General features: G+C 37.7%; 1 protein-coding gene across 1 annotated transcript; it reads right to left on the minus strand.

The window, feature by feature from the left end:
* Positions 1-4,956: 4,956 nt before the first annotated feature.
* LOC131403862 (flavin-containing monooxygenase 3) lies at positions 4,957-31,390 on the minus strand. Its single transcript, XM_058538105.1, has 8 exons — positions 31,259-31,390; positions 18,862-19,050; positions 15,411-15,573; positions 15,031-15,173; positions 11,862-12,061; positions 8,394-8,749; positions 6,062-6,134; positions 4,957-5,299 (listed from the first exon to the last, which is right to left on the minus strand). Exons 1-8 carry the CDS (start codon positions 31,388-31,390, stop codon positions 4,957-4,959), a joined length of 1,599 nt encoding a protein of 532 aa, XP_058394088.1.
* Between the last annotated feature and the right edge of the window lie 40,699 nt (positions 31,391-72,089).

The following is a 72,089-nucleotide window of genomic DNA, read 5'->3' on the forward strand; positions in this document are numbered from 1 at the left end:
TTGCAGCTGTATCTTTAGGTACAGCTAGGGTATTATGAATCTTTATTTTTGTAATAAAACCTGTAATTATCTTGTGAATATATATGCAATAGTGCACATGTTCTTTTGTTTTAAGGTTTTTGTTTTCCTATATAAACATTTTAAATAAATTATAATTTTAATAATTTTTCTGACATTTCTTCATTAAAAAAATATTCTGATAGGAAAAAAAATGTCTCAGGCTTCTCTTAACCTCTGAGAGGTCCTGGTGATAATGCCCATGTCAAAAGCTTATTCTGAGGTTTAATTAAGCTTTAATATTTTAATTAAACTCTAAAATGGGAGCAGGTGCTAGCAATTTCTGAAAATATTGAACACTTGAGAGCACAGGGGATGGATTTCCATAAAAGTGTTTTTGCTTGCTCGAAGCAAAGTTAGATTTTTTTCAGTTCTCTGTTAACATATCAGACGGTAACTGACCAAAGACAGGGACCATATCTAACTCAGCTTTTTCATCCTAGCGTCTTGCATGGTGGCTTTGCCATAGCAGGCTATCAGTTAATGTTTGGGGAACTGATCTGAGATGTTGGCAAAGAGAATTTATTAACGAAACACTGTCAATCTCAAGTTGCTGCAGTTGTTGCTGAGAACAACAGCCAGCTGACTTTATTTTAATAAAGCGTTACATCTGATAAAGACTATCTCTAGGTTATAGCATAATAACGCACAGGCATGGAGAATCAGAAGATTTATGTGAAGAGAAAGAAAAGAATAGCTAAAAATAACAAATGTTTATCACTCAAAGGTGTAAGCCACCTGAAAAGGAGTAAGTTTATACAGGTACTTGCTAACGTCTGTTCTTACCTCCCAGGCTGTCAATTCTATGGAGACAAGGAAAGTGTCTATCACCTAACACAGGGCCCAGCCCACAGAAAGAGCTTCATAAATGTATGTTGCAAGCGTGCATTAAAAAATAATTACCGTTACATTTTAAAAGTACAAATCTCGGCTACCAGGGTCTCCTTTCTGGCTTTGGAAGGCAAGGAGAATAATAGAATGGTCACTTGGAGAGCAGAGTGCAATATTCCAGCGGTGTGGGGGACCTAGTGGACATTTAATTCCTTATTATAGACACTTGGATTGTTTCCAGCATGTTGTTATTATGCACCATAGAATAAGCAAAATTAATGGAAAATGAATTATATATTTAAAAAATATTCAAGGAAAAAAAATCCTGACAAAAGGACTTCATGTATTTTTTATTCAAATAGATGAAAATTAATTTTATAGGTAAAAATGCTTAAATAGACATAGCTTTGCAAGACTTCCTTTTAGAGTACCAAAATTACCCATATGTGAAAAGCCACTGTTAGGAATGTTCACCTTTTAATGAATTGCCTTGGGAGCAGATAGTTTCCCACTAAATCTCCTGGCTTAAAGACAGCAGAGGTTTCCAGACTCTAGTCATACAGCTGCTATAGCCCTCTGGTGGTCTCTGCCACCACCGGAGGCTCCAGGGAGTTGGCTTTGCCACCTCACTTCAACCCCTGTCATTTGGCTTTCTGAACCCCTCCCCTCTCTAGGGTCTGACTCCTGCCTTTTTCTTACCCCTAGAGGACGGATTTGGCCATTGTATTAATCAAGTCTCTTTAATCTGTATTTTTGATGCTTTGACATCTTGGAGCCTTGCTAACCCTGAGGGACTGCTCCTCCCAGGGCTAGCTAATTCCTAGAGATAGCAAACAACTCACCTGGCCTGAGGAGTGTGCCCTTCATAAGCAAGCCAACCAATCCAAAACCTACACTCCAACACCTCCTTTATTGGGCCCTTACCCTTGGGGCCACTACCCACCAGCCCTGATCACCCCAGAGCCAGCTACCAGATAACCAGGGATAGCCCCGATGCCCCAGAGCTGAACTTATTCAAACTAGCCAATCCTATGCCTGCTTCCCTTGCCTTGCTTGTACCTTCCCATGGAAATCACAATAAAGGCTGTTGCCCATCTTTTTCCTTCACTTTCCTCTGCCTCCTGACTGACTCTGGTGCTTTCTCATGTGGCCCCTGTGGTGTGGCATGCCCCTGCTCTGGGATCTGTGAGTATACCAAACAATTTTTTTTTTTTTTTTGGTGAGGAAATTGACCCTGAGCTAATGACTGTTTCCAATCTTCCTCTTTTTGCTTAAGGAATATGGTCCTTGAGCTAATATCTGTGCCGATCTTCTTCTTCTTTCTCTATTTTGTATGGGACACTGCCACAGCATGGCTTGACGAGTGGTGTGTAGGTCCGTGCCGAACCCCGGGCTGCCGAAGCAGCGTGCACGAATTTAACCCCTACGCTACAGGCCCGGCCCCCAAATAATCTTTTCAATGGCAATCGTCTCCTGATCTGTCGGCCTCACCATATCTGAAAAATAATAAAATCTACATTTGAAAACTGTCGCCCATAGTGCGACCATTTCTTATCCTCTTGCACTTAATGAATTGTCTAGAACATTTGATTGAGGCTGAATAACACTTAGTTTCAACAAGAATAGCTAATACTTATTGATTGCTTACTAGGTGCCAGGTACTGTTCTGGGCACTGGGGATACAGCTATGGACAAAATGTTCCTGTCCTCACAGAGTTTATGTTCTAGTGAGGAGACACAAATCGTACACAAATACACACAGAATATGTCAGATGCCCTGAGGAAAAACAAAGCAGGACAGGAAGGTAGAGAGCGACAAGGGAGTGTATCTTTACGTAGAATTGACATTTAAGCAGAAACTGGAATGATGGTGAGGTTGGATCTTACGTAAAGTTGAGTCAGCTAGGCAGTAGCATCTGGGGGAATATGCCCATTTCTCGGAAGATCACTTGGGGTTAGCATCTGGGATACCATCCCAGGAGATCCAAGAGTCCTTCAAAGTGAATACTCCTGCTTCTGATCATTTCTGCTGAAGGAGAAGGAAAAAGAAAGAAGGAAGAGGAAGCAGGAAGACAAAAAAGTTAGAGAAAGAAAAAAGAAGAAAGAAGTAAAAACGTAACAAAGAAGAAAGAAGAGGAAGATAAAGAGGGAGGAAAAGAGGAAGGTGAAGAAGATTGGTAGGTAGATACACTGGAGTTGGGTTTTGGCCTCAGTATTTGACTAAAAACTACGACATACCTTCAGAAGCTTGAAACCTCTAGAAGGCTGAATAGCCAAAAGCCCACTTCAAGGTCCTTCCTCCCATCCTGGAAACTGGGTGTGGTCAATAATCCTGTGATCATGCAGGTTAGCGTCATATCTAATCTGCGTAGCTATGTCATCTATACAGAGAAAATCTTCATTTGGTTTTATTTTTAATACTGACTATGCATTTTTAAGTACTAGTAAGAATTTCTAGATGAAATTGGGAGTGAAAAAAATCTTTTGCGCTTCATATGTTCCAATTTTATAAGTCAGTTGAGGTAAAAAAAATACATATATATTTAGCTTTATCAGAGTAAAATATGCAAAAATTAATGATTGAAAATCCTTACTGTTATGTACAAAAGTAATTAAGACATTGGTAATAGTTCAGTTTAGTATGGAAATAGATTGACGTTAATCCGACTATTAACAGGGTGTGTTGCCTCCATTAGTTTAGGAAGAATATTATATCCTTTATGAGACAATTAATGGTTACAAAAACTTAAATAATCACGAGGAAGAATAATAGAAATTGGATTATATCAATTTTAATCTTCAATTTATTTTGTGCACTAGCATTTATAACATCAAAGAAAATAAACATTATGAGCTGTATTTAATTTTTAGTTACTTGATTCCATTTAGACCATAAGGTTTGAAGAAAAGTCCTATTTCAGTTGGGAAGATGTGGTAATATTTTACATCTTGTGACACGACCTTAAAGGCAAAATGTTACTTTGCTACCTTAAACAATTAGGAAAGTGGAAAGATTTAAAACTGTGTATAACAACATTCATGATTAATCTTAGCTCCAAGGATAAAAATATAAAGAGAATAAAAAAAAAGAAAAGAAGAAAGTATTGAAGAAAATATGGTCTCCACCTCCTCTCCCGTATGTATACATATCTTGCTGTTCCACTGGCCTCAGTTAGAAGTGGAGGTGTGGTAGGAAATATGGGTTATACCACCCTGTAGAGCCCACTGCTGACTGACGAACCTCACAGCTTACCATCTGCTCCATAAGGTCAAACTTTAAAAACTTTAAATATCAAAATTTTAATTATAAAATGTAATAATACTCTTAAAAATAAAATTTTAGATTTATTCTGGTACCCCAGAAGTTCATTCTTTAAGGGTAGTGTTAGACTTAAGTCAGAGCTTTGGCTAACCATTTAATTTTTTAAACGACTTTCCATTCAGACAAAAGGTATATTTGGTGCTCTACTCGTTGTTGTCGTTGTTATTATTTTGTTGCTACATGTTGGAAAGTTTGTTTCCTTATTGAGAATATAAATAAAATGAATTACTTCTCCTTAACTTTCATTGTAGACCAGGTCTCCTTGCTGTGTTTCTTGGCTGGGGAACAGGACTCATTGTCTGGAGGATGTGGCATAAAACAAAAGGAATATAATAGCCAAACTCTCCCCTCCACCCTGCAAATGGTTTGTAGAGTTGGCCTGAGAATATCATAACTACTCTGCTTCATTTGCTCTTTGTTTAGATTGAAAGTACATATTTCAAACATTGTTTAAAGGAGAAAAGGAATTGTGTCAAAATGTTTCAGGAGATGATTTAGGTTAGAGGTAAAGAACATCTTCCTGATTACTAAATGGTAGTGGAACCTAAAGAGAAGTGATTAATGCTCTCCTTAGATCATGACATGATTCTTAAAGGGGGTTATTTAAAAGCCTAGAAATAGTACTGTTTTACTGACTAATGCCTGCTGAATAGGAAAGTAGGAGGCGTGAAATTCTTAATTTTTAAATAGCGAAGTTCCTTCCTGGATATTGTTGGTAACTTGCAGAATCCTAGAGGGATCTGTGATTAGATCAACACAAGGAAAAGAGCAATGAACAGAATGGGAATAGCAAGGAACTTCAGCCAGCGGAAGAATAAGTGAGGTTTCTGAGGACTCCCGACAGCTCTCGTCCTCATAGGTTTCAGGGTCCGGTCCCACTGGGTCAGGATGGCATTTCTGGCTCCTGGCCACTTCCCTGGGCCCACCAGCCTAAACTGGTATGGGCTACAAGGGCCAAAGAAAACTTCCACAGCCAGCTTGGGATCCGTGAGAAACAGCCACGGGATGTTGGGCTTTGCCCCAATGAAGGAGGCGATTTCATCCACATAACTAACATAATCCGTCTGTATGGTTTCGCTTTTGCCAAACCTAGAAATGGGAGTGGAAACACCACTGTGGATATCCAAGCTCTGTGTAGATATCTTGTAGAAACAAGTGCAGGGAAAACTCTTCAAATCTTTTTATCAGTGAGAATCAACACCAATCCCTGGTATTTGTAATGGGAATGTTGTTCATTTATCCTGTACTTTGCAGTTCTTTTCAAAGAACTTTCATATTGATCTCATTTGGACATTCCCCAACACTGCAAGACAGCTAAGAAAGGCATTTTTATCGCCATAGACAAATGGATAAATTGTCTCTTGTACAAGTGAAGTTATTAGTAACAGCTAGGAGTGGAGCCCAGTCCTCCCTACTCATCCTCGTTTGGCTGAGTCATTTTCATTAGAGCCATCTGTTTGAAGGCATCCTCTATATCTCAGAGGATTTATGGGCTAGAAAATAGAAGTCCACATTCATGTGCTCCTAAACTCCTCTAATTTCTGATCCTTTCTGGATCTCCTTCCTGTGATGTATTGCAGGAGCCATGGAGGGCTAAAACTGACTGTACAATTAATGTAGGTTCTCAGCCCACTGATGCAGTTCACCGTGTCTTGTACATAACAGGACTTGGCACAGTGTCATGAGCAAAGTAAATCCTCAATAAATATTTGTTAAACGGATGAATTTAGCTCATAGCTGTCACCCTAACGACCTCACGCAGGACTACTTAGGATAAAAACAGTTCCAAGTATTCACAAATTCTGATTTTTCTATGGAAATCCTAGACCCCTTTACAATAGATGTTCTTACCATTTGAGTTTTTTCCCCATTTTCTCATCAATATCATTCATCATGTCTCTCACAGAAGGCAAAGCACAAGTTCCTAAAAAAGAAGGAAAGGCATGATAATAGTTAAACGAGTTTGGCATAGGACTAGCCTGCAATTTTTCCTTTTGAATAACGACTTATGAGTCACATTATTTCCAATATTTTTGTCACTGTCTAGCAAAACAAAATCTAGAGCAAACGAACACGTGGTCATTTTGAGACAAACGAACAAGTCATTCCCAGTCTTCTCAGAACTAATACTTCTCACAAAATTAAAAACCATTACCAGAATAGCTTTGTATCTTTACTCTTAAACCAGTTACCAGATGTTTAAAATCAGTTTTAAGGATTATACTCTAATCCCTCAGCTTTACTTTTAAGAATGTTATCTAATAAATTATAGCCAAACAAAGGTAAACTGGCACCTCTTTTTTAAGATTTAAGAAAAAACTTCACAGGAAATTATCCTGCTTTTCCAGAAAAGAGAATTTCCAGGAGACAAGACTTAAAATTTAATGCAGCCCTAGGTTTTTCTCTGAAGACCCAACAGTTCCTGGATGAGACTGAGGATATGGACTGTTCACAAGTCACCAAGGACATCGCCCCAGCAGACCAGATCCGAGTTGGGGCTGCCCCAGAATTTCAGACTCATTCTGGTATAGGATTACAGAGTTCTGTGAAACCCAGACCAAAACATGCTTTTGTGCCCAGAGACACTTCAAATCTAGGGTGGTTTCTTTGGCAATTTTGGGATCACCTTGAACAAGACTAGAACTCCCAGCCCAGATCTGATTCCTCAAGATCTACAATGACTTGCCTAATTCTCTATTCCTGCAATCCTTATAGGCAGGGTCACTTGAACAGCCTTTGTAGGTATGGCTTTGCTCCAAACCTTGCAACCCATCCTGTGCTTGGGCAGGAGGAGAGATCAAGAAGAAAGAGGCGGTGCTCAACAGCCCACCAGCTACTGCCATTGAGTGACTTGTAACTGGACCCTCTGTCCTGGTACTCTGCTTCCCCCAAATTGGGTTGTTTGACTTATCTCTCATTTCCCCTAAGACTGAGTCTTTGTACATCAATTCTGCATTGATTGGGTCTCTGCCTTATCTGCTTTCTTCAGAGCCCAAGTTACAACTCCTGTCCTCACAGGGAATAAATGTCCCACTCTTTAATGCTGGTCTCTCCGAGCCTGAACCCTAAGCTCGCTTCTTTCTGAGTAGAATTTCATGCCATCACCTTCCTGGCTGCTGCCTCAACTGTTGCATCACCTTGCAACACATCTCTGCTTGAGGGGAGACAGTGAAGGAGATTCAGGGGGGTGACTGATGTGCAGGACTGTAAAGATGTGGACGGCAGCCTGGGGGTGAGAGGTGGCCCAAGATAAGTAGTGGCAGGTCCCCACCTCCTGTATGAAAAGAAGAGCCTGTAAACCCCAGCAAGTCAGGTAGGACTGGAAGCCTTACATGTGGCTTCAAAGGAAGCAAGCCTGCTAAGCTCCCGCATCCAGAAAAGTTTTACAAGTCTAGGTCCAACTAAACTTTGCACACTAAACTGTGACACTTTTATTTGTTCTTTAACCATGGCCCTGTTTGGTCTTATGATCTGAATCTGCTCATAGCTGCATTCGAACCTCAGTGTGACTCTGATCCCAGTACCCACAGCTGGAGGATGCTGCCTGCCTTCCTTGCCTGACCCCAGTCAAGTTTGTTGTTTCCTTTTTCTTTTCAAAATACAGGAATTCAGTATTCCTATACCTTAGAGACAGACCATCTAGCATACCTAGTACTTTCTGCCTCTGAAGGTCCACTGCTTGTCCTTATCCGACACATGGTAGGGAAGAAAACAGAGGAGAAAAGCCACTGGCTTTTCAAAAATCATAATTTTTTCCATGACTGTGGATATTTGAAGTTGGCTGGATATTGGCTTGGAAATATCTTCTCTTATTAACCTTTCAAATAATGTCATCCTATTGAGTTTTGAAAGCATAATTTTACAAAGTTGCCATACAGTTAAGACCAGGAGCTCTGGTGTTCTTAAGTTTAATGAAAGATATTGAGTAATTAACAGCTCTAAGGAGTTACAAATCATAAAAAACTCCTCTATTAATATCTTGTACTACTGCATATGATAATCCAATGTATATATTATAAATTGCTTATAAAATATAGTACCAAAATATAGAATTATAGATTCCCAAAACTGCATGGGACCTAGGATTTGTCCCTTGCTATTAGGATTATTGTTTTTATAAAGACCCACAGGCATTCTCATTGGCATCCATCTTCTCCATCAGTGAGTATTTTTGTCTACATACCCTTTATTACTTGTACTGCCCAGCGGGCCTGCAGGTCGGCTATGGGAATGGCAGCCCCAAGGGACTGGATAAGGCCAATCACTGCCATGGTTGGCTTCTCCAGTTGGGGAGCGAAGATGCCTTTAAACAAGGTGACCTCATTGTCTCTGCTTTTGATGATGGAGTCATCAAGGAAGGGGTAGGCATAATCATAGCCTGTTGCAAAAATGACGTAGTCAATGGCCTCAAACACTGTCCCATCCTCAAAAATGGCTGAAGTCTCTGTGAACTTCTTCACATTAGGCTTAATGGACACTCTGCCACAGACAATGCAAGCTGGGAGCACATCATTAAACACAGGCTCTTTCCTCAGGATTCTGTATGGAAAATAGAGACAACCATGAGAACTGTAATATTTCCTCTTTGTTCTATTGGTCCATAATAGTTAATTAATAATTATTAATAATTAATTAATAAGGAAGGAGAAAACTATCCAAGATTTTTTTCTGTGCCATTGAGTGTCACCAGTATGGTTGAAGAACAAAACTGATGTCAGGTGACATTATGAAGTAACAGAAGTTACCCTTTGCTGATCTCTTCTCTATTTCCTGTGATCCTTCTCTTCTCTTCTACAGAGCTCTCTCCAAATTCGAGAATAACCCCCCCAGGCCCTGTCCCATGTTAAAGCCGATATCAGGAAAAATCCTAGAGTAAGAGTACCTGGGTACTTGAGTTTTTTCTTTGCAACATATTAGCTGTGAACCTTGATCAGATTAAGATTTCTTAATTTCTTTGTGCCTCACCTTTCTCATCGGGAGTGGCAATAACAGTTGTGCTTACATCAGGTCATTGGGATACCTAAGTAATATAAAGAATTTGGCATAATCTGTAGCACATAGACAGTGTTAAAAAATGTTAGCCATTACTCTTAATTCCATATACTCCAAAGTGGCCATTGTGAGTTCAGAAGATCAAACAGAGGAAGGAAGTCAAGGTGGGAAAGCTGCAGGCAGCTCTCTCACAGAGACAAAGTGTGAGCCCCATGCAGACAAAGGCACAAGTCAGGCGAGGGAAGGAGCATCCAGGAATTTCAATCAGGCCAGATGAAGGAGGGGGCCAGTTTGAATCTTTGGTCAGTGGAAGTCTGGAAAGAGAGAGCTTTTGACTATTTCTTATTCAGTAATATTTCTAGTGAGCGCAGATAAATCTGAATTTAGACATGAATGTGAATAATGCTGAAGAAAAGGCTTTGTTCTTGTAGGACTGTGGGAGCTGTGAGAGAGAGCCCAGGGAGATTCCACTGGGGAGGAAACTGAGCTGGACAGTGAGATTGGTTGGCATTCTGGTTGGAAAAAAGCTGGGCTCAACTGTGAGAATTACCTGCCGTTTATCTTAAACACACTGCCATCAGGCTTTCACTCCCACTGCCACGCTGAAACTGCTCTTGTCACGGCCACCAGGATCTTCAAGCTGCCAGATCCAATGGCCCATTCTCACTCCTCTTTTTACTCAACTTATTAGCAGCCTTTGACAGAGTTGATGGTTTCCTTCTTCTTGAAACACTGTCTTCATTTTGCTTCTAGTCACCAGTCTCTCTGGATTCCTTTCCTATCTACTCTTCCAATTCCCTCTCAGTGTCTCCTGCTGAATTCTTCTCCTCTTGACTTCTGAACAATGATATGCCCCAGGACTCAGCCCTCAGACCTTTTGTCTTCTCCATCTACTTTCATTCTTCAAGAGATGTCATCTAGTTTCTTTAAGTACTATCTATATTTTGACGAATCCACATTTTTAACTTATGGTTTGAATCTCTCTTCTGTCTCATGTATCCCACTGCCACTCAGCATTCTTCTACTCGAATGTCTAATAGGCATTTAGACTCTGATATGTCTAAAACTAAACTTCGGCCCCTCCCATCGTCTTCCACATCTCAGTAAATGTCAACTCTATCCTTGCATCCAAGCTCAGATCAAAAGTCTGGAAGACATCCTTGACCTTTTTCTTGCTCTCATATCCTTTATCCAATCTAACAGAAAATTCTTTTTGGGTTTACCTTCAAACTATATCCAAAACCTGACCACTTCTGAGCACTCACTGCTGACAATCCTAGTCCAAGCCACCATCTCCTCTCATCTGGGTTTTTGACAATGGTCTCTTAACTAGTTTTTTTACTTCCTTCCTTGACCTACCCCCCAACACTGAATGATGACCACAGTGGCCAGAGTGATCTCCTCAAACCAACTTAGATTTTGTTCCTAATTTGCTCAGATGTTTGCTATGGCTTCCCGATGCATTAGGAGTAAAAGCCAGAGTCCCTGCAATGGCCTACAAAGCCCAATGCCATCTGGCTATATTGATGTCTCTGATTTCATCTTCAGCTACTCTCCCCAACTCTATTTTCTCTAGGAAGAGAAGCCCATTGCAGTCTGTTGAACATGCCAATCATGCCCCTGAAGAGGCGATGCCCTAGGCCTCTGTCTGCAGTGCTTTTCTCCAGATATCCTAATGGCTCATTTCCTCATCTCCTTCAGGGACTTGCTTCAAAATGTCCTTCTCAGTGAGATCTCCTCTGAGGACACTATTTAAAATTGTCCTGATGGCGCTCTCCATTACCTTGCCTGCTTTGTTTTTTTCTCCATAGTACATCTCACTATATGATCTTCTGCTATTTGTTCATTGTCTCTTTCCCACTACTAGAATGGAAGTTCCATGAGGACAAGGATTTTGCCTGTTTTGTTCACTGCTATCTCCACAGGGCTTAACACAGGACCAGGTACATAATAAATATTTGTTGAATCAATGAATTCACTTTGATATAAATGGGTTACCACTTGGGTTTTTCACCCCACATCAAAGTAATTTCTTATCACGTGACTTGGGGGATATTTTAGGAGAGAGTGAGGAGGAAACTGAAGATGCAAACATTATGGCCAAAGTGAAGGGGCTGATGGTGAGAGTGGAGCACAGGGAAAGTCCTTTGGCTTTGCTTAACTCTGCCATTAAGTGAGAGGCAGTAGAGTAAGGTGGCTATGAGTGAGGGGCTCTGGTCTCAGCAGATCTGGGTTGAATACTGCTTTTACTTCCTGGATATGGGACTTTGGTAAAGCTTCTCATCTCTAAAATGGGCATAATAATAGATCCCTCTTCATAGTTGTTGTGAGGGTAAAATAAAGTAATGCATGTCAGAGTTTTGTTAAGGCTTAACAAGGCTCTGACGTGTTAAATGCTGAAAACATGTTAATGATTATTATCATTACTCTAGGGACTATTTTCTGAGGTATTACATAACTTTCCAGATGTGCAAATCTGGTAAGGTGGATTGTGAATTAGGAAATAACTCCTAATTTTTGCAGTTGTTTATCCTCTGAAATGTGAGATGTGATTATTCCACTAATATTATTTTGATTCGTTTGAGGATTACAACACACATTAGGGTTGTTGACACTGAAATAAAGGCTGGCAGGCATATCATGTTTAACTCTACTTTACCCATTTAAAGGCATCAAGCCATAGTTCTCGTGCTTGAATCTGGCATTCATTTGCTTCAAGTACCACCAGTCACAGAAGGCTGTCGGTAGGTTGTTCTTGAGGAAGGTTTCAAATCGAGTGACAAGCATCATGTCCCAAGGATAGCCATCATCCCAGAGCCGGCTGATCACCCAGGAGCCACTTCTGGAGCTGATGATGACCTTAAAAAACACCAATTCAACCATCAAAGTAGTGACTATTGGTAGTGGATACTGTGATCTGCCTCCCAGATCCTATTTTAGGAAAGAATATATTACATCAGCTGCTGGGAATGTTGTCACAAGGCAGCCCTCAGCGGTCAGCCCTCTTTGGGAGTTGCTTTGGTTAAAGAGAGGAACCTCACTCAAGGTCTTATACCCTTTCTGGATTGCCTGCATCCAGTGACTGGTTGATGCAGAGATATAAAGACCCAGCATTTCACCCCAATTTGGGGCAATTCAGAAGGACTACCCCAGCTTCACAGTAAGATAAAGGGAGGCTTTCTTCCCTTCCTGCAGAGGTATTGAACCAGAGAGCACGCTCAGACAAGCTTCCTGCACTCTAGTTTACATCTCAGGGTCAATCATCCTGTCCTACTGTTCCAGGCAAATTTTCATATTTTAATAAAACCTTCTCTGGTGTAGGTGACCAATAACTGAATTCTAGTCATATTTTCCCTAGTGCTTATCTGATGATCATTGTTTACAAACAAGCAATTATGATCCCAAAATAGGCATTTTGACCTAAAATGCCTACCACTGTCCTAAAAGAAGGCAAGAAATTTGGAATCAGAAAATGGGCTCAAATCTTGGCTCTGCTACTTACTAATGATGTGATTTAGGGCAAATTCCTTTAACCTCTCTAGTCTTCAGTTTCCTCACTCGTGAAATGGAGATAATAAGTTCCCACCACATCAAATTTGTGTGAGGATTAGTTCAACATGATAACTCATGCTATATGGCTAACATCACCTGGCAGGTAGTATGTGCTCCTTTCCTTCCCTTTTTGTTGTGTTAATCCCTAACAGTGAAGTTTTTCAGGCTTTTATTTTTTCTTTTCTACAATTATTATGTATAATGTCCCTTCAAGGCATTTCTTATAACAGTAGCTAAATAGATATAGACAGAGGATCAATTTGTTAAGTTGAGAGCCTCTGAAATTGGTCTTTCTTCCCTCTAATTTATCATCTATACAACTAATGAATGAATGTCTTAAAACTATAGTTTCATTATATTTTTCCTTAGCTCAAGAAGCTGATTTACGATTATTTACAGAGAAATCCAAATTCTTTAGCTTGTCATTCAATTCCCTATAGTATATAACATAACCTGATTCCAATTTTTCTTTCCTATTTCAATTCCTATAGCTGCTCTGTTCTTTGGAATCAGAAGATCTAGCTTTCAGTCTGATAACACTTCAGTGGCTCAAATATTAATTTCCACTATGACTTTCAAGAAGGCAATTGACATTTCCTCTAGTCCTGTCAGCTTTTCTGTAAAGTGGGCATAATAAAATGCAGACTATTTTCTTCCTACAATCAAAGGAGCACATTCATATGCAGGCACTTGAGTACCATAATGTATTATACAAATTGTTATTATTAAGAACTTCCATTCCAGCAAGATGAACCCACAATAGTCAAATATGCAGGGCTCACTTCTGTCTCCATACCTTTGCTCATGTTATTTTCCCTTCCAAGAACACCCTCTGCCACCTCTTCAACCATGTGATTTATGTATCATTCAAGGACTGGTTCAGGTCTACCCTCTTTGAGGGGCCTCCAGTTCTGTAATCATAGCATTTAGTTCTTGAATCACTTGTTTATCTTTTATTCCAGTGGCAGCTCTTGTATTATTGTCATGCTTTCTACTTAACTCTTGATGTTATGTTTAATTTATATTATATCAATGTATTATTTTCCCAAATAGATTTTAAATTCCTTGAGGAGAGGGGCCACATAGTTGACTTATTTGTGTCTCTATCTTGTCTAGTATAGTGCTTTAAGCAGATAAATAGGAGTATATTTTTATTCCTTTTGTGCTGTCATGATTTCTTTGCTTCACTGATTGTACTGTTATGACATAAAATGGACCTATGTTGGGGATGCCCAGTATGACATCTGGAGATAGGATTCCTGTCTTTGGGCTTCTGGGCAGTTAATCCCTAAAGAATCTTCCAAAGCAGGAAGGTGGCATTTGTTTAAACTCTTTAACATGCCCCAAAGGACCCTGTATCACCTCTTCTCCATCTTTTCTTCAATGTCTCCTCATACCATTCTTTTCCAAACCCATTGAGCTGCAGCCAAGGGGCCTTCTTGCAGTTTCTTGAAGCTCTAAGCTTCTTCCTGCTTCAAGACCTTCTTCCTGGAGTCCTGTTCTGACACTGTGCCTCTTTCTCAACTTTTAGCTGTCGGCTTAAATGTCATCAGCTCAAAAGGGCCTTTCCATTTCCCAGTCTGAAGTAGGTCACCCCTATTATCCACTCTTAACAGCATGCTGTTCTTTTCCTCACTAGCACTTTTCACAATTATAAATTATACATCTGTGCATTTACTTATTTAATATCCATCTTCTACACTGGACTCTGAGTTCCAGGACAGGCAACAAGTTTGTTTTGTTCACTCCTCTCTCTCCAACATCCAAGCCAGTGTCTGGCACATAGGAGGCTCTCAACAGATAACCATGAGATGACTGTATGCATGCATGAATGAATATAACTGTATATTGCTGAAATCAGGTTCAAATGCTGTAACTTCTTAACAAGCTCAAAAAATCATTTCTATTTTTATCTGTTTTATTGATGAGAAAACTGATGCTCAGAGGGATTGAAGGATTTACCCAAGAGTCTCAGAGTTATAACCTTAACCCTGAATCCACACTAGTTTCGGAGGAATTGATCAGACACATGTTAGACACCAACTCTCTTGAAGAAGATTGTTGAATGACGTCATTCATTGCTGATGTTCTGCCTTTGCCGTATCAAGCTATTTATAGAACCTCCCCTGTCATGGAGGGAAGTTGAGCTATATGAAATATCTCTGTAGTTTTTGCCTCAAGTCCCCTGTCCCTCACTCCATTTCATATCATACCTTTCAAATGGTAACTGTTTCTGTCCCTTTAAAAATAGTCCCCGAATACCTGGGAAGTGGTACCTGTTCAGCTGTGTGGCTGAGTTCCGTGGCAATATCACAGCCCGAGTTCCCCAGGCCGATCACCAGGACTCGCTTCCCCTTGAATACTCCTGGTTCCTTATAGTCCCGGCTATGGAAGCATTTGCCTTTAAAGAGTTTTAGTCCTGAGTGAAAAGTGGGAAACATATGAATCATTTTGATTTCCATTTAAAAAACTGCTGTAACAGACCTTGTGGGTGAATGCAGTCACAGTAAAATGAAATTTTAACACTCTAGGTATATTAGAGATAATAGAAGTATATTTTAATTTAATCTGTTTGTACTTTTATATATAAAAAAGACATTACCAAGATATTCATTTATATCAGATGTGTAGTTGGCAGCCTACATTTCAGCCTTACCTGGAAAGGACTCTTTTGGTAGGTTGGGGTACACATGATGTCCAGAACAAATCATTACGGCATCAAAGACGGCTGATTCTTTCTTACCATCCTTTTCAGTGGTAACATACCATTGGCCAGTGATTGAGAAATCAGGACGTTTATCTATACTGGATACAAATGTCTAAGAGAAAGACAGAAAGACAGCCTTCCTTTCTGTGCTAATAGGTAGATTTGGCACCAACTTGATCAAATAATATGAAAAAAATCCTTAATAGATAGTGGCTTAGGAAAAATACTTAATTCATTGTTAAGATACATATTACAAATTCTAAATTCCCTCAGAAGAAGACAAAACGTTAAATGGTACATATATATATTCTTATACCCACATGATTTCTTGTGCCTGACCAGTATTTTCTGCAGTCCAGAGTGACTTCTCTTGGAGATGTGATGGTGAATTCAACCATAGTTTACAAGGGGCATGTACCACGTGTAGAAAGCAGTCTGGTGACCAGTGATTTTTGTAATAACAACTACTTCTGAACATATCTCCTTAGCCATTTTATTTTTTAATATTATTGTTGTCTTACAATGAAAGGTATCATCTATATTCAGAGCATAAGTTCCTCTCAAATTTTAGTGTGTGCAAGGATTACCTGTAAAACTTGTTAAAGTACAGATTCCTGGGCCATATTCCCAGATGTTTTGGTTCAGGAGGTCTGGGGTAGGCATGAAAATGTGAATGTCTAACAAGCTCCCAGGTGATGTCCATGTTACTTGGACTATCCACTGAGTATCACTGGACTAGATTATCAATAAATATTTATTCACAGCTAAATGGCTGTCTGTTGGTGTGCTCTCTCTTTTAAAAAAATCTTTCAATTTTTCTGATTATATTGGGAAGAGAACATTTATTTGGTATTAATTGTGCTTAAAAACTTTATAGTGTAGTATTTCATACATAGTGAAGAATACACATATACATATATGTGTAATGTTTTGCTACTTAAGAAGTATAATAATAAAATAAGCACTATGAACCCCTAAGATCTTGCACATCATGTATTTAGAATAACTCTGGGATTATTTATTTATTTATGCTATTGTAAATGGATCCTTTTGGATTATAGTTTCCGTTTATTGTTGCTGGTGTATAGAAAAGCAATTGATTTTTATGTAATGATCTTATATACCACAACTTTGCCTAACTTTTTTGTATTAACTGTTATTAATTCTAGTAATTTGCCTCTAGATTCTTTTGGGTTTCCCGTGTAGAAAATCATATCATCTGTAAGTAATGATATTTTCTTTCTTTCTAGTTGCCATTCCTTTTATTTATTTTTCTTTACTTACTGGACTATTTCTTAAATGTAAGACATTGGAAAGAAGCAATAATAAGAAGAATCCCTATCTTGTTCTGTATTTTGAAGGAAATGATTCTAACTTTGTACTCTTTAGCGCAGCAAGGTCCATAGCAATATAATATGAGCAGCATATGTAATTTGAAATTTTTTAGATGTCATGTTAAAAATTGAAAAAAATGTATAATTTAACCCAATCTGTCTGATATATAACCGTCTCAGCAAGTAATCAAAATAAAAATTGTTAATGAGGTATATTATATTCTTTGTCATAATAAGACTTTGAAATCTAGTGTGTATTTTATGTTTACAAGTACGTCTCAATTTTGTGACTTAGTGGCTACCATATTGAACAGCGCAGATTTAAGATAATGTTTGTATATATTTTGATAGGTCAAGAAAATTCCCTTCTAATCTTAGTTTGGAGAGTTTCCTTTTCTCGTCTCTTCTTTTCTTTCTTTCAGGCACCAATGGGTGTTAAGTTGTATTTAATGCCTTTTCTGAATTTGGTAAATATGTGATTTTCTTTCTGTAACAGGTTTTTGTACTGAATTACACATTTATGTTTCATAATATTAAAATATTCTGTATCCTTAGTCCAAACTCAACTCAGTCAAGACAATCTTTCTTTAAATACTTTGTTGGATTCATTTTTGCATCAATTTTCTTTCTTTTTTTTTTTGGGTCAGTGTCTTTTTTTTTTTTATTGCATTTACATTGGTTTATAACATTGTATAAATTTCAGGTGTACATCATTATTCTTCTATTTCTGCATAAATTACATCATGTTCACCACCCAAATACTAATTATAATCCATCACCATGCATCAATTTTCATGAGGGAGATTGATCTGTAATTTTCCTATTTCCTATTACCTTTGTCTACTTTTGATGTCAAAGTTATAATGTCATAGAACAGTTTGGGAATCATACTTCATTTTTTTAGTCTCTGGAAGAGTTTATAAAATATTGAAATAATTTGTTCATTGAAAATTTGGAAATACCTCTGGAACTGTTTATTTTCTTTATGGGAAAATTTTTCATTTCCAGATCAAAAGAGCTATAAGTCATCAAAGGACTATTCAGGCTTTCTACTTCTTTTTGAGTGAGATTTGATAAATATTTTAAAAAAAAGATTTAAAAATTTTACCAATTTAAAAATTATTTGGCAAACACTTTTATAGTATTCATTTATTTCATCTACATCAATATTGCCTGTCTTTTCCTTTCTAATATTATTTATTTGTACCTTTGCTCTTTTTTCCTCAAACTGTCAGCTGTCTATTTATTTTATTAGACTTTTCAAAGAATGAACTTTTTTTTTGTGATGAAGATCGGCCCTGAGCTAACATCTGCCAATCCTCCTCTTTTTGCTGAGGAAGACTGGCCCTGGGCTAACATCCATGCCCATCTTCCTCTACTTTATATGGGACGCCACCACAGCATGGCTTGACAAGTGGTGCGTCGGTGTGCACCGGGATCCAAACCGGCAAACCCCGGGCTGCCGCAGCAGAGCGCGCGCAGTTAACGGCTTGGGCCACTGGGCTGGCCCCCAAAGAATGAACTTTTAATCTTCTTAATATGCTTTATTTTCTATTTTATTAATTTTTTATTATCCTCTTCATTTTACATTGTTTGGGTTTATTCTGTTTTTCTTTTCCCAATTTCCTTATCTTATTAGTTTTTAAATCTTTCTTATTTTCTAATAAAAGCATTTAAGCTTATAATTTTCATGAAAGTTTTACTCTCTATGCTTCCTGCAAGTATTGATACGTAGAATTTAAATTATCATTCAGTTCTAAGTAATTTTTTCTTTGACCCATAAGTTGTTTAGAAAAAAAATTTAATGTATAAATTCATGGCTATCTTACATTTATTTCTTTGTTATTGATTTCTAAGTTAATGGCATTTTGGTCTAAGAATTGTATGTGGTCAAATTTTGTAAATTTCCCATGTATTCTTGAGAAGAATATACATTCTCTAAATCTAGTATCAGAGAGGCCACACTGTTAAAAATGTTGAAAAAAAGAAAGACATAGTGAAAGGAACAAATAAATGTAGAATTCCTCACAGTTATGCCCAGAACTAATTTTTTGATCACACCTTACCTTAAATTGTATATATTTCAGGAGGTCTTTTTCTTGGGCAAATGCAGTGATATATTCCTGGAGCTTGCTGTTGTGCATAAAGTTGGGGAAGTCATCGGGAAAAGGGAAGTCTGGGAAACACGTCATCTCTTTGGAAGAGTTGGCAAAGACCGACTGGTAAATGCTCGCCCTGCCTTCCTCTGCATGGTCCTGTGAATGTAGAGTTTCAAATAGAAGAGAGTTTGTAAATGAGTATACTTACTGCAGTCAGAGCCAGTTCCACATAATTATCACTCCTTTTGACCTTGCTTTTACCCACAAGTAAATTCAGTAAGGTGAGGCATAAACTATCTTCACTTAAACAATTTCATCCCAATCAAAGTAACTTAGAATATGGAAAAATATATTTTTCTTAACATCTTTTCTAAGAGAAACAAACTTTGAATGTCGTTATGCCCTTTTAGGAATATGTAACTAGAATCATTTTATTCCTTTGAGCCATTAAATACGGTGGTGGATATTTTCCAAAATTCAACCTTGCTTGATTTCAATGTGTCAACTCACGAGCACGGATAGACAAAATATGGTATATACATACAATGGAGCATTATTCAGCTTTAGAAAGAAAGAAAATTCTTTTTTTAATATGTTTTTAATCAATTCACTTTATGCATTACAGAATAAGTATCACGTCAATTCATTGAAATAATAATGTGCTGACTGCATGATGCAACAAGTTTGTTAGAAAAAAATTATTTTTTATTAATTTTTTATTGAGGTAACATTGGTTTATAACATTATATAAATTTCAGGTATACGTCATTATATTTTGACTTCTGTGTAAGCTACATTGTGTCCACCATCAAAAGTCTAGTTGCCATCTGTCACCATACATATCCGCCCTTGGAAAGGAAATTCTGATACATGCTGTGATAGCAATTAACTTTGAGGACATTATGCTAAGTGAAATGAGCCACTCACAAAAAGACAAATACTGTATGATTCCACTTACATGAGATACTCAGAGTAATCAAATTCATAGAGATAGAAAAAATGGTGGTTGCCAGGGGCTGGGGAGAGGGAGTAATCAGGAGTCATTTTTGATTGGTACAGGGTTTAATTTTGGGAAGATTAGAAAAGTTCTGTAGACTGATGGTGGTATGATAATGATACGATTCACAACAATGTGAATGACCTTAATGCCACAAAACTGTACACTTTAAAATGGTTAAATAGTAAATTCATAATAAAAAATATCTCCTTTAACATACCATGAGATAGTTCTGGTGGATTAGATCATAATATTTTCTTATATACCCAGGGCAGAAAGAACAGTGGCTATGTTTAAAATAGTGTTTTTCAAATGTTTTTGACCACAACCTATGGTTAGTAATATATTTCATATTGCAACCCAGTATATATACCGCCCCCCCCACACAATGGAAACAAAAATTTTGTACAATAAATCATATTCAACTACTTGAGTTGCACTCTGATATTTTCTATACATTCCATTTAAAAATGCAGATTCATTCATTAATTTATTTCATAACAACACTAGTGGGCCATAATCTCCAGTTGGAAGACATTGGTTTTTTTTATTTTTATTTTATTTTATTGCAGTCACATTGGTTTATAACAGTCTATAAATTTCAGGCATACATCATTATACTTCTATTTCTACATAGATTACATCATGTTCACCACCCAAATACTAATTATGGTCCATCACCACACACATGTGCTTAATCATCCCTTTGGCCCTCCTCCCTACCCCCTTCTCCTCTGGTAACCACCAATCCAATCTCTGTCTCTATCTGTTTGTTTGTTGTTGTTTCTATCTTCTACTTATGAGTGAGATCATACAGTACTTGACCTTCTCCTTCTGACTTATTTCACTCAGCATAATACCCTCAATGTCCATCCATGTTGTCACAAATGGCTGGATTTCATTGTTTCTTATGGCTGAGTAGTATTCCATTGTGTATATATACCACATCTTCTTCATCCATTCGTTCCTTGATGGGCACTTAGGTTGCTTCCAAGTCTTGGCTATTGTGAATAACGCTGCAATGAACACAGGGGTGCATGTATCTTTACGCATTGGTGTTTTCGTTGTTCTTTGGATAAATACCCAGCAGTGGAATAGCTGGATGGTATGGTAGCTCTATCCTTAATTTTTTGAGGACTCTCCATACTGTTTTCCACAGTGACTGCACCAGTTTTCACTCCCACCAGCAGTGTATGAGAGTTCCCTTCTCTCCACATCTTCTCCAACAGGTGTTGTTTCCTGTCTTGTTAATTATAGCCATTCTGATGGGCGTGAGGTGATATCTCATTGTAGTTTTGATTTGCATTTCCCTGGTAGTTAATGATGTTGAACATCTTTTCAAGTGCCTGTTCGTATCTGTATATCTCTTTGGAAAAATGTCTGTTCAGGTCTTTTTCCCATTTTTAAATTGGGTTGTTAGTTTTTTTGTTGTTGAGATGTATGTGTTCTTTATATATTTTGGAAATTAACCCCTTATCAGATATATGGTTTGCAAATATCTTCTCCCAATTGTTAGGTTGTCTTTTCATTTTGTTGATGGTTTCCTTTGCTGTGCAGAAGCTTTTTAGTTTGATGTAGTCCCATTTGTTTATTTTTTCTATTGTTTCTCTTGCCTGGTCAGACATGGTGCTTGAAAATATATTGCTAAGACTGATGTCAAAGAACGTACTGCCTATGTTTTCCTCTAAAAGTTCCATGGTTTCAGGTCTTACATTCACGTCTTTAATCCATTTTGAGTTAATTTTTGTGTATGGTGTAAGACAATGGTCCACTTTCATTTTTTTCCATGTGGCTATCCAGTTTTCCCAACACCATTTGTCGAAGAGACTTTCCTTTCTCCATTGTATGTTCTTAGCTCGTTTATCGAAAATTAGCTGTCCATATATGTGTGGGTTTATTTCTGGGCTCTCAATTCTGTTCCATTGATCTGTGTGTCTGTTTTTGTGCCAGTACCATGCTATTTTGGTTACTATAGCTTTGTAGTATATTTTGAAATCAGGGAGTGTGATATCTCCAGCTTTGTTCTTTTGTCTCAGGATTCCTTTGGCTATTCGGGGTCTTTTGTTGTTCCATATAAATTTTAGGATTCTTTGTTCTATTTCTGTGAAAAATGTGTTGGAACTTTGATAGGGATTGCACTGAATCTATAGATTGCTCTAGGAAGTATGGACATCTTAACTATGTTAATTCTTCCAATCCAAGCACACAGAATATCTCTCCATTTCTTTGTGTCTTGTTCAATTTCTTTCAGAAACGTTTTATAGTTTTCAGTGTACAGATCTTTCACCTCTTTGTTAAGTTTATTCCTAGGTATTTTATTCTTTTTGTTGCAATTGTAAATGGGATGGTATTCTTAATTTCTCTTTCTGCTACTTTGTTGTTAGTGTACAGAAATGCAACTGATTTTTGTATGTTGATTTTGTATCCTGCAACTTTACCATATTTGTTTATTACTTCTAAAAGTTTTCTGGTGGATTCTTTAGGGTTTTCTATATGGAAATGGAAAATTTGAGTTCAGAGGATTTGGTAAGGAGAAAGGGGAATAGAGACAGGAAAGAGGCTTATGGTAAGTCACCTGAGACCTAAGCTTTATCCTTTGGATTGAAATTTGGAGATTAACATAACCTCATATTAGATAAATTGAGGAACACTGAGGGCAGAGGGGCTTTTGTTTTCACATTTGAAATTCTGGTAAGATATCACTTCAAAGGCTCTCCCTGAACTAACCTGGGTAGGGGGAGGGTCAACACAGGAGAGTCAGGCAGCAGTAATTAGGAAGAGGTGAGGCCTTAGTTGAGCTCTCTTGAACCCAATCGGTTTGAACAGAACTTAGGAGTTCCCACTTGCTCCCAACGGGGATGCAGAAATTATCGAGAATCTTAGTGGCTAGTTTACCAGAGAGTTTCCATGCAAGGGGCTAAGTGGCATTTTAGGAGAGACCTTCAGAGAGGACCATTTGGGTCAGGGATTCACCAGGCAAACTAGACCAGGGAGCAGGTCATCTGATGTCCCCATGGGAGGCAGGTGGGGCCTAATCAGCAAGAATGTCCACTGGCTCCTGACTAAGCTAAGAGAGGACAGGTTCATTAACTGCTGTCTTCAGTTTAAAATTCCTGAAGGATGAGCATGAATGGTAACCAAATGGAACAGGAGACCAGGAGACCAGAGGAGTCAGAGGAGCCAGAGGACAGTCCCAGGACCTGTGTTTGAATCTGAGAAACTTTGGCTTTCCTCCATCACAAGGTCACATAAGTCCTTTTTCTCCATAAACCCAGATACAATCTTGGAAAGGGCCGGGGTGGGAGGGGTGCTTATAGACTGAGCACTGATCCAAAAGAGACCTGGAGATCAAGCTCTGCTAACTGGGAGTACTCGTTTTGTCTTGGAATGCTTTTATGCTTCTCTCTATGTAATTCTGTTTTTTGTCTGTTGTTCTATTTGTGCTAGACATAAAAAAGTGACCTGAGCACTTAGTAGTATAGTATATACTTATGGATAAAGCCTTGCAAAATAGCAACAACCCACAAGGAAAAAGTGAGACAGGATCTCCTAGGACAGAGTGAGCTTGTAGGGTTGGCTGACACGCTTCACTCAACAATCTCATGATTGTTCCCTCAACCTATAACATGAGGCATATGGTAGACAGAATTTTAAGGATGACCCTTAGTGCCACTCATTCTTGTATAGTCCTCTCCCCTTTGAGTATGGGTGAAACCTGTAAATATCATATCATTCCCATGACTAGTTGTTATGTGTCCTTCATCTAATCACATGATCCCTTTAAAAGAAGAGAGTTTTCTTTGTCTGGTAGCAGAAGAAGTCAGAGATTCAAAGCGTGAAACGTATTCAGCTTGTTATTCCTGGGTTTGAAGATGGTGGGAACCATACGTCAAGGAATACTGGCATCCTTTAGGAGCTGAGAGGAATCCTCAGCCTACAGCTAGCAAGGAAACACAGACCTTAGTCTTACAACAGCAAGGAATTGAATTCAGGCACCAACCTGTAGGAACTTGGAAGCAGATTCTTCCCCAGCACCTCCAAATAAGAGCCTATCCCAGAAAACACCATGGTTTTGGCCTTGTGAGACCCTAAGCAAAGACCCCAGCTGAGCCCACCTGACTTCTGATCTACATAACTGACAGATAATAAACGGGTGCTGTTTTGAGCTGCTAAGGTTACGGTAATTTGTTATGCAGGAATAGAAAACTAATACGAGGCCAGAGGTGAGGTACTGGAGCTGGCCAAAGTCGGGAAAAATTATGTAATGTTACACCAAGGGAGGAGTTGCACGTAATAAAAATGATACGAGCCTTTAAGACAGGTTTGAAGTGCTTTCACAGCTTTTGGTTGCTCCAGGATAATAAATCTCTCTAGCAATGCTGAGCTGATTGGTCTTCAGCTTTTCTTAGGTCCTCAAAAGACCATGTTTACTCAGAAGGGAGTTGCAGCATCAAATAAACATATTGTTTGTGACTTGCTTTTTTTAACTTAATAATATATCGTGGCTATCTTACTGTTCCTACTCAGTGTTATAGTGTATCTTAGAGCCCAAGTTTATAGACTGATTTTTTAAAATTGATCATATAGGAAGTTCATGAGAGAATGACTATAGAGACAATGATTGCACTTTGAGATACAAGGTTTTGGGGGAGAGTGGCCAACAAAGATCCTAACCCTGCTTATTTACGGAAGTCATTTTATTTTTTTCTGATTACAAATGTAATCTGGATTCCTGATTAATATGACAGATTGTGTAAATGCATTTAACTCTTCTCTCACCTGAAACTCCACTAAAATGATTGTAAAGGACAGAGGTATGAACCCACAAGGGAAAAAAAAAGGGAGAAGACAGTAAAAGCCAACAAGAAGTAACAACAACATTTGGGAAGAGAGAACACAGGTGGATAAGTGACAACCGACTGAACAGACCAGAGAAAGCTGAGAGCTCAGCCTAGCTCCGATCAAAGGGGAATCCGGATGGAACAATGACATTATGAGACATTCAAGGTGTAAAGTCTTTTACTTCACCTGTACGGTTTCTCAGGAAACTACTGGAGGACGTACTCTGGTGTACTCCTCTAAAGTGAGAGAATAAACTAAATACTAGGAAGATAAGAGTTCCAGAAATCAGGGTTACCCAGGGCAACAGGAATGTAGCTGGGCTAGATGAGAAGAGAAGGACATTCCAGAAGAATATCTTTAAGAGATAGTCAAGAGAAGAATTAAGCTGATGGAACACCTAATGAGCTTAAACATATTGAGAAGAGAATCATAATTCTGTGGGAGAACTTGGGGGATAAGTTAGAGATAGTATTTACAAAACTAAACAAACAAGGATACAAGGCAATTGTTAACTCCAGTGAAAACAAAAAATTGTTCAAGGAAGAAAATGTAATCTGAATCCACTAGGTGGCTCAGCAATGAACAATATTTACATGGTTATAGGTTACATGGTTACAAGGTTTATTTAAACAAAAAGGATGATAAAACTGTGTAAGGAAGGAGAGATGGAAAATTTTGCAAGTGGGTATGTCTTTTGTTCCACATAGTCTAAGGGATTGTTTGCACATAGCATTGGTCAAAACAAACTCTACAGATGCAGAAAAAGTTATAAGAAATGAGTGAAGTGAGCCAAAAATGAATATGGTGAAACAGAGAATTCAAATTCAGTCTAAAAGGGGCCAGTTATTACTATGAGTATGAAGAGATCCACTGTTGCCTGATCTTCTGATTTTTCCAAAGAAAACAGATCTCTAGAATTTTACATGAAATATTTTGATTTTAAAATATTGGATCGAAATTTTAAGAACTGTATAGGTCAAATAAAATAGATCATCTATAGTATAAAAAGAACCAGTTTGCTAACTCTAAAATATGTAAACACTGTGGATTTTTATCTAGTAATTTTGTGATCATTCACTTCATTGTATTCCTATTATTTGCAACAATTTTCCAATTGATGTCCTTGGATTTTCTTGGTATAAAACCATATAGTAAGCATATGATCATTTTTCCTCTTTTCCTTTTTTCTCTTTTTTTTACTGTCAGTTGCTTGTCTTATTGATTTGGCTCAAACTTCTAGAACATTAATTAATAGGTCATTAAGAGAAAAGTTTAAAATTTCGTGGTGGCAGTGTTTCCCTTCTTCAATTTGTTACAACATTCTATTTTATTGTATTGTTAGCAGAGAATTTCATCTTATTTATATATATTTTTTCAAGATTATTGAGGATTTTTGGTTAAAAAATCAGTTTTAGAAATGTTCCATGGGCACTTGAAAATAAGGCATGTTTCATCTTGTCAAAGTACAGGATTTGTTGAGTATCAACTAGTGACAGACCAAAGTGCAAGATGCTGTGGTTACTAAGGTACCATCTGGTCAAAAGTAACCAGGATCCTTAAGAAAAGAAAAGCCAAGGATAGCGGTTAAGTGCACGCGCTCTGCTGCTGGCGGCCGGGGTTCATATCCCGGGCGCACACCGACGCACCGCTTCTCCGGCCATGCTGAGGCTGCGTCCCATATGCAGCAACTAGAAGGATGTGCAACTATGACATACAGCTATCTACTGGGGCTTTGGGGAAAAAGAAAAAAAAGGAGGAGGATTGGCAATAGATGTTAGCTCAGAGCCGGCCTTCCTCAGCAAAAAAGAGGAGGATTAGCATGGATGTTAGCTCAGGGCTGATCTCCCTCACAAAAAAAAAAAAAAAAGAAAAGCCAAGAAAACATTAATCTAATTTTAAGATAACATTTTCAATTTTAAAGAGTCCATAAAACCTCAAATGGTGGTCTAAAGAAAACCATTTTTTTCCTTAAAGAAATTAGCATCATTTCCACCTAAAATGGTTTTCTCTCTGTAGAAGGGTCAAACTGTGGATTTCTACATATACTTGCTACTTCATAATGGAAAGCACTGAGCACTGGAAATTTCTAATTAGGGCTCATATAACTCAAAGTTGTCAAGGCCCCCAGAATATACATTTTTAGTATAATATTAGAATATTACAATCACATCAGTATCACTGGGCTGAAATTAAGGTGTCGACAGGGCCATATTCATTCCAGAGGTTCTAGGGGAGCATCCGTTCCTTCCCTCTTCCAGCTTCTGGTGGATGCCAGCATTCTTTGACTTTTTCAGCATCTAGAGGCCACCTGTATTCCTTGGCTAATGGCCCCTTCCTCCATCTTTAAGGCCACAGCATAGCATCTTCCAATCTCTCTCTCTTTTTGCTGAGGTGATCACATCGCCTTTTCTCTTCTGCTTCTGTCAAATCTCCCTCTGCCTTTCTCTTATAAGGATATATGTGATGGCATTTTAAGACCACTAGATAATCCAGGATGATTTCACCATCTCAAGATTCTTAACTTGATCATATTTGCAAATATCCTTTTTTCCTTTTTAGGTAACATTTACAGGTCTCAGGGATTAAGACCTGATATCTTTATTGGGAATGCATTGTTCAATTGTTTATCCTACTACAGTCCATTGTCTGGCCCCTAAAGATTCACGTCTATCCCACCTGCAAAATACATTCACCCCATCCTAACATTTCAAAGTCTAAATCCATTGCAGCATCAAATCAAGTCCTGAATCTCATCTATACATCCTCAGCTCAAAAGTCCCACAGCTCATCATCTAAATTATCTAAATCAGGTATGGATGAGACTCTGGGTATGATCCATCCTGGGAGAAAAGTCCTCTCCATCTGTGAACCCGTGAAACTAGAAAGCAAATTATCTTCTTCCAAAATACAGTGATGCGACAGGCATATGGTACCAGTTACAGATATTCCCATTCCAAAAGGGAAAAAATGGAAGGAAGAAAGGAGCTACCAGTCTCACGCAATGTTGAAATCCAGCAGGGTAAACTTCATTAGGTGTCACGACCTGGGAATAGCCCTCTGTGGCTCAAGGCTCCAGCCTCTGGGCTTGAGGTTCCCTGCTCTGGGCTCTTCTCTCTTTTTCTCCAAGGGTAGCACATGTTTGCGGCTGAGTGGTTTATCGATCTATGATGCCAGGTTCAAATTTGAAAGTATTCCTTGACCAGCAAGAGAGCAGCTGCTCTCAAAAGCCATATTAGCAGTGTCTATATTCAGTAATGTTTTGCAAAGTCAGTTTGAATATGAGGATTTGGTTAAGATCACTGTGTAGAAGAGCTGGCCAGCTCAATAGGCCACTTGTTGAAATGGCACCCAGCAGTTAACAAAGGGGTTAAGAATTCAGGCTGGAGAGAAAGGCCTGCTTGAATTGGGATCTTGTCTTCAGCATTTACCATTTTTAAATTTTCTTTTATTTTTATGTTTTTTTACCTTAGTTATTATTTTTTTTTAATTGCAGTAACATTGGTTTGTAACATTACACAAATTTCAGGTGTACATCATTATACTTCTATTTCTGCATAGATTACATCATGTTCACCACCAAAATACTAATTATAGTCCATCACCACACACATGTGCCTAATCATCCCTTTCGCCCTCCTCCCTCCCCCCTTCCCCTCTGGTAACCACCAATCCAATCTCTGTCTCTATGTGTTTGTTTATTGTTGTTATTATCTACTACTTAATGAAGGAAATCATACGGTATTTGACCTTCTCCCTCTGACTTATTTCACTTTGCATAATACCCTCAAGCTCCATCCATGTTGTCACACATGGCTGGATTTCATCGTTTCTTATGGCTGAGTGGTATTCCATTGTGTATATATACCACATCTTCTTCATCCATTCGTTCCTTGATGGGCACTTAGGTTACTTCCAAGTCTTGGCTATTGTGACTAACGCTGCAATGAACACAGGGGTGCATGTATCTTTACGCATTGGTGTTTGCTTGTTCTTTGGATAAATACCCAGCAGTGGAATAGCTGGATCATATGGTAGTTCTATCCTTAATTTTTTCAGGACTCTCCATACTGTTTTCCATAGTGGCTGCACCAGTTTGCACTCCTACCAGCAGTGTATGAGAGTTCCCTTCTCTCCACATCCTCTCCGACGGGTGTTGTTTCCTGTCTTGTTAATTATAGCCATTCTGATGGGCGTGAGGTGATATCTCATTGTAGTTTTGATTTGCATTTCCCTGATAGTTAATGATGTTGAACATCTTTTCATGTGTCTGTTGGCCATCTGTATATCTTCTTTGGAAAAATGTCTGTTCAGGTCTTTTGCACATTTTTCAATTAGGTTGTTGGTTTTTTTTTGTGTGTGTGTGTGAGGAAGATTAGCCCTGAGCTAACATCCGCCAATCCTCCTCTTTTTGCTGAGGAAGACTGGACCTGGGCTAACATCCATCCCCATCTTCCTCTACTTTATATGGGACGCTGCCACAGCATGGCTTGACAAGCGGTGCATTGGTGTGCACCCGGGATCCAAACTGGCGAACCAGGCCGCCGCAGCGGAGCGTGTGCACTTAACCGCTTGCGCCACCGGGCTGGCCCCTTGTTGGTTTTTTTTGTTGTTGAGATGTATGAGTTCTTTATATATTTTGGAGATTAACCCCTTATCAGATATATGGTTTGCAAATATCTTCTCCCAATTGTTAGGTTGCCTTTTTGTTCTGTTGATGGTTTCCTTTGCTGTGCATAAGTTTTTTAGTTTGATGTAGTCCCATTTGTTTATTTTTTCTATTGTTTCTCTTGCCTGGTCAGACATAGTGCTTGCAAATATGTTGCTGACACCAATGTCGAAGAGCGTGCTTCCTATGTTTTCTTCTAGAAGTTTCATGGTTTCAGGTCTTACCTTCAAGTCTTTAATCCATTTTGAGTTTATTTTTGTGTATGGTGTAAGATAATGGTCTACTTTCATTCTTTTGCATGTGACTGTCCAGTTTTCCCAACACGATTTGTTGAAGAGACTTTCCTTCCTGCATTGTATGTTCTTGGCTCCTTTGTCGAAAATTAGCTGTCCATAGATGTGTGAGTTTTAATTTTCTTTTTAAGCTTCAGATTCATTTGTAAAAAGGAAAACAGCATACCTGGCTTATAGGATTATTATAAAGATTGAATTAAATGGGAAAAGGTGTTTGGCATACAGGAAGTGCTCAATAAAATAGTCCCAAGAGTTATCAATATGCTGATTTGAAGCTTTGTCAGCATATTACCGTAACATATACTAGGCTCCATGACATTATACAAGATGCTGGGTGGTTTCAAGGGTTCTCAACAGTCTAGAAAATATTTATATTAACAAAATTCATATATCTTTGTAATGTTTAAAGAGCTGTCATAGACACTGTATCCCTAAATACAACCTTTTTATTGAGGTATAAAATATAATACTAATTTTGCATTTGAGGAGGAAATAGTGGCTTAAAAAGGACTATCGATCTTCCTAAATTTGCATATATATTAATAGTTTATCAGAAGAAGAAGAAGACAGATGGGCTAGGCTTTGCCAAATAGTGTTTCTAAGGTTGGAGACATGATGGAGTAGAGGGCACAGGGCAGCCCCTACCTATGCTGATGTGGTTGTCAGGCAACATTGGAAGTGATTTAATTGGTGCATGTAAGCATATTTGCTTATATCTATCATTGTTATTATTATCGTATTTATGTCTGCTTATAACTATCATCTTTGTTATGATAGAGACAAAAGGGCATTGAAGAGCTTCAGATCAGTGTGTCCTATTCTTGATTCCTTCTGTAGTTGTCTCATTAATTATGTGGTTTTTGCAAGACCAAAATCAGCACCTGAAACCTTAACATCTGTGGTCTGAGTCACTAAGAGGACCTCTAGTAACATCAACAAAAGAATGGAAAAAGCCATTGTTTTTTATTTTTTATTTTTATTTATTTATTTTTTTGTGTGAGGAGATCAGCCCCGTGCTAACATCTGCCAATCCTCCTTTTTTTGCCAAGGAAGACTGGCCCTGGGCTAACATCCGTGCCCATCTTCTTCCACTTTATATGGGAGGCCGCCACAGCATGGGTTGCCAAGCGGTGCGTCGGTGCGCGGCCGTGATCCAAACCGGCGAACCCCGGGCTGCCGCAGCGGAGCGCACGCACTTAACCACTTGCGCCACCCGGCTGGCCCCAGCCATTGTTTTTTAAATGTGTAACTCAAGCAATTATATTTTACATAAACCTAAGCAGTATTTCAAGGTGGGTTTTATCGCAGAGTGATTCACATATTAATGATTTATCAAGGGTGAATAATGTACACAGACACCTTCAAGGCTAGCATACCATCTCATTTACGTCTGAAGTAAGTAAGGGACAACTTTCCACCCTGCTTCTGATGTTGTGCTTCATAGATTCCAAACCTAGGAGGGATTCTAACCGCCATGACAGCTGGTTTGGAAGCCTGTGCTTAGACAATGTGTTCTCACCACTTCCCGCCTCACTTTCCAGTCTGTTGCAGTGACATCCCACTCACCGAGAATTTCCACAGGCCCCCAACGTCTTCGCTCCTCTCAAAGCAGGTTGGCTCCAGCCCCTCTTCCAGACAGCATCTGATGGAGGCCAAGCCACTGACACCAGCTCCGATGATGGCCACTCTCTTCCCCATGGTCACCTGTGCAAACACCCAGAGAACATTTCCAGCAGCAGTATTGCTGAAAACCTGTGTTTTTTTATATCACTCTTTGGAATAATAAGAAACTTTATTTTTGCACCAAGAAGGCAATATTTTTTTTTAAATTTTTTGTTTATTGCAGTAACGTTGGTTTATAACATTGTAAAAATTTCAGGTGTACATCATTATACTTCTATTTCTGCATAGATTACATCATGTTCACCACCAAAATACTAATTATAGTCCATCACCACACACATGTACCGAATTATCCCTTTCACCCTCCTCCCTCCCCTATTCCCCTCGGGTAATCACCAATCCAATCTCTGTCCCTATGTGTTTGTTTATTGTTGTTATTATCTACTACTTAATGAAGGAAATCATACGGTATTTGACCTTCTCCCTCTGACTTATTTAACTTTGCATTATACCCTCAATGTCCATCCATGTTGTCACAAATGGCTGGATTTCATCGTTTCTTATGGCTGAGTAGTATTCCATTGTGTATATATACCACAGCTTCTTTATCCATTCGTCCCTTGATGGGCACTTAGGTTGCTTCCAAGTCTTGGCTATTGTGAATAACGCTGCAATGAACATAGGGGTGCATGTACCTTTACAAATTGGTGTTTTCAAGTTCTTTGGATAAATACCCAACAGTGGAATAGCTGGATCACATGGTAGTTCTATCCTTGATTTTTTGAGGAATCTCCATACTGTTTTCCATAGTGGCTGCACCAGTTTGCACTCCCACCAGCAGTGTATGAGAGTTCCCTTCTCTCCACATCCTCTCCAACACATGTTGTTTCCTGTCTTGTTAATTATAGCCATTCTGGCGGGCGTGAGGTGATATCTCATTGTAGTTTTGATTTGCATTTCCCTGATAGTTAGTGATTTTTAACATCTTTTCATGTGTCTGTTGGCCATCTGTATATCTTCTTTGGAGAAATGTCTGTTCATGTCTTTTGCCCATTTTTTAATTGGGTTGGTAGTTTTGTTGTTGTTGAGATGCATAAGTTCTTTATATATTTTGGAGATTAAGCCCTTATCAGATGTATGGTTTGCAAATATCTTCTCCCAATTGTTAGGTTGTCTTTTCGTTTTGTTGATGGTTTCCTTTGCTGTGCAGAAGCTTTTTAGTTTGATATAGTCCCATTTGTTTATTTTTTCTATTGTTTCTCTTGCCCGGTCAGACATGGTGTTTGAAAAGATGTTGCTAAGACCGATGTCGCAGAGCGTACTGCCTATGTTTTCTTCTAGAAGTTTCATAGTTTCAGGTCTTAATTCAAGTCTTTAATCCACTTGGAGTTAACTTTTGTGTATGGTGTAAGGTAAGGGTCTACTTTCATTTTTTTTGCATGTGGCTATCCAGTTTTCCCAACACCATTTGAAAGAGACTTTCTTTTCCCCATTGTATGTTCTTGGCTCCTTTGTCAAAGATTAGCTGTCCATAGATGTGTGGGTTTATTTCTGGGCCTTCGATTCTATTCCATTGATCTGTGTGTCTGTTTTTGTGCCAGTACCATGCTGTTTTGGTTACTATAGCTTTGTAGTATATTTTGAAATCAGGGAGTGTGATACCTCCAGCTTTGTTCTTTTTTCTCAGGATTCCTTTAGCTATTCGGGGTCTTTTGTTGTTCCATATAAATTTTAGGATTCTTTGTTCTATTTCTGTGAAAAATGTTGTTGGAACTTTGATAGGGATTGCATTGAATCTATAGATGGCTTTAGGAAGTATGGACATCTTAACTATGTTAATTCTTCCAATCCAAGAGCACGGACTATCTTTCCATTTCTTTGTGTCTTCTTCAATTTCTTTCAGAAATGTTTTATAGTTTTCGGTGTACAGATCTTTCACCTCTTTGTTAAGTTTATTCCTAGGTATTTTATTCTTTTTGTTGCAATTGTAAATGGGATGGTATTCTTAATTTCTCTTTCTGCTACTTCGTTGTTAGTGTACAGAAATGCAACTGATTTTTGTATGTTGATTTTGTATCCTGCAACTTTACCATATTTGTTTATTACTTCTAAAAGTTTTCTGGTGGATTCTTTAGGGTTTTCTAGATATAAAATCATGTCATCTGCAAATAGTGACAGATTTACTTCTTCCTTTCCAATTTGGATCCCTTTTATTTCTTTCTCTTGCCTGATTGCTCTGGCTAGGACTTCCAGTACTATGTTAAATAGGAGTGGTGACAGTGGGCATCCTTGTCTGGTTCCTGTTCTTAGAGGGATAGCTTTCAGTTTTTCACCATTGAGGATGATATTAGCTGTGGGTTTGTCATATATGGTCTTTATTATGTTGAGGTACTTCCTTCTATACCCATTTTATTCAGAGTTTTTATCATAAATGGATGCTGTATCTTGTCAAATGCTTTCTCTGCATCTATTGAGATGATCATGTGATTTTTATTCTTCATTTTATTAATGTGGTGTATTACGTTGATTGATTTGCAAATGTTAAACCATCCCTGCATACCTGGAATAAATCCCACTTGATCATGGTGTATAATCTTTTTAACATATTGTTGTATGCGATTTGCTAGTATTTTGTTGAGGATTTTCGCATCGATGTTCATCAGTGATATTGGCCTGTAATTTTCTTTTTTTGTGTTGTCCTTGTCCGGTTTTGGTATCAGGGTAATGTCAGCTTCGTAGAATGAGTTAGGGAGATTTCCCCCCTCCTCAATTTTTTGGAAGAGTTTGAGAAGGATAGGTATTAAGTCTTCTTTGAATGTTGGGTAGAATTCACCAGGGAAGCCGTCTGGTCCTGGACTTTTATTTTTGGGGAGGTTTGTGATTACTGTTTCGATCTCCTTACTGGTGATTGGTCTATTCAAATTCTCTACTTCTTCTTGATCCAGTTTTGGAAGGTTGTATGATTCTAAGAATTTATCCATTTCTTCCAAATTGTCGAGTTGGTTGGCATATAGCTTTTCATAGTATTCTCTTATAATCTTTTGTATTTCTGAGGTGTCTGTTGTAACTTCTCCTCTTTCATTTCTGATTTTATTTATTTGTGCCTTCTCTCTTTTTTTCTTGGTGAGTCTAGCTAAAGGTTTGTCAATTTTGTTGATCTTTTCAAAGAACCAGCTCTTGGTTTTATTAATTTTTTCTATTGTTTTTTGGTCTCTATTTCATTTATTTCTGCTCTGATTTTTATTATTTCCCTTCTTCTACTGATTTTGGTCTTTGTTTGTTCTTCTTTTTCCAATTCCTTTAGGTGCATTGTTAGATTGTTTATTTGAGATTTTTCTTGTTTGTTGAGATAGGCCTGTATCGCTATATACTTCCCTCTTAGAACCGCTTTTGCTGTATCCCATAAATTCTGGCATGTCCTATTTTCATTTTCATTTGTCTCCAGGTATTTTTTGATTTCTTCTTTGATTTCTTCGTTAACCCAGTCGTTGTTCAGTAGCATTTTGTTTAATCTCCATGTATTTGTGGCTTTTCTGATTTTCTTCCTATAGTTGATTTCTAGTTTCATACTGTTGTGATCAGAAAAGATGCTTGGTATTATATCCATCTTCTTAAATTTATGGAGACTTGTTTTGTGGCCTAATACGTGATCAATCCTGGAGAATGTTCCATGTGCATTTGAAAAGAACGTGTATTCTTCGGTTTTTGGATGGAATGCTCTGTATATATCTACTAGGTCCATCTGTTCTAGTCTGTCCTTTAAGGCCAATGTTTCCTTATTGATCTTCTGTTTGGATGATCTATCCGTTGGTGTAAGTGGAGTGTTAAAGTCCCCTACTATTATTGTGTTACTGTCTATTTCTGTTTTTATGTCTGTTAATAATTGCTTTATATATTCAGGTGCACCTACATTGGGTGCGTAGATATTTACAAGTGTTATATCCTCTTGTTGGATTGTTCCCTTGATCATTATGTAATGCCCAAGAAGGCAATATTTTTAAAAAACTAGATTAGAACTCCTTTTAGTCATCTAACTACATTTTGCAGTTCTCTCTAACTTCTAAAGAGAGAATGTTTTCTTCCAAAAAAAAGAAGCACTTTATTTTTAGCCAACTCTGCAAAATTAAGACACTGACCATCCAGCATATATATTTATCTCTTTTCCTTTGGCCTTTTGTCAGTTACTTGCTACCAGAGAGAGTGAACAGGAGAAAGAAAAGGAGATTCCCAACTAAAACACATATACACTCACCTATACCCACAAACACATAGGTAAAAACGAATGAAGAAACAAATATATATGTGCACGTGTATACAGTTGTCCTTCCCTTATCCACGGTTTCGCAGTTGTGGTTTCAGCTATCCGTGGTAAACCATAATCCAAAATTATTAAAGAGAAAATTTGTAAATTAAACTTTATTATAGTTATATTTGTATAGGAAAAAACAGTATGTGTAGGGTTTGGTCCTATCCACATTTTCAGGAGTCCACTGGGGGACTTGGAACATATCCCCCATGGATTAGGGAGGACCACCGCATATTTATGCACATACATATACACATACCCACACCTATATGCATATACAAATGAAGAAACAAACATATACGTACACACACACACACACACATATATGTTTGTTTCTTCTTTCTACTTTAAGACTTGATGAGGAACAATGTCTGGCTATATCTGTGTTTCAGTATGCCAGGCAGTCACCCCCTTTCCTTCCCTTATAATGTTCTTCACCTTCTCAATTAAAAAAAGAAATCAAGTCTCCTTATCCACAACAACTTCTTGCCACTAATTGACTGCCACCCTCAACCTCCATTCTCTTCCAAGAAAATTACATTTCCTAATCTTTTCCTGTTCCTGACACTATCTTTAGGTCCTATTACTTCTATCTTTTTTCTTTTTAGAGAAAATCACATAGATATGTAGAGAAATAGACTTGAATGGCAAGAATCATGATCCTTAATTCTCAAAAAAAAAAATATATATATCTGCCTGAATATATGTCATTCTCATTCTGGCCATATTTGGTAGAAACTGTAGCACGTTCCTTCTCCATTTACCAATCCCACCCTCCCTCTCAGTCCCTTACAACACCATCCTTTTTACCTTCTCTGCCTTTTCTTTATCTTCCCTTCTTCTGTATGTTTAAGTCCTCTCCGAGTGATTCGGGCAGTTAGAAAGAAAAACAGGCTTTCCCTGAACCAACACCAAGGAGATTATTGGAAAATAGGAGGAGCCGCTCGCTCTTAAAGAGATACTCATTTCTTGGTCCTCTAACAAGTGAGCGTGCACCATCGACTCCCTGCCATGGGCGGGGCTCTGTGCCAGCTCCCTAGGCCACCCAGTCTCTGCTGTCTCTTTAGTCATAGTAAACCTGATCTACTGCCTATACTCCTGGACGCTGGGCCTGGGAGCCAGGCACTCTCTCTCAGATAACTCTGCAGTTTTCCGCTCCATTTTATTATGTTTTATTTCACAGTTCACCATTTTTTCCTCATTCCTAATTCTTTGGTGGGTATTTCATAGTAGGCCCCCAATACCATAGAAAACTAGCTGCTTAGTTGAGATATCCCAGCAGTGAAGATGGCTTTTCTCTGCTCGCTTTTCTCCTGTCCTCTCTTTTGCCTTTTGTGGCCAAAGGCCTGGATTGCTCAAGTTTGTATTTCTTTGATTCAGGGAACAGTGTATAGTCATAGAAAAGATCAAATTCCATAAGTTGATCCATTGGTAGAGGGTAAAATTATTAGTTTTTGTTAGCAATAAGACTAAATAAAATCCACCTAACTCCCAGTCATGAAATAAAGTGAAATTTCTAAAACTTGTTTCCCTATCAGCCATATTCCTGTGTCACTTAAAATTATGACACCTCAATTATTTTACCCAGTGAGTCCCTTCATTAAGTAGGTGATACTTATCATAAACTGGCATATACTTAGTTCTTGAGGAATTTTGCTTTTTTATGTCTTTTGGAGATGGTAATGCTCATCTCTAAAGTAAGTGTGGTGGAGGTGGAAGGCCAGAGAGATTTCAAATCTCCGTTTTGTCGCTTGTAGCTATGTGGCCTTGGGCAGGTCCTTTAACCACTCCAAGTTTTAGTTTCTTCAATAAAAAATGGGGATACTCTACTATCACTATCTGTCCTACTCAGCGGTTGCAAGGATTAGAAGAGATTCCACTAGCTCATTCTCTTTTCTCTATTCCTTGACTTGTGCAGTCCTCATAACTGCATAGAACTGCATACAAGCTTTTAAAGAGATGGTCATTTTGTATGTACACGGAGGGATATGGTGCCTCCTTTCCTCACATAAGCCCTAGAGCTGGTGTTGACAAGTTTTTAATGCAAAGGGAGAGATAGCAGATATTTTAGGCTTTGCACACCATGCGGTCTCTGTTGCCACTACTCAACTCTGCCGTTGTAGTGTGAAAACAGCCACAGACAACATGTAAATCAATGGGCATGGGAGTGTTCCAATAAAACTTATTTATAGATGAATCTCATATATTTTTCACATGTTGTGAAACATTATTCTTTTTTTGATATTTTCCCCAAACATTTGAAAATGTAAAAGCCATTCTTGGCTTGCAATTCATACAAAAACAAATGGGGCCAGATTTGGCCACAGGCCTACCCCTGCTTTAGAGAAATCACATTATTCCAGTGAACCATGATTCAGGGGGTTGTAGGTCTTCTGTGAGGTGATCTCACTAACAAGCTTCAAAGTGTGAGCATGTACTTTTGCTTTTAAGGAATTTCCTGGGGAAGAGGATTTTGAAATGAATATGCCTCTTGCAAATTCGGTTTGCCTGTCCTGAAGGATCCCTCCCTAATGGGTTAAAGGTATTCATCACACTCCCGCCCACCTCAGGAATGAGAAGAGGCAGAGTTACTCTCCATAGCAGAGGCATGGTTGGAAACTGCACACATTCTCCAGCACTATCGTTAAGTTATCAGTTCCATCGGTTTGCTTATCTGCTTACAGAGGTCATGAATCCCAACAGGCTGCAACGATGACCAAGAGTGATGTAAAATAAAAGTTTAAAAAGTCCGACAAAATAAGGACAAATCCAAATCAAACAAGTCCTTAACTGACAAGTCTCACTGTTGTACACATTCCCTTCAAGATAAGTTGAGTCCCAGAAAACTGTTTGAATCCTACTTTATAAGAGACCGCTGATTTCTAACACTGGGTATTCATGATTAGATGTGTGAATTAACGGAAGAGCAAAGTAAACTTTATATTTCCAGATATGTTTTAGGTCTGAGTCAGAGTGTTGTTGAAGAGCAGATGTAGGAAGGCTTTTTTTTCTTAAATAGAAAAAAGTTTGACACTTTTCATACACAAAAAAGTGTATCTCACAGATGGTAAGTTATTTGAATTATCCTGAGAAGGAAACTAACGTGACTTATACCTAGTGTCTGACCTAAATGCGATTGCGGTTAGAGGGGTTAGAACTAAGGAAATGTATCCTATTTGAGGTGTCAAGAGGTGGAGAGAATCAGGCCAAACTTTAGAAAGCAATAAAGATCAAGATAGCAAAGGTAAGATGAGCCACCAATCCAAAAGGCAGGGGTGGGGACTCAAGTAGGAGAAAAATCTAGGGTTCAGAGATAGATGCAAATGGAACAGAACAGAAAGGTGTCATGATCAAAGAAGGAAGGTCCTGAGAATTAATATTGCTGGATGAAATATCTACATATTGCTTTTATTGGTCAATTTGCGTGTGGTACTTGAGTGCATTTTTCTGGCTAAAAGATACCAGGAGTAAACCTAGTGTTGCAAGTAATTTCTTGATGAAGATAACAGTCATAGCATGTATGAATCAAACATAGCAGCTAAATACATAAAGCAAAAACTGCTAAAAATCCAAAGCAAACTTGATTTAAAAATGCATTCAAAATTTAGGGGAAATTTTCAAAATAACTCTGGTAGAATTGTTCTCTTCTGATAAACAAACAAAGATAGATAAGTAAGGGCACAGAGGGACTAAATATCACAAATCAGTATATTGGACTAGATATATCTATATTATGTAAATATATGTATGTACATACCTTATATCCTTGAAATAGAATATTTGCATTTTAAAAAGTATATCCGTGAGGTGTATAAAACTTGACAGGTACTTGACCTCAAAGCCGTAACACATTTTTTTTTAAGTAAGTAATTTTTACAGGCCCATTGTCTGTTAACAAGCCAATAAATGCATCTTTAAATGGCTCTTTTATTCAAAGAGTTATCCTTCTGAAAAATTGAGACAGGCAGTTTACTCAAAGGGCGTACTTTCAAAATGAGCCGTCTCAGTGTGAGTCTCTGAGTCTGATATTGCCTCGCAATCCAAAGACAAGCAGAAGGCAAGTACATGATGTTCAATAATTGTTTCTGTGCCTGGAAAAAGAGCTGCTTTGGAGTTTTTGAAATGAGCACTGACCGGAACGGAGGAGTAAACATATGGGCAGTGTTGGAATATGTTAACAAGAGAGTTGAAAGCAAAATAAAGATCAGATAAAAACATACCTGATTTGTTAAGAAATCACTTTTATCTCCAAAGGGAGATTAATCATATCAGCAAATAGAAATAGAAATATTCCGTTTTAGCTGGCACAATCTATTTGCCAAGCAAACTAACTGTGTCCAAAACATCTTTGCCCTAATTGCACAATTACATGTACCCATGGTAAAAAATGGGGTAAGGATGCTTTTGTTTTGTGGCTGAAAATTACTGTTCCAGTAATTACTGTTCCTGCTCATAAAGGAATAGGTATACCTAAATGTATTGAGAGTTGTGTAGTAGGTGTAAATGAGTGGGGTCATAGGCCTAGTAAATTTGTTGAGCCAAAATACAGAAAAGTGATATAAGTATTAGGGATCAAGTCCATTCTTTAATGTTATGTATAGATCTCATTTGTTTTGATCCCAATCAAATTAATCATTATTGAATAGAAACTAAATGATTATTGATTAGATGTAGGGAATAAATACTTGGAAATAAAATAATTAAAATAATGATAGGTAGCCTATTATTGTTGGAATAATGAAAGAGGTGAATAAATTTTCATTCATTTTGTTTCTCAAGGGGTTGAGTATTTTGATATTTCAATTGTTTTGATTCTGGCTTTGAGGAATAAAAATATTTTGAAATTTTTAGTTGAAATATAATGAATAATACTATAATTATTGAGACAATAGTAATGAGTCATGTTGATGTATCTAGCTGCAGCATATCACTGGGGAGAGATTAAAACTCTCAGTCTTTAACTTAAAAGGTTAATGCATTTAGCTTCTCAATGATTTTATAGTATCCATGCTGCTCATTTTCCAAAGTATTTTGGTGGAACTAATTCAAGTACAGTAGTCATGAACCTCTGGTTTGATACACAAATTTCTGAACATTGTTTGTAATATAAGCCTGGTCATGTGGATGTTAAAGTTGTTTGAGACGTTCTGGAATAGTGTCTGTTTTTAAGCCTAGAGAGAGGATGGCTCAAGAATATAAAACAGCTTCGGATGACATTAATATACGAATTGTCATTTCTGTAGGTAATACAAATCGGTTATCAACTTCTACTAGTTGCAGTTCTCCTGATTTAAGATCTGTGGTTGGATTATGTTAAGAATCAAAATTTAGGTCTTCATCATCTGTATATTCATAGCTTCAATGTCATTGATGTCCTATGGTTTTTAGCAGTTAGAGAGAGATTATTAATTTTGTCTATTATATAGAGAATTCTTAAAGATGGTAGGGCAATTAAAATAAGAATAATAGCAGGTAAAATAGTTTATATTGTTTCCACTTCTTGAACATCTATTGTACTTGCATGAGCCAATTTAGTTGTTAATATGAATGAAATAATATAAAAGATTAGAGCACAAATTACGAATACAATTATTAAAGTATGATCATGAATATGGAAAAGCTCTTCTATAAGGAGCGATGCTGCATCTTGAAAGTCTAACTGAAATGGGTATGCCAGAAAGGTATAAAGAGTTTAAACCTGTAATTTAACTTTGGCAAAGTTATGTAACATTTTATTAATACCTCACTTATTGAGAAAGACATAATGGTTATAGGCTGGCTTGAAACCAGTTGTAGGGGGTTCAGTTTCTTCCTTTTTTTTTTTGATGAGGAAGCTTGGCTCTGAGCTAATATCTGTTGCTAATCCTCCTCTTTTTGCTTGAGGAAGACTGTCACTGAGCTAACATCTGTGTCAACCTTCCTCTTATTTGTATGTGGGACGCTGCCACAGCATGGCTTGATGAGCAGTGTATAGGTCTGTGCCCCAGATCCAAACCTGCGAACCTCAGGCTGCCGAAGCAGAACGTGCAAACTTAACCCCTACGCCACCAGTCTGGCCCCAGTTTCTTCCTTTCTAAATTTAAATTTTCATATAATTAGATTCTTTAAATTTGTGATATGGTGGCAGGCATCCCTGCAGTCAGTCAAGGTTAGTAGTTGTTAACTCTACTACTGATACTTCCCATTTTGATGCAAATGCTTCTCAGGTTATACAGATTATTAATATTACTGCTGTTAATGAAATAAATGAACCTGTAGATGAAACATTATTTCGTGTTGTGTATGTATCGCAATAGGCAGAGAAACGTCATGGTATTTTTGAGAGACCAAGGAAATGTTGTGGAAAGAAAGCCATATTGACACCTACAAATATAAGTGTAGAATAGATTTTAGCTCAGGTTGATTGAACGAATAGCCTGAAAATAATGGCAATCAGTGAACAAATCCTCCTATAATGGCAAAAACTGCTCCTGTTGATAAGATGTAGTAAAAATGTGCTACAACATAATATGTATCATGGAGAATAACATCTAAAAATGAGTTAGTTAGAACAATTCTTGTTAAGCCTCCTACTGTAAATAAGAAAGTAAAGCCTAAGGCTCATAATATGGCTGGTGATTATTTGATATTACTGCTGTGAAGAGTTGATAGCCTGCTAAATACTTTTACTCCTGTGGGAATAACAATAATTATAGTGGCTGATGTAAAATGTGCTTGTGTGTCAACGTCTATACCTACTGTAAATATATGGTGAGCTCACACGATACATTCTAGAAAGCCAATAGATAATATGGCTAAAGCTACTTCTATATATCCAAAATGCTCTTTTTTTCCTGAATAATATGTTACAATGTGTGAGATCATTCCATATCTGGGTAAAATAAGAATATATGCTTCTGGGTGGTTGAAGAATCAGAATAGATGTTGATATAAAATTGAGTCACCTCCTCCTTCAGGATCAAAGAAAGTGGTTCTTAAGTTATGATCTGTTAATAACGTAGTAACACCAGCTGCTAGTGTTGGGAGTGAATTAATAATAGTATGGCTATAATTAGAATGGATCAAACAAGTAGTGGTGTTTGATATTGAGATATGGATGATGGTTTTATCTTGATTAATTGTAGAAGTAAAGTTGATTGCATCTAAAATCAGTGAGACACCTGCTAAATGTAATGAAAAGATAATAAAATCTATAGAAGCTTCTGCATGGGCTAAATTACCGGTTGGTTAAGGAATATACTATTGACCCTGTTCCAGCACTTGCTTCAATTATTGATGAAGCAAGTAGAAGTAAGAGTGATGGTGGGAGAAGTAAAAGCTTATATTGTTTATTCAAGGTAATGCTATATCAAGGGCTGCAATTACTAATGGTACTAATCAATTGCCAAAGCTCCTGATTATAATAGATATTACTTTAAGAAAGATTATTACTAATGTGTTAGCAGTAACAATTACATTATAAATATTATCATTTCCTAATAAAGCTCCAAGTTGCCTCAATTCAGCATTGATAAGAAGGCTTAGAGAGGTTCCTACTATTCTGGTTCAAGCACCAAATAGTAAACATGATGTGCCAATATCTTTATGCTTTGTTGAGAGTAATAAGTGGCCTATGAACATGGGTAAAATGGCTGAGTAAGCATTAGACTGTAAATCTAAGACTGAGGTTGAATCCTCTTTTTACCAAGCTCTGTGGTGAATAACTGATTGAATTGCAAATTTGAAGAAGTAGCTTCAATTCTGCTGAGTTTTTTCCACCTGTCTCCCCTAAACGGCCGGATAGGACTGAAGCTACTTGGCTAGAGTATTTTGTGGTTAACTAAAATTTCATTGGAGGGAAGCCCACCAGTCTAGAGAGGATTTAGCTTAATGAAAATGTTTGATTGGCATTCAATTGCTGTAAGATGGAGTCTTGCAATTCATATTTCAGGAATGAAGCAGATAATACTTGCTTAGGACTTTGAAGGCACTTGGTCTATGTTAACCTAAATTCCTAGTCCAGTACTGACAATATTGGTGTTAAAGGAGGGAGTACAGTCATACCTTGGAGATATTGTAGGTTTGGTTCAAGACCACTGCAATAAAGTAAATATCGCAATAAAGTGAGTCACACAAATTTTTTGGTTTCCCAGTGCATATAAAAGTTATGTTTACACTGTACTGTAGTCTATTAAGTGTGCAATAGCATTATGTATAAAAAATGTACATACCTTAATTAAAATACTTTAGGGGCCATCCCCGTGGCGTAGCAGTTAAGTGCGCGCACTCCGCTGCTGGTAGCCCAGTTTCCGATCCCGGGTATGCACCGACACACCGCTTGTCAGGCCGTGCTGTGGTGGCGTCCCACATAAAGTGGAGGAAGATGGGCACAGATGTTAGCCCAGGGCCAGTCTTCCTCAGCAAAAAGAGGAATATTGGCGACGGATGTTAGCTCAGGGCTGATCTTCCTCACAAAAAAAAAAAACAAAAAAACTTTATTGCTAAAATATGCTAGCTACCACCTGAACCTTCATTGAGTCATAATCTTTTTGCTGGTGGAGGGTCTTGCCTTGATGTTGATGGCTGTTGACTGATTAGGGTGGTGGTTGCTGAAAGTTGGGGTGACTGTGGCATTTTCTTAAAATAAGACAACAATGAAGTTTGCTGTATCGATTGACTTTCCTTTCATGAGCAATTTCTCTGTAGCATGTGATGCTGTTTGATAGCATTTTACCCACAGTAGAACTTCTTTCAAAATTGGAGCCAATCCTCTCAAACCCTGCCACTGCTTTATCAACTTAGCTTATGAAATATTCTAAATCCTCTGTTGTCATTTCAATTATCTTCACAGCATCTTCACCAGGAGCAGATTCCATCTCAAGAAACCACTTTCTTTGCTCATCTATAACGAGCAACTTCTCATCTGTTAAAGTTTTATCATGAGATTGCAGCAATTCAGTCACATCTTCAGGCTCCACTTCTGATTCTAGTTCTCTTGCTATTTCCACCACATCTGCAGTTACTTCCTGCACTGAAGTCTTGAACCCCTCAAAATCATCCATGAGGGTTGGAATCAATTTCTTCCAAATTCCTGTTAATGTTGATATTTTGACCTCTTCCCATGAATCACAAATGTTCTTAATGGCATCTAGAATTGTGAATCCTTTCCAGAAGGTTTTCAATTTACTCTGCCCAGATCCACCCAGGGAATCACTATCCATGGCAGCTATAGCCTTATGAAGTATATTTCCTAAATAATGGAACTTGAAAGTCAAAATTACTCCTTAATCCATGGGCTGCAAAATGGATGTTGTGTTGGTGAAACTGAGGATGAAGGAGTTAAAATTTTCCTGGAGTAGGATGAGACCATGCCTGTACCCACAAGATTGATGTCGGAAACAAAGTAACCAAAGTTTCTGAACTTGCTTTGAAAGACAGAGGGAGGACCACTGATAAGAGAGATGCTTGCTGACAGCACCCCGTCTGACTAGGCATCGCACAGGAGCATTGAGAAGCTAAAATGACTAATTGTAAACTTTACACATCACAGGCTAAAAATCCACCATGTGCAACAAATAGACCCCTGTCCCAAATATGCAGATGCAACCCATGAAGAAATATGATAGTCACTCCTACGTAGAGGACTCTTAAAACTTCAGCCCTCAACGCCACGTGCCCCCCCTCCCCTACCTAAAACCCCAGATAAAAACCCCTACCTTTCTCCCTTTGAAGAGGTGGATATGAGTTTTAACTCCCATCTCCTCATCTGGCTGCCTTTCGATAATAATCCTCTTTCCTTGCCTCAAGCCTGGTGTTCTAGTTATTGGTCCTCCTGTGTGGCAGGCAAGTGAACCTGTGTTTGTGTTTGGTAACAGTTCAGCAAGCCAGCCAGGAGGCTGTTTGCCTGTGGCTCCACGGCCCCAGGCCAGCTGGGATTTCCTTGGAAGCAGTCCAGCAGCTGCCTAGACGATTTGCCCTGGGGACAGTCCCCTGCTACTTTCTGTCCGACCTGGCATCGCAGGCCCTAGGTACATTTTTCTTGTAGCATGGGAACAGGCTCAGATTTGTTTGTTCACTTGTTTTTGCTTCTGGTGAGTTGATGGAGTCAATCTGGAGTACAGTAATTTGCCTCAGTGTGCACAACTGAGAACTCCCTTCTCCACCTGGGGTCCTCCCTCTTTGAGAAGCAGGACTGTCTGCTTGATAGGGTGTCCTGCTAGAGTGGGAATAGTTGTAAGACTTTTACCCAAAATCTGGGAACTGGTTCACTGGTGTCTGGTTTTTCTGTGTCTGTATCTGTATGTCTGTCCATTTCTGTGTATTGGAATGGGGAATGCACTGTCTGTCCTCAAACGGAGCCATTGGGGCTGATTCTGAGTAAATGGTCCGACTATAGTTATGAGACAAGGTCTAAGAAGATGATTTTCTATTGTAACACTGCCTGGCCACAATATTCTTTGGGGTCTGGCGATTGCTAGCCATTCAATGGCTCACTGAATTACTCTACTATCTTATAGTTAGAATTGTTTTATAAAAGAAACTGAGGGGAAAATGAAGGGACTCTCCTCAACAAGGTGAAAATTTTTAAAGGTTTTTTTTTTTTTTTTAAAAAAAGGTAAATAAGACAGTAGAGTAAATAAAATGTAGGGGGATTATTGAAAGGGGAATATTGAAAGGGGGAAAAACAAAGAGGAATCAGAAAGAGAAGTCACAGGACTCATCCCAGCAGAATGGAAATCTTTAGCTGATAAGATTATAAATATTAAAATGTTTGAGCTAATATTATATAAAGAGGTCATGTCAACTTTGGCTGAACATTTTTTGGGAATGGATGTTATGTCTGGCTGGGAATGCTTCCCCCACAGTATTATAAAACCAAGAGTTGTTATGGAATCTTAATGGAAGCTATGATTAGAGGTATAAGAGTTGATAAAGTTAAGGTAAAATTTTGTTTAAAAAATTATCATATTTAAATGGGCTTTATGTGAAATAATTGCAGCTCTTTTGCCTGATTGTATTATAGATTATATTGTGGGGATAAACATTTTGTCTTACTGGGGGGCTCAGCAAGAGAGGAAGTGAAAATCCAAAATTAGGCAAGTGAAAATGAGTAAACTTTTGAGGTAATTTAAAATTGTAATGGCCATTCTGGGGGGAACTCTGTTTCAGATGAGTCCACCTTAAGGATCACCCTTAAAAGAGAGCGTTTAAAACTCCTCAAAGACAATGGAATATAGTCTTTGAGTAATATACAAAATGTTCTAAAACACAAAATGATTTCATAAACAGCTCTAAAAAGGAACTTTACAGCAAAAAGAAAAGAGTCTTTGGTAAAAAATCTTTGGTCATCTGAGTAGGCTCATCTGCCAAGGAGCAATTTGGATCCAACTGTTCTTTTAAGATGTTCTTTGAGATGTCTGTGTCTATCTGATGTAAATCTCTCTCTCTCTTTTTGTCTGCCTCCAGATGATGTAATATCTAAAGGAACTCTATGTAACTGTTTTGAAGTGAGTGCTTATATAAATTATTTCTCTTTTTTTGTTTTTTCATTATTATTTTTTAGGAAGATTGGCCCTGCACTAACATCTATTGCCAATTTTACTCTTTTTTTTCTTTTTTATCCCCAAAGCCCCAGTACATAGTTGTGTATCATAGTTGTGAAGTTGTGGCTCTTCTATGTGGGACGCTGCCTCAGCATGGCTTGATGAGTTGTGAGTAGGTCCGTGCCCAGGATCTGAACTGGCGAACCCCAAGCTGCTGAAGCAGAATGCGCGAACCCAACCACTAAGCCATTGGGCTGGCCCCTATATAAATTATTTCTAAATGTAATAAAAACTATCCCAGATGTCCTTCAAGTTAACATAATATAAAATGACCTTTGGCAAATAAAAGCTTGTTTAGGTTTGTTGGTTTGATTAAAATAAATATGTTTTCAGAGTTATCAATATTGAATATGATGCAAATATGTTACCTCTGTTACAAAATTTGTCAGCAAAAAGTAATAACTTAGATTAATAGCTGATTTTTTCTGATGCCTCATGAGGGTTTTGTAGGCAACCTAAATGTAATTATTGGGAACAGGTAAACTAAATAGATGTAAAAAGAATGAACGTTTTTGGGGAAACTTTTTAACAATAATTATGTGTTACGATGTATGTGCTTAAAACAACTTAAAATAATGGGTAACTGCTTTAATGTACATGAAGTTTTTGAGAGTAATCCAAAAACAAGTGTTTGCAACAAATAATTTAGATAGATAAAAATGGGTAAGAGTTTTGGGTGTGATAATTATGTTTTATGGTATGTATGCTTAAAAAATAGCTTCCAAAATCTTTTTGGTAACTTAAAACTTTAGAGTTTTGCTAAATTAAGTTAAATGATAGAAATTTATTGAGTATCTAGGACATTTCCACGTAGGATAAAATGTTACAGTTAATTACTAGGCATAGATTTGTCTGCCTTTGGCTTCTTATTTCAGAGAAATTGAAAGATGTTAGGGTTTATTGATGAACATGTTCTGTGCCACACTGGGGAATTTTCTACGAGAAAGCATTTATTTCTAAAAATTCTGTATACAAGGAAAGTAAAATGTATGCTTTCAGTAAAGAAGGTATAAAGAATAGAGATATTTTTGTTGTTTTGTTAAAAAAGAGAAATTTTTCCTAAAGTACTAGGAAAGAAAAAAGGAAAGAAAACGTGGGACAAATTCTAGATGTAAAAATAAGTGACAGAGGATTAGTGGAAGTAAAACCCTGAGGAGTTTTTGCATGGTCAATTTGGCTAAGATTGAAATGAATTCAGTTAAATGAATGAATTTCAATATCAAAAGTAAGCTAGTACAAAATTAGAATTTGGCTTTCTCTCTCTTAAAAAGGTAATTTTCCTGAACTTTTGATCTGCTCTTGATAAAGCAGTTATGAAAGGTTTTCCTTTACATTTGAGTAAGTCTACCCAAAAGACAGAAAATCTATGTTGTGTTAAAATAATTTCATATGTTCAAAAAGATTGAGATCTCTCTATTAAGTTTTTTTTGACTGTTTCTCTTGTCACCTTGATTGAATCGCTAACTAAGCATTGATTCCTATTTGACCACATGTTTTAAAACATTTTGATATATATTTTTTTGATGTCCTAATAGTTTATAACCTTGTAAGCTTTCAGTTGTACATTATTGTTTGTCAGTCACCATATAAATGCATCCCTTCACCCCTGTGCCCACCCATCAACCCCCTTCCTTCTGGTAGCCACCAAACTGGTCTGTCTGTATGTTAGTTTATCTTCCACATATGAGTGAAATCATGTGGTGTTTGTCTTCCTCTGTCTGGCTTATTTTGCTTAACATAATACCCTCCAGGTCTACCCATGTTGTTGCAAATGGGACGATTTTGTCTTTTTTTATGGCTGAGTAGTATTCCATTTTATATATATATATATATATATATATATATATATATATATATATATATATATACACCACATCTTCTTTATCCAATCATCAGTCAAGGGACATTGGGTTGCTTCCACTTCTTCACTGTAGTGAATAATGCTGCAATGAACATAGGGGTGCATAAGCGTCTTTGGGCTGTTGATTTCAGATTCTTTGGATAGACACCCAGTAGTGGGATAGCTAGATCATAAGGTATTTCTATTTTTAATTTTTTGAGGACTCTCCATATTCTTTTCCCTAGAGGCTGCACCAGTTTTCATTTCCATCAGCAGTGAATGAGGGTTCCCTTTTCTCCACAACCTTTCCAACATTTGTTATTTTTTTCTTGGTGATTACAGCCATTCTAATGGGTGTAAGGTGATATCTTAGTATTGTTTTGATTCGCATTTCCCTGTTGATTAGTGATGTTGAACATATTTTCATGTCCCTATTGGCTATCTGTATATCTTTCTTAGAAAAATGTCTGTTCATATCTTCTGCCCATTTTTTGATTGGGTTGTTTGTTTTGTTTGTTGTTCAGTTGTGTGAGTTCTTTATAAATTATGGAGATTATCCCTTGTCAGATATACGTTTTGCAAATACTTTCTCCCAGCTGATGGGTTGTCTTTTCATTTTGATTCTGGTTTCATTTGCCTTGTAGAAGCTCTTTACTCTGATGTTAATTTTTCTTTTGTTTCCCTTGTCCGTGTAGACATGGACTTTGAAAAGATCTCTCTATGACCAATGCCAAAGAGTGTACTGCCTATATTTTCTTCCCATTTTATAGTTTCAGGTCTTACTTTCAAGTCTTTGATCCATTTTGAGTTAATTTTTGTGTATGGCAAAAGAAGATGGTCTACTTTCATTCTTTCGCAAGTGGCTGTCAAGTTTTCCCAGCACCACTTATTGAAGAGACCTTCTTTTCTCCATTGTATGTTCTTAACTCCTTCATTGAAGATTAGCTGTCTATATATGTGTGGTTTGTTTTCTAGGCTTTCAATTCTGTTCCATTGATCTGTGTGTCTGTTTTTCTACCAGTACCATGCTGTAAAACCTTTGGATATTTTTGACAAACTTCCCCCAATGTTTGAATCCTGGGTAAAACCTTTCTTTTGGCTTAAAAAGGAACTTTGGGAATTGCCAATGGGCTCTTGGACTTCTCAAAGAATTTGTTCTCTCTTTCTATAAAGAGGGTGATATTAAAATAATTAGACTTATTTGGTATATTAAATTACATAGGAAACATTATCAAATAAATGATAATAAACCTTCTGAGGTTACATTGTGTGGGTAAATGTTATTAATATAAGTGTTTTTTTAAAAAAAATTATATAACATTCCTGGGGAGAATGATGTCAACATCAAGGTGGAGTGAGTTATTCCCTTTTCTCTCCTCTCTAATTTACAACTAAATGGACATTCATTAACCAACAGAGGATTCCTTACACAGCACAACAGGACACCTGAGAGATCCACGCAGCCATACATCTGAAGGTAGGGGGACTGAATCCCCAGGAAGTGGTAGAATTGAGTGAGTGGAACCTCCCTCTCCCTGGCAGCAGTGATCCAGGTCATGGGTCCACACACAGCAGCCAGCATGACTGTAAGAGGAGGCAAGGACAGCCTGGCCTGTGTGCAAACAGTTTCAGAATGGTGGCCTGGCCCACAGGAGCACCCGCTGCGCTGCAGCAGCCTCACCCATGGGAATGTTCCCTACCAAGTGGTGGTCGCTCAGCCCCTGTAAGGGAGCCCAGCCCACCAAGTGCAGTGGCTCAGCCAAAAACAGCCTAGGAGCTCAGAGCCAGTCTATGCATGAAAGAAAGCACCTTACTCTCCTGCCTAGTGCAGCTGCTTGGCCAGACCCCTGCCAAGATCAGCAGTCCTGCCCCCATGAGACTGACCTGCTGGTGGAGCACACAGGCCCTGCAGGTGTGTGTGGGCATGGCCCACCAAGCAGCTGCTGCCAGGGTGTGCAAATGCAGAGCAGGCTTATTGGTACAACTTCCAGTAGATGGGGCAGGATCATCCCTCCCCCCAGTGATGGCAGGTGGAATCTGTGACCTGATACTACCACAAACGTGCCAGCAAAGGATTCATTCATCAAATACCATGAAGAACTACAGTAACACTTCAGAGCAGAAGGAAAATGACAAGTCTCCAGAAACCAATCCTGAAGTCACAGAAATTTGTAATCTAAATGACAGAGAATTCAAAATAGTTGTCATAAAGAAACTCTATGAATTACAAGAAAACTCAGAAAGACAGTTCAATGAGCTCAGGAATAAAATTAATGTGCAGAAGAAATACTTCATCAAAGAGCTTGACGCTCTAAAAAAAAAAAAAAAAAAAACCAAACAGAAATTCTGGGTATGAAGAGTTCAGTTAATGAGATAAAAAATAATATAGAATCCATAAAAATTAGAGCTGACATTATGGATGACAGAATTAGTGATATAGAGGATAGAAATATAGAAATGTTTCAGGTGGAGGGGGAGAGAACTAAGATTTTAAAAAATGAAGAAATTCTTTGAGAAATATCTGACTCAATTAGGAAAAGCAACATCATAAGGATTATGGGCATTCCAGACAGAGAAGAAAGGGAGAAAGGACAGAGAGCTTGTTCAAAGAAATAATAGCTGAGAACTCCCCAAACCTGGGGAAGGAACTGGATTTACAAGTACAAGAAGCCAATTAACTCCTAATTACATTAATGCAAAAAGACCTTCTCTAAGGTATATAATAGTAAAACTGACAAAAGTCAATGACAAAGAAAAAATATTAAGGGGAAGGCAGAAGAAAATAACCTACAAAGGAACCCCTATCAGGCTTTCTGTGAATTTCTCAGCAGAAACCTTACAGGCTGGGAGAAAATGGAATGATATGTCTGAAAGAGAAAAACTTTCAGCCAAGATGACTCTGTCCAGCAAAACTATCCTTCAGATACAATGGAGAAATAAAAGCTTTCCCAGATAAACAAAAGCTGAAGGAGTTCATTGTCACTAGGCCTGCCTTACAAGAAATATTAGAAGGAGCCCTCCCATCTGAAACTAAACAGCAAAGGTTTACAAAACCTTGAGCAAGGAGATAAGTAGACAGAATCAGAAAATTGCAGTTAAACACTTAATTAGGTTAAGTGTAAGACAACACTTAATTATACCATAAAAGATAAAGGGAAGGAAAACATCAAACATAACTATAAACACTTCAATTTAGTCATAAAATCACAACACAAAAAATAATAATTTGTGACAACAATAACTTTGAAGGGGAAGAGGAGAGTGTTGGAACTTGCTTAGGCTAATGGAGATAAAAGGCTATAAGAAAATGGACTATCTCCATTTAGGTCTCATAGACCCTTTATACAAACCTCATGGTAACCACTAAACAAAAATCACAAGGAAGCCACAAATCATGAATAAAAAGAAAATCATCACAGAAAATCACCAAACTGAAACGGCAGTCAGAAATAGAAGAGAAAAGAAACAATGGAATGTAGAACAACTGGAAAACAAGAGATAAAATGACAGTATTAAGCCCTCATATATGAATAATCACTCTAAATGTAAATTGGTTGAATTCTCCAATAAAAAGACACAAAGTGGCTGGATGTATTAAAAAACAAGACCCAACAGTATGCTGCCTCCAGGAAACACATCTCAGCTCTAAAGACAAACATAGGATCATAGTAAAGGGATGGAAGATGATATTCCAAGCAAATATCAAACAAAAGAAAGCAGGTGTCGCCATATTTATATTAGTCAAAGGAGACTTCAAGTTAAAAAAGACAATGAGAGACAAAGAAGGGCAATATAAAATGATAAAAGGGACATTCCCCCAAAAGAACATAACACTTACGAATATATCTACACCTAACACAGGAGCACCAAAGTATATAAAGCAACTCTTAACAGACCTAAAGGGAGAAATTGACAGCAACACAATAATAGTAGGGGACCTCAACACCCCCCTTACATCAATGGATAGATCATCCAGACAGAAAGTCAACAAGGAAATAGTGGCCTTAAATGAAATACTAGACCAGATGGACTTAATAGATATATAGAGAACATTCTATCCAAAAATAGCAGAATACACATTCTTCTCAAGTGCACATGAAACCTTCTCAAAGATAGACTATATGTTGGGAACCAAGGCAAGTCTCAATAAATTTAAGAAGAATGAAATCATATCAAGCATCTTTTCTGACCACAATGCTATGAAACCAGAAATCAACTACAAGAAAAAGGCTGGGAAAGTCACAAATATGTGGAGACTAAACAACATGATACCGAACAACCATTGGATCAATGAGGAAATCAAAGTAGACATAAAAAAAATACCTGGGGACAAATGAAAATGCAAACAGACCATGCCAACTCTTATGGCATGCAGCAAAAACAGTACTAAGCAGGAAATTTATAGCAATGCAGGCCTACCTTAACAAACAAGAAAAATTTAGAATAAGTAATCTTGAACTACATCTAACAGAACTAGAAAAAGAACAAACAAAGCCCAAATTCAGGAGAAGGAGGGAAATAATAAAAATTAGAGCAGAAATAAATGAAATAGAGACTAAAAGAACAATAGAAAGTATCAACAAAACGGAGAGTTGTTTCTTTGAGAAGATATAATTGAGAAATACTTAGCCAGACTCAGTAAGAAAAAAAGAGAGAAGACTCGAGTAAATAAAAGAGGAGAAATTACAACAGATACCACAGAAATGCAAAAGATTATGAGAATGCTATGAAAAGCCATATGCCAACAAATTGGATAACCTAGAAGAAATGGATAAATTCTTAGCCTCATTCAACCTCCCAAAAGTGAATCAGGAAGAAATAGAGAATCTGAATAGACCAATCACAAGTAAAGAGATTGAAACAGTAATCAAAAACCTCCCAGAAAACAAAAGTCCAGGACCAGATGGTTTCTCTGGAGAATTTTACCAAGCATTCAAAGAAGATTTAATACCTATCTTTCTCAAACTATTCCAAAAAATTGAAGAAGCTGAAATTCTTCCTAACTCATTCTATGAGGCCAACATCACCCTGATACAAAAACCAGACAAGGACAACACAAAGAAGGAAAATTACAGGCCAATATTACTGATGAAAATAGATGCAAAACTCCTCAACAAAATATTGGTAAACTGAATACAGCAATATATTAAATGGATCATACATCATGATCAAGTGGATTTACACTGGGGAGGCAGAGATGATTCAACATCTGCAAATCAATCAATGTGATATACCACATTAACAAAATGAGGAATAAAAATCACATGATCATCTCAATAGATGCAGAGAAAACATTTGACAAGATCCAACATCAATTCATAATAAAAACTCTCAATAAAATGGTTATACAAGGAAAGTACCTCAACATAATAAAGGCTGTATATGACAAACCCACGGCCAACATCCCACTCAACAGGGAAAAACCTGAAAGTCATCCCTCTGAGAACAGGAACAAGATAAGTGTGCCCACTGTCACCACTCCTATTCAACAGAGTACTGGAGGTTTTGGCCAGAGCAATTAGGCAAGAAAAAGAAAGAAAAAGTATCCAAATTGGAAAGGAAGAAGTGAAACTCTCACTGTTTACGGATGACATGATTCTATTTGTAAAAAATCCCAAGGAATCAACTAGAAAACTATTAGAAATAATCAACAACTACACAAAGTTGCAGGGTACAAAATCAACTTACAAAAATCAATTGCATTTCTGTAAGCTAATAATGAACTAGCAGAAAGAGAAGTCAAGGATACAATCCCATTTACAATCACAACAAAAAGGTTAAAATACCTAGGAATAAATTTAACCAAGGGCGTGAAAGACCTATATATTGAAAACCATAAGAAATTATTGAAAGAAATGAAAGAAGACATAAAGAGATGGAAAGATAGTATGCTCATGGATTGCAAGAATAAACATAGTTATAATGTCCATATTACCGAAAGCAATCTACAGATTCAATGCAATCACAATCAGAATCCCAATGACATTCTTCACAGAAATAGAACAAAGAATCCTAAAATTTATATGGAATAACAAAAGACTCTGAACAGCCAACACAATCCTTAGAAAAAAGAACAAAGCTGGAGGCATCACAATCCCCAACTTCAAAATATACTAAAAAGCTATAGTAGCCAAAACAGCATGGTACTGGCACAAAAATAGACACACAGATCAATGGAACAGAATCAAAAGCCCAGAAATAAAACCATGCATCTAAGGACAGCTAATCTTCAACAAAGGAGCCAAGAACATACAATGGAGAAAGGAAAGTCTCTTCAATAAACGCTATTGGGAAAACTGGACAGCCACATGCCAAACAATGAAAGTAGACCATTATCTTACACCATACACAAAAATTAACTCAAAACGTGTTAAAGACTTGAATCTAAGATGTGAAACCATAAAACTCTGACAAAAGTCTATAGGAAGTATACTCTTGGATATCAGTTTTAGCAGCATCTTTTTGAATACCATGTCTACACAGTCTTGGGAAACAAAAGAAAAAATAAACAAATGGGACTATGTCAGACTAAAAAGTTTCTGCAGGGCTGGAGAAACCATGAATAAAATGAAAAGATAACCCACCAACTGGGAGAAATATTTGCAAATCATATATCTGACAAGAGGTTAATCTCCAAAATATACAAAGAAGTCATACAACTCAACAAGAAAAAAACCAAACAACTTGATCAAAAAATAGGCAGAGGATATGAACAGATATTTCTCCGAAGAAGATTCACAGATGGCCAACAGGCACATCAAAAGATGTTCAATGTCATTAATCATTAGGTAAATGCAAATCAAAACTACAATGAGATATCACCTTACACCTGTCAGAATGCTTATAATTAATAAGACAAAAAATAACCAATGTTGGAGAGGATGTGGAGAAAAGAGAACCCTCATACACTGCTGGTGGGAATACAAACTGGTACAGCCAGTATAGAAAACGGTATGGAGATTTCTTAAAAAATTAAAAATAGAAATACCATATGATCTAGCTATCCCACTACTGGGTATTTATCCAAAGAACTTGAAATCAACAATTCAAGGATATTTATGCACCACCCAGGAACATTATTCACAATAGCTAAGATGTGGAAGTAACACAAGTGCTCATCAACTGATGAATGGATAGAGAAGATGTGGTATATATACACAACAGAATACTACTCAGACATAAAAAAAGACAAAATTGTCCCATTTGCAACAACATGGATGGACTTTGAGTGTATGATGTTAAGCAAAATCAGCCAGACAGAGAAAGACAAACACCACGTGATTTCACTCATATATGGAACACAAACAAATACACGGATAAAGAGAACAGATTAGTAGTTACCAGAGGGAAGGGGGTTAGAGTGGGTGGGTGAAAGGAGTAAAGGGGCACATGTGTACGGTGACAGATAAAAATTAGACTATTGGTGGTGAGCATGATGCAATCTATATAGAAAATGATAAACAATAATGTATACCCGAAGTTACACAATGTTATAATCCATTATGACCTCAATAAAATAACTGAAGAAAAAAAAATGGGCAAAAAACCTAAACAGACATCCCACCAAAGAAGATATACAGATCACAAATATGCGTATGAAAAGATACTCAACATCATATGTCATTAGGAAATTGCAAATTAAAATAACAATGGGATACCACTACTTCCCTGTTGGAATGGCTAAAATCCAAAACACCAACAACACCAAATGCTGGTGAGGATGTGGAGCCAAAGGAACCCTCATATATGGCTGATGGGAATGCAAAATGGTACAGCCCCTTTGGAAGATAGTCTGGCAGTTTCTTACAAAACTAAGTACACTCTGACCATATGATCCAACAATTGTGCTCCTTGGAATTTACCCAAATGAGTTATTTACCCAAATGAGTTGAAAACTTATGTCCATTCAAAAACCTACACATGAATGTTTATAGCAGCTTTATTTATAACTGCCAAAACTTGGAAGCAACCATGATGTCCTTTAATAGGTGAATGAATAAATAAACTGTGGTACATCCAGACAATGGAATATTATTCAGTGCTAAAAAGAAATGAGCTATCGAGCTACGAAAAGACGTGAAGGAAATTTAAACACATGTTACTAAGTGAAAGAAGCCAATTTGAAAAGGCTACATACTGTATGATTCCAGCTATATGACATTCTGGAAAAGGCAAAACCATCGAGACAGTAAAGAGATCACTGGCTGCCAGAGGTTGGGGGGAAGGAGGGATGAATATGTGGAGCATAGAGGATCTTTAAGGCAGTGACTATTCTGTAGTCACTGTGACTATATATATACAATAACTGATACTGTAATGGTAGATATATATCACTGTTCATTGCCAAAACCCATAGAATGTACAACATCAAGAGTGAACCTTAATGTAAAGTATGGACTTTGGTGTCCCTGTAGCTTCATGATTGTAACAAATGTACCACTCTGGTGGGGGATGTTGATAGTGGAGGAGGCTGAGCACATGTAGGGTCAGGTAGTTTGTGGGAACTCTCTGTACTTTCTGCTCATTTTTACTGTGAATCTAAGACTGCTCTAAAAAATAAAGTCTATTTACAAAGAAAAGAAAAAAAAGAAGATGTTAAACTAATTAAACTTATTTGGTATGTTAAATTATATGAGAAACATTATCAAATAAATGACGATAAACCTTCTTAGGTTATATTGCATAGGTAAATGTTATTAATATAAATGCTTCAAAAATTATATAACATTCCTAAAACTGTGGTCTGTCCTGGTTGTCAGCCATAGTTCTAGTTATTATCTTAAAGTGTAGTATGTCACAGAAATAATCAAATTTCTTTTTCAATTGCCATTTTTAAGTTTTTTGTCATTTACAGACAGTTATTGTTTTACTCTAATGCTTTTGCAAAGATATTTCATCTTCAAAAAGATTCATGGAAAGAACTCTGTCACTTGCTCTAGAATACCGGCTTCTGACAAACTTTCACATCATAAAACTGAGTTGGGTAAGAAATTACAGAACTCTGATAGAGCAACTGATGACTTCATGAAACTGCTAACAACAGATCAAGATCAAGAGTTGATTACATAGGACTGAATGAACTGATAAGAGTGCTTATAATTTTTATGAATTTTGTTTGAAATATTGCTGATTTTTTTAATGTTTTGTTTTTCCGTATTTAAGAAAACCTTTTTCTCTTAAGCTAATTATGACTTATAGCAACTTGCCAAATTATACTTTTATGAGCAGAATTGAAACATTTATCTTTTTCTCCCCACTTGATCCCTTGAGAATTTGGAAACTCTTAGTGAGTATTGCCATTTTTGTGGCAATATTGTTATTTGCAAAAGTTCAATAAGACTCTGTTCTCCTTATAACAGGACTCAATTGAAAACACTGGTTAAATTACTGAAGCTTTGACTGGAATGTCATATTTGAGAGAACATGCATAGACTCAGATATGACTGGACAGCTTGTGAGGAACAAAGATTGACTTTATGGAATAAAGCCACTTTGGAAATATTGGCCTGGTACCTTGCTTACAGGGTTCCAGATACCTTACATAAAGAAAGGTTTATAAAGATGCATAAAGGTGCATAAAGAAAGTCACTTTCCTGGCAGGTACAAAGAACCTCAGGATATTTTGGGGATGTCAAAAAGAGAGGAATTCACCCACATCCAAGGTATTGCAGGTGGAGTCTGATGACAAGTCCTTGGCTTTGCTTTCCTACTGGAGGCCTTTTAAAGTTCAGTCTGAGATTCCTTATAAAAAGTTCCAGCAAAGCAGATTTAAAAGAGCTTATATGATCAATTGCTATTCTTGCTGTACTTATGTAAATAGTTGGACCACGTTTATTGAAACTAGACTTATTTTGCAAACCAATTTGTCTTAATTTGGCTATCTTTGGTAAAAATGAGGGTGATTTTAGAAAGAAAAATTATGTTTCAATAGAAAACTACAATACACATTTGTGGATACTAGATTCTATTTCTGTTGATTGTCTTTGAGGTTTTAGTTTTCTAACAGTAAACTGGACTAGATCCTGAATTCTTATAGTCTCCTGAAGCAGCTGGTTACAAATCTCCAAACTAATATTTTGAACATTTTCCTTTGGAATCACTGAGAACTGAAACCATCTTGTTCCTGAAGCCCTGCAAACTGAAGCTGGACAACTTGATATAAACTTAAAAGAGATCACCACGATAGCATGCCTATTGCTATACAAGCCACTCAAAAGATACCTGAATACCTGATGACATCATCAGAGCTTCCTGGTTTAGGGGTTCAGGGATGACCTGGTGGGAAAAAATGACTGATAATTCTAATTATTATAATCTTTGTTGGTATTTGCTTCTGTTGTGGTGTCTATTGTTGTTACAACTTATGCATAAATTTGCAAGATAGGTTACTACAACACCTTGTGAAACCCCATACTACAGTCTTCCTCCAGACACAGTTTCAGGCCAGTCCCATTACACGGCTTCAAGCCCATCAATTTCATTCCTCCTCTTTTTCCCACGACACCCCCATTCACCAGGAAGTAGCCAGATGAGAATGATGCCCAAATTCCTCGAGACTGTGGAATGAACAGAGAAACTGGGGGGACTGATACTGGCCCTGATATCAGTTCCCCTACATTAACTCCATCATATATGGGGTTAAAAACAAAAGCACCATCCCCTTTCCCTGCTTCTTTAGTTATATTCATATGTAAATGTCGGTTTCTTTAACCTTTGTATCCCTGAACTTCACATATGCATGAAACTAGTGTTGAGATTAGAGCACTGATCTCCCCCTTGCACAATGCACATAGAAGTTACAAATTATTAAAACCTAGGTGGCCTCACACTGAAGTCTTGGCTAATTACAGGTCCTCAAAGTTTATTGCAGGAAAACAGATGTCCAGAGAATATCAAGAAGGTAAGGTTTTCCAGACCTCAACTCCTCAGCTTCATAGTGCCAGAATCTACCATCCACCACAGAAGCAGACAACCAAGGAAACTCACCTGCAGAGTCCCTTATCTTGCCACCCCTCTCCCTGCACATAGACACATTCCTCACAACCTTTAAAATCCCTTGTATCCCATCTTTTTGGGGAGATGGATCTGAATGCTTACTCCCATCTCCTGGCTGATGTCACTCGAAATAAACCTCTTTCCTTGCCACAAACCTGGTATTCCAGTTTTTTCGCCCTCTCCTGTGTAGTAGGTAAATGAACCTGTGTTTCTGGTCAGTAAAAATGGTGTGTGCACACTTCATGGCCACATTTAATTAAGCACTGTATTCTTAATTTACTACTAACTCCTCCTTTGGTCTTTAGTTTCATAAAGCCTTTCATATAATATTTACTGTTCTGAAAGTAGAAAAAGTAGCCCATTTCTTTCCACCTCAGAAGCTACACCTTGATCTACAGTTCTTATGCTGATATTTGTGCTTACTATAATCCTTTTTAGGGTTCCCTGAAGATGGTGGTCTACAGGCTGTATTAGCAAGAGGAGCTGAAGTTTATCTGGGTTTATCACTTATAGAACAGGCCTTTCTAGGGAAGTGTAAAGCATCACCAAGTCCTTTGAGTTTCATGCTATTGCTGGTAGTGTCAACGCAAAATAACCAATACCCATTCTATGGATAAGAGAAATCAGGTAAGTTTACTTGAGCCAGAATTAGGATTATAACACAGGAAGGCCTTCAAAAGCATTCTGGAGAAGCATGGTTTTCAGTACAGGCTTACATCTTTTTAGAACAAAGAACATACATTAAACACACTCAGGATACATTTTCATCAAAATTTCAAAAGGTATTCAGTTGCAAATTAGCAGGTCAACATGTCAGGAAAGGGACTAAACTGGGCATTACCAATAGAGCATTACCAATAGGTTGTAGGAGGGGAAGTATGCATTCTTATCTTAAGAGAGTGCATTCTTTACTTTAATGGTTAAGCAGACGTACAATGTATGTTTGATAGGCTATAAGTCAGGCTTTTAAGTTCAAGCCGAATCAGTTTTGGACCTGAATAGTTACCCCATATACCTTAATATGTGAGAATCTCTTGTCGGTAGTACTCCGGTGAATAATTTGTTACATTAATTATTTGAGGGCTAAGCATAGCGGGGTATCTAATTCCAGTTTGGAAATAGATATTGCACAACCAGAAATGTTAAAGTCACTTTTGTAGGTAACTTTTGTTGCAGCTTTTTACAGCTTAATTAAAATTTAAGTTTATTATTAAATTGTTTTAAACTTGCTTTATGTCAATATTTCATTAATTTGGGTTAATCATATGACTGCAGTGGCTGGCACAAAATTTACCAACCCTAAGAGTAAGTTAATATAACTTAGTCAAACTTTCATTTATAGTTTAATTTTTATCATTATTGTCTCCCATGGGAGTGTGATTAAGGAAGGTGTTATGAACTACAGGTGGTCCCCAACTTATGATGGTTAAACTTACAATTTTTTGACTTCACAATGATGCAAAAGTGATATGCATTCAGTAGAGACCTGTGGAAGGTGATTACAAAATGGAGTCACACATGTCAAGGGCACCTAAAGTGGAGCTAGGAGGCCATTAGGGAAGTGGGGCTTATGTGCTTCTCTACCCGGATGGAATGTCAACTTTTGAACTGTGCTTCACTGCTATCGTCCAACATTCTTCCAAGAAATATGCTTATTTCCATAGATAAGAACTTTCTGCCTTAAACATAGCCTTAGCAACCAATCAGGTACAGGCAAGAAGTAACAGTTGTTGCCAGCACCAATCACAAATCTTGCAAAACAAATTATGTAACTTTCTCTTTTGACCTTTAGAAACCCTTGCCTCTTTTATTCTCCTCGAGTATGTTTCAGTTTCTACTCAAATCTGACCTCTGATCCCCACGCTGCTGTGCAGACATGAGCAAGGTGCCTGCAAAGTGTTCTTTGTGCTCTGTTGTCTCCCCACAGTGGCTCTGGGTCCCGGTGATAAATCCTCCTTGGCCCAAACCTCCCACCATTTTTGGTAGAGGTTCAGACCTTTATTTTGGTGTCCTTTGTTAAGAAATCTTTATTCCTTTTGTTAAGGAACTTCTGTTCATTTTGTTCCTTTTGTTGGGCCTTTGTTTCTTTGGTAAGTACTTACAAATGGGAAGTCCATATTCTAAGGGAACTGCAGAAGGGCAGTGTGGGAGATCAAGATTTGGCCATCCTAAAATATATCTCTTTACCTTGATTGTTTTCTCTGAGGGACATTTGACCTCCCCCACTAACTGCCTAAAGAATTTGACATGGTGGCTCCTTCCTGGAACAGATCTTCTATCATGATGGCTGTAAAGATAATGTAGGATAGAGGTTACAATAGGAAAGCCACCAAGCCCCTTTTATCAAAAACTCTGTCACTCCCTGACCACATTATCTATAGATGACCCTGAAAAGAATTGTCTTCCTGCCCTCTGAAGTCCCAGACCACTACCCACCCCCAACACGTTCCTTGTCTTTAGCTGCAATACTTAAGCAAGGAGCTTAGACAGAGGGACGAGTTGCTCATTTCTGAGTTTCTCCCATGTATACATGTGATGGTGCTCAGGGCAAGCTGCCCCAGGAAGCACCACTCTGGTATGCAGATTATTTCGAGCTGAAGACAATAAGGACTCAGAGAGCTCAGGAAAAATATTTGAGTCTCCCCTCCCAAACTGCCTAAAGAATTTAAAACCAAAAAATCTGTTTTAGGAAGGGGTTATTATCATGACTGCTATAAAAGATAATTTAGGATAGAGGTTACAATAGAAAAGGCACCAACAAGCCCATCTTATCAGGAGTCCTGTCTCTCTGGCCACATTCTTTGGATGGCCCTGCGAGGAGTTGTCAGACAATCATTTACAAGGGAAGTCTCCATTTGTAAAGGTATCTCCCTCTCTGTATTGAGAAAAAGGGGGGGGTGAGCTCATTTCTAGTAACTTATCAATGTGGAAGATGAGGCCTTGGGGCTGTATAATAAACCTTACTCTTGTTTACTGTGCTTTAGTGGTAATCTCCTGTAACTGACTCCCCCCACCCCCAAAATCCTCCTTTGTCATTGGCTGAAAATGATATTTAAGATGAGAATTTCTGCTATTGTGTTGAGAAACGCAGTGTCCCTGCTTTCTCCCATGTATACAAGTTATTAAACTTGGTATTATTTTCTCCTGCTAACCTGTCTTGTTGATTATTTGGCCAGCCAGAAGAACCTTAAGGGAAAGGGCAGAGGGAGATTCTCCCTCTTCCCCCGACACATGTTATTAAACTTGGTATTATTTTCTCCTGCTAACCTGTCTTGTTAATTATTTGGCCAGCCATAAGAGCCTTAAGGAAAAGGGCAGAGGGAGATTCTCCCTCTTCCTCCACAGCAGCCTCCCCTTTTGTGACTCCTGCTGGTTTTATGTTTAAAGAATATGGTCCTTCTACATGTCGATTTCCATCCTGATGGAATTGTTACCACGCCAGGTCCGTTTTTGCCCACTGCCCAGAAAGTCAATCACTGAGATGACTAGATTGTAGAGAGAGAGGGTTTAATCACAAGGCAGCCAAGTAAGGAAAACAGGAGAACAAGTCTCAAATCTGCCTCTCCGAAAATAGGGACCCAGGGGTATTTATGGAGAAGGGGGCAAGGTGGTCTGAAATGATTGGAGCTGAGGGGAGATGAGGTAATTGATGATCTGCACAGGCGTAGTCAGGCTTCATGCCTCTTCATCGGACACATGGTCACAGAATGGCGGCATTAGCATGCCCTGAGGGTGGGGTTCCAACCTTTTGCCCTCAAAAGGGCTCAGTTGATGGGTTGGTGGTCTCAATCAGGCCTGAAGTGGACAAGGGGTTCAGTTCCCGAAAAAAAATAGCTCAAACACCCATTACCATGGTAACCCAGGCTCCAGGGAGATGTCATCTATAGGAACCTAGTGGGAGTCAGATAGCATATTGCCCAAACAGTACAGTTAACAGTGAGTAAGTTTATCAAGCAGATTTAAGTCCTCGTCTTAGATTCTGATAAGTTTCTAGGTAAGGCCATCCCCCCCTTCTTCCTGGTACAGGGAAGAAGATACCTTTACAAATGGAGATTTTCTTTACAAATGTAAATATCTCCTATAAAGGGTAGCCAGAACTAAGAATGGGCTTAGCACCACCCACTCAGGTACCCAGCGATGTCTATGGTAATGGCCTTTTCTGGGGGCAGGCCTCCCATCCCAAACTCCTTTGGTCAGTTAGTTGGGGTGGGGGTCAAAATGTCATTCAGGCAGAGACATATTTTGAGTTGGCAAATTCCAATCCCCCATAGTTACTAGCTGCTTAATCATCAATGGCTGTTTGCCGGTTTCAGAATTACATTACCTGGGATGATTTGAGGCTTCACTGGCCCAAATGGGGCTTCTTTGAAATTTCTAAATTGGTTTACTTATACACTCGATTGGAAAAAGGCTATCAAACCAAAATTGAATTGGTTGGGAAGCTTATTTTAATTGGCATCTTGAGGCCTCTAAACCAAACGCCAAAAAAGCTGCTTCCTCGCAAGCTGTTAACTCTAAACTCACCAAGGCCGATTCAGACCTCGCTGAAAGGCTGGCAAAGCTAGAAAAGTCGGCCAACACGTCCTTTGCTACTGTCCCTGCCTTCACCCCCGCTCCACCCACATTCAATTCTTAAGACTGAAGGAAAGTTTTAAATTGCAATTACCCAGAAACTCCTAGGAAAAAAAGAGAAAAATTTGCATTTTTTTCTCTCTCTGTCCTTTGAAGTTGTAAATTTTACCACGCCTTTAAAATGTAGACACTCCAGGAGATAACAGTCCACAATTGCCTGAGACTAAACCTGACTAACTCAATTAGTAAAACCTGAAGTTAAAAAAAAGGAGAAAAATGTTTTATTTTACATGTAGGCTGCTAGAGAGGCTTTTTCACCCCAAATTTAATTCACAGCCTCTTTGTCTAAGGTAAATATAAATCTTAAAGGTTTTCTCTACCAATATTAACAACAACAATAAAACTTTTTTTTTTTTTTTTGTGAGGAAGACCAGCCCTGAGCTAACATCTGCCAATCCCCCTCTTTTTGCTGAGGAAGACTGGCCCTGGGCTAACATCCGTGCCCATCTTCCTCCACTTTATATGGGACGCCGCCACAGCATGTCTCGACCAGCGGTGCGTCGGTGCGCGCCTGGGATGGGAACCGGCAAACCCCAGGCCACCTCAGCGACGTGCACGCACTTAACCGCTTGTGCCACTGGGCCGGCCCCTACAATAAAACTTTTAAGCAGGTAACCTTAACTTGTTCCATCTGCTAGAGACACAGTTATTTATAAATTAGTGAGTTTTGTATTGTACCTGATTCATGACTGAAATTTTAAAAATAAAACCTATAAGATCTCTGTTTGTGTCAGACTATATGTATGTATGTATGTATGTAATAGATACAGTATTTTTCTACCTCTGGGTGATATTATCAAAACTTGCTTCTAAAGAGCTCTATTTAATTAACTTAAACTAAGCACTTGTATAAATTATTTCTAAATATAATTGAAACTAATTCAAATGTTTTTCAAGTTAACATGATGTAAAATAATCTTTGGTAAAGAAAAACGTGCTTAAATTTGTTGGTTTAATTAAAATAGGCTTGTGTTCGGAGTTATCAGCATTGGATATAATGCAAACATGAAACTTTTATTCTGCCTGGGTTATTAATCAAATAAGCTCATGTTATCTCTGTTATAAAATTTGTCAGCAAAACTAATAACTTAAGATGATGGCTAACTGCTTTCATATCTCATGAAATTTTCATGAATAACCTAAGTATGATTGTTAAGAACAAATGAATTATATAGATGTTAATGAGATAAGGAATTTTAAATGCAATAATTATGTTTTTATGGTATGTGTACTAAAAATAACTTCAGAATCTTTTGATAACTTGAAACTTTAGAGTTTTGCTAAGTTAAGTTAAATCATGGGAAATTCATTGAATAGCTAAATCATTTCCAGATAAGATAAAATAGTAAGACATTAATTACTAAAAAGGTTAATTTTCTTTTGGCTTCTTATTACAGAAAAACCAAAAGGTGTTGGATGTATTAGTAAACACATCTTGTGCCACATTAAAAAATTTATGCTATGAGAAAATGTATGTTTTCAGTAAAAGAAGGTATAAGAAATGAAGATCTTTTTCTTAAGAATGTAAATTTGTAAAACTGGTTATGGGAAAGAAGAAAGGACAAATTCTGAATGTAAAAAAGAAAGTTATAGAAGGCTTGTGGAAGAGGAACCCTGAGAAAAGAGTTTTTTTGTGCATGGTCAAGCTGACTAAGATTGAAATGAATTTAATTAAATAAATGAGTTTTAATATCAAAAGTAAGCTGGTGCAAATTGGAATTTTATTTTCTCTCTGTTCTGAAGACAAAGCTTCCTGGGTTTTTAGTCTGTTCTTGAGAAAACGATTATGAAATGTTATTCTTTACCTTTGAGTAATCTCTACTAATGAGTAATCTCTACTAATCTCTGCTAAAAGGCAGGGATTTTATGTTTTATCAAAATAATTTCCTATGCTTTATGTTAAAAACTGAGTCTTTTCTATTAACAGAACTGAGGTTTTGCAGCTATGTAACCTTCTATATTTGTCTTTGAAATCTTTTTGTCACTTTTTTTTACATAGATACTTAGATATTAATTTTCATAATGATCTGTGATCCTATTTAGGCAAGTGTTTTAAAAACTTCTTTGGTATTTTTGACAAACTTCTCAAAATCAAATACTAATTGATGTCTTCTTTTGACCTCTAGCTAACTTTGAGATTTTTCAGAGGAGACTTGAAACATCTCAAAATATTTGTTCTCTCTCTTTATAAAAAGAGGGATATTTAATTGGGCTTATCTGATATGTTAAATTACGTGGGAAGCATTGTCAAATAAGAAATAACATTAAGCCTTCTTTATATTATGTCTTTATAAGTATATGTTATAAGAGTTTCAGAAATTATGTGAAATTCCTGGTATAAAGTGTTGTCTGTCATCAAAGTTGAGGCTCACACTAAATATCAGGAAAGTGCCTTAGCTGACTTTCATGAAAGGCAGCAACAATAGAATATATAAAGGTTATGACACATGGATGAAGTCCATTCTGCTTTGTCAAAAAAAAAAAAGATGGACCCTTCATTGCCAGACTTTTGCCATCCTGATGACCTTGTAACATGGCAGCAGTCTGCTCCTGAATCAGAGAAATTAAGATGGGTAAACAGTGACTGTAAATTAAACAAACAGTCAGGGCTATGGGAAACCCAAGACAGCCTCTTGGTTCTTGCCGGCTCCCTGGTAAACCCTATTTTTTGGTTTTTACATTTTGTTTTGCATTTCCCTGATGATTAGTGATGTTGAACAAATTTTCATGTGCCTATTGGCCCTCTGTATATCTTCTTTGGAGAAGCGTCTGTTCATTTCCTCTGCCCATTTTTCAATTGGGTTGTTTTTTGGTTGTTGTTCAGTTGTGTGAGTTCTTTATATATTATGGAGATTAATCCCTTGTTGGTTTGCAAATATATGGTTTGCAAATATTTTTTCCCAGGTGGTGGGTTGCCTATTCATTTTGATCCTGGTTTCATTTGCCTTGTAGAAGCTCTTTAATCTGGTGAAGTCCCACTTGTTTATTTTTTCTTTTGTTTCCCGTGTCTGAGTAGACATGGAATTTGAAAAGATCCCTTTATGACTGATGATGAACAGTGTACTGCCTATATTTTCTTCAAGGAGTTTTATAGTTTCAGGTCTCACCTTAGGTCTTTGATCCATTTCGAGTTAGTTTTTGTGTATGGTGAAAGAAGATGGTCTACTTTCCTTCTTTTGCATGTGGCTGTCCAGTTTTCCCAGCACCATTTATCGAAGAGACTTTCCTGTCTCCATTGTATGTTCTTAGCTCCTTTGTCAAAGATTAGCTGTCCATAGATGTAAGGTTTTATTTCTGGGCTTTTAATTCTGTTCCATTGATCTGTGTGTTTGTTTTTGTACCAGTACCAAACTGTTTTGATTACTATCACTTTGTAGTATGTTTTGAAGTCAGGGATTGTGATGCCTCCAGCTATGTTCGTCTTTCTCAAGATTGCTTTAGCTATTCGGGGTCTTTTGTTGTCCCCTATGAATTTTAGTATTCTTTGTTCTATTTCTGTGAAGAATGTCCTTGGGATTCTGATTGGGATTGCATTGAATCCGTAGATTGCTTTAGGTAGTATGGACATTTTAACTATGTTTAGTCTTCCAATCCATGTGCATGGAATATTTTTCCATTTCTTCATGTCATCATTGATTTCACTCAATAAAGTCTTATAGTTTTCATTGTATAGGTCTTTCACCTCCTTGGTTAAATTTATCCCTAGATATTTTATTCTTTTTGTTGCAATTGTAAATGGGATTGTATTCTTGAGTTCTCTTTCTGTCAGTTCGTTTTTAGTGTATAGAAATGCAACTGATTTTTATAAGTTGATTTTGTACCCTGCAACTTTGCTGTAGTTGTTGGTTATTTCTAATAGTTTTCCAATGGATTCTTAAGGGTTTTCTATATATAAGATCATGTCATCCACAAACAGCGAGAGTTTCACTTCTTCATTGCCTATTTGTATTCCTTTTGTTCCTTTTTCTTGCCTAATTGCTCTGGCCAGAACCTCCAGTACTATGTTGAATAAGAGTGGTGAAAGTGGGCACCATTGTCTTGTTCCTGTTTTCAGAGGGATGGCTTTCAGTTTTTCCCTATTGAGGATGATGATGGCTGTGAGTTTGTCAAATATGGCCTTTATTATGTTAAGGTACTTTCCTTCTATACCCATTTTGTTGAGAGTTTTTATCATAAATGGATGTTGGATCTTGTCAAATGCATCTATTGAGATGCATCTATTGAGATGATTATGTGGTTTTTACTCCTCATTTTGCTAATGTGGTGTATCACATTGATTGATTTGCGGATGTTGAACCATCCCTGTGTCCCTGGTGTAAATCCCACTTGATCATGGTTTTTGATTTTTTTAATGTTTTGCTGTATTCAGTTTGAAAATATTTTGTTGAGGATTTTTGCATCTATTTTCATCAATGATATTGGTTCGTGTTTTCCTTCTTAGTATTGTCCTTGTCTGGCTTTGGTATCAAGGTGATGTTGACCTCATAGAATGTGTTGGGAAGTGTTCCATCTTCCTCTATTTTTTGGAATAGTTTGAGAAGGATAGGTGTTAAATCTCCTTTGAATGTATGGTAAAATTGTCCAGAGAAGCCAGATGGTCCTGGACTTTTATTTTTTGGGAGGTTTTTGATTACTGTTTCAATCTCTTTACTTGTGATTGGTCTATTCAGATTCTCTATTTCTTCTTGATTCAGTTTTGGGAGATTGTATGAGTCTAACAATTTATCTATTTATTCTAGATTTTCCAAATTGTTGGAATATAGTTTTTCACAGTATTCTCTTATAATCCTTTGTATTTCTGTGGTATCCATTGTAATTTCTCCTTTTTCATTTCTAGTTTTATTTATTTGATACTTCTATCTTTTTTTCTTGGTGAGTCTGGCTAAGGGTTTGTCAATTTTGTTTATCTTCTCGAAGAACCAGCTGTTTGTTTCATTGATCTTTTCTATGTTTTTTTTTTTCTATTTCATTTATTTCTGCTCTGATTTTTATTATTTCCCTCCTTCTGCTGACTTTGGGCTTTGTTTGTTCTTCTTTTTCTAATTCTGTTAAGCATAGTTTGAGGTTGCTTATTTGGGGTTTTTCTTGTTTGTTAATGTGGGCCTCTATTGCTATAAGTTTCCCTGTCAGGACTGCTTTTGCTGCATCCCATATAAGTTGTTATGGTGTATTTTCATTTTTACTTGTCTCCAGATATGATTTGATTTCTCCTTTAATTTCATCAATGATCCATTGGTTGTCCAATAGCATGTTGTTTAGTCTTCATATCTTGTCACTTTCCCAGTTTTTTTCTTATAGTTGTTTTCTAGCTTCATGCCATTATGGTCGGAAAAGATGCTTTGACTTGTAACTTTTGTAAGACCTTCTGATATCCTCTGAAGAAAGAAGAGACCTACAGAATTTAATAGAGCCTGATAGGTATAATTTTATAGTAAAGCTTCTAAAACAAAATAAATAAATACAAAATTTTGCATTAAAATACAAACACAATATTTTGTTTTATTTTTATGCTTCACTACAGATTAGAAATAAATGTCTTGCTGACTTCTCCTTTTACTCTCTCTCCTGCCACCTCTGCTACCCTCTCCCTCCAATAGAAATAGAACATATGAATTTTGGAATCAAAAAGATTCCAAATCAAGTAGATTGGAGATAAGAAAGGGAATAGAACCAAATGGTGGATCAGGAGAATGGAGTTAAGCAGTTTCCTGGATGATGGCTTCTATTTTTTCTATGATGCCAGGAGCAAAGTCATCTGTTGAGAGTGAGTGGGTTAGTGGTAGAGTAGTAGACTTCAGAAGACTATGAAAGGTAGGAACTAGCTATACAGCTTGCCTGGGGCCTCAGGGTCTGGTTGGGGTTGAGGAGCATGAATTTCTAGCAGCATGTAACTTGTTCATGTGCAGTAGCACCATTCTGGGTGCTTGTGTGATTTTTCAGCCACGTTGATCTAGGAGCAGAGAAGGGAGGTATAACAGGTGAATTGATTCACGGTTCACATTTCCTTGGATGAGTCCAAGGGAACAGGGATGGTGTAGTTACGGCTTTTGTTAGGAGGGTGGCTAAGTGAAAGACAGGAGTCTTAGGCCATGCAAAGAGGAAAAGAACATGTGAGAGGATGGGCTCAAGAGTCTGAATGTCCCAATAAAGTTGAAGACCAGGTGTAGTAGGAATGAAGGTGAGGGGGGGAGTGATATCTCTCCAAATTCCTTTGTTGAAGTCCTAACCACAAGTACCTCAGAATTTGACTATATTTGCAGACAGAGTCTTTAAAGAGGTCATTAAGGTTAAACGACATTATTAGGGTAGACCAATCCAATATGACTGGTGTCCTTGTAAGAAGAGGAGATAGGGCACAGAAACACATAGGGGAAAGACACATGTGAAGACACAGAGAGAAGGCAGCTGTGATGGTTAATTTTAAATGCCAACTTGACTGGGCTAAATGCCCAGGCAGCTAGTAAAACATGATTTCTTGCTGTGTGTATGAGAGTGTTTTTGGAAGAGATTAGCATTGAATCGGTAGACTGAGTAAAGAAGATCTGCCCTCACCAATGTGTGTGGGCATCATCCAGTCCACTGAGGGCGTGAATAGACCAAAAAGGTGGAGGAAGGGTGAATTCTCTCTTTCTCTTCTTGAGCTGGGATGTTCAACTCCTCCTGCCCTGTAACATCAGAGCTATTGGTTCTCAGGCCTTTTGACTCAGACCAAATCACACCACCAGCAGTACTCTTGGTTCTTCAGCTTGCAGATGGCAGACCGTGGGACTTTGCCTCCATAATCATGTGAACCAATTCCTGCACTAAATCTCCTGTTATATATATCTATGCATATCCTATCGGTTCTGTTTCTCTGGAGACCCCTGACTAATCCAGTGGAGAGAGGCCTCAGAAGAAATCAAACCTGCCAACATCTTCCTTTGGGACTTCCAGCCTCCAGAACTGGGAGAAAATAGATTTCTGGTGTTTAAGCCACCTTGTCTGGCGTACTTGGTTATGGCAGCTCTCGCAAACTAATACAGAAGGTGCCAGGAATCTGGAAAGATAAGAGGTTGAGATCCCAAAGCAAGATTGCTTGAATTTAAGATATGAGTGGTGGGGTAATTCCTGGTGATGACAAGGTCCAGGGTGTGGCTATGGGAGTGGGAGCTGAAATGATAAGGAGGTGAAGGTCGCTAGATGCAAAGTGAGCAAAGCACACAATATAAAGGTAAATAATTTAAAACCAATTTCATGATGTTGCAAGAAACTGAAATTTAACATGTTGATGGCAATTGAGGGATCAGTTTACAATGTGCTCTGTAAATATCTTTTATAACAAAAATAGTTATGAGATAATAATGTGAAAGTGCCTTTTTATTTCAAACCATAAAATAAATCTCTGAAGCCAGGTATGCCTGAATATAGGCCTAATAAGAA

Source organism: Diceros bicornis, chromosome 4, assembly GCF_020826845.1.
Source record: "Diceros bicornis minor isolate mBicDic1 chromosome 4, mDicBic1.mat.cur, whole genome shotgun sequence".
Lineage (NCBI taxonomy): Eukaryota > Metazoa > Chordata > Mammalia > Perissodactyla > Rhinocerotidae > Diceros > Diceros bicornis.

Coding starts and splice junctions, on each gene's coding strand:
- LOC131403862 (XM_058538105.1), bottom strand. CDS start 31,390: ATGGGGAAGAGAGTGGCCATCATCGGAGCTGGTGTCAGTGGCTTGGCC. Junction 15,174..15,410: donor ACCAAAAGAGTCCTTTCCAG/GTAAGGCTGAAA, acceptor CTTTTCACTCAG/GACTAAAACTCTTTAAAGGC. Junction 5,300..6,061: donor ATGGGGAAAAAACTCAAATG/GTAAGAACATCT, acceptor TCCCATTTCTAG/GTTTGGCAAAAGCGAAACCA.